Here is a 72,089-nt window from a genome sequence, read left to right on the forward strand (position 1 = left end):
TACCATGTGGAACTTGTGACCTTAATAGGCTGATCACACAGTCCCCTTGCCTAGAAATTGATGAATGTAGCAATGTTTACCGTATTTCGGGTATGGTCTAAAGTTTAAAAATCAATAAAAAGACAAAAATTACAAAAATGTGAACACTAAAATAGTCGGTTTCCTCCCACTCAATGCTTGATTTAGCATCACAGCACGACATGGCTATGTTGGTTACTCAGACTTCACCAACAAGCACATGGGTTGCCTCCCATACAACGCTTGATTTGACATCGCAGCACGACGCGGGTATCTTGACTACTCAGAATTCATCAAGATACCCATAGAAATATCCTCCAAGGTCATCAATAGAATCAATCATTGACACTACCCTTATGTCGGTTGATTGCTTCATTGACTTTTGAATGTTGAATGTTGCCTCCTCACCGTTGACTATGAATTTTAGCTCACCTTTTCCATGTCAACCATAGCATTTCCTGTGTCCATGAATGGTCTTCCTAAAATAATGGGCATCTTGGTGTCTACCTCACAGTCCAAAATAACAAAGTTAGCCAAAAAGATGAAGTTATCCACCCTTACGATCACATCAAATAAGATTCCCACAGGCTTTTTCACTATGCGGTCAACCATCAATAGTTGCATCAAAGTCGGTTCTGGAGGTTTCAAGCCCAATTTCTTAAATATGACCAGTGGCATCAAATTAATATTGGATCCTAAATTACATAAGGCATGGACAAATCTAGATAACCTAATGGTGCGCGGTATAGTGAACGCTTCGGGATCACTCTTTTTCTGTGCCAAGTACCTAGTCATGACTGCACTACAGTGGTTCACACTATCAACATCCTCAAAAGTGGCTCTTTTCTTTCTCGTGACTAACTGTTTCATGAACCTGGTGTATCTAGTCATCTGCTCTAACGCCTTATGCTCAACTGTTTCAGCATCTCAATAAACAGCTTGAACTTACCTTCCTCTTTCTTCTGCCTCAGTTGCTACCATATTCACTTTCTTAGAATTAGACACTGAAAACTGCTTTGCTAGCACCTTTAAATCAGTTCTTAGTAATGCAATTTATTACGCTACTGTATCGTCAGTTGCTCTCTGGTCGTAGGAAGTACCAATAGCATAAGTACCATATCCCCTCCCAGTCTCTCGAGTTTGCCAGCCTTAGTTAGTGAGTGAGATCCGATCTAACATCTTCAATGCTACCTCCCATCATAATCTCATAAAAGATTCTCCAGAGATGGTGTCTGCTATGGCTCTGAAGCAGATGGTTAGGGCTCAATAGAATCTCTATTAAGCTCATCCCTGATAACTAATTATTTGGCACCATGCTCAGCTTCTTCTTAAACCTGAACCAAGCCTCGCACATGGACTCTGACTGCAGTTGCCTAAAATTATAGATCTCGTCCTCCAGACACAACATCCATGATGAAGGGAAGAACCTATTTAAGAATTATACGTGTAACTCGTTCTAAGTCATGATAGATCCTCTTGGAAATCCTCCTAACCATAAAGATATTTCTCTTATAAGTGAGAAAGGGAGAAGCCTCAGTCTAGTACTTTCTGATTTACCCCTGGATTGGTATACGAGGAGCAGATCCCAAGGAAATTAGAAAGGTGCAAATTTTTATCATCTATAGGCATACTTGCAAACACACCCTTCAAATTTAGAAGTTGGATCATTTCACTTATGATGTTGAACTCTAAGCCTAGGGAAAAAATAGGAGGAACTATGGCTCCAGTTTCGGTCGGCTTAACATATCCCAGATCTTCTTCATCATCTGCGTATGGTTGCATAAACTGATATGCTGAGATTACTTGAACATGGGCACCTCTAGATCTGTTCTGGTTTCAATCGAGTGCTACTCGGTGGTCTGCTGCTTCTCTCTTCTCAGAAAAATCTGTCTCTCTAGCTACTCTATGAGTTTCCTTCGTTGCCTTTTTCTCTGCTTCAGCTTGAGCTAAAAACTCACCTATCTGAAGATAAACAATATCCTGCACTTCTTTCGGTGGAGGCATATTATCATAAACCCCTTCAGGATTTTCAACTTTTTTTAGCTCAGACATCTTACCAGGTGTTTGTACGATCCTCTTTAGATTCGAATTGACTGGAAGTAAGGGACTGCCTCTACTCTGTATACTAGGCATACACTGGCATATGCCCAACTGAGAACAAAAAGAAAAACTAAAAACCCAAAAACTGCAACTAAAAATCACTAATCAACACAGTGTTCCCTGGCAATGACGCTAATTTCTTGATGACGTTTAAGCAACAACTCTTTTTAGATGATGGTACGATCGCTATCAAGATATAGTAACCTAACCAAGGCTGGGGTCGAATCCCAAAGGAGCGCCTGGCTTAGCAGATCTCAGTAGTTAAAGTTTATGGGCAAAACAAGAAAAGTAAATGGGGGGATTTGTTTGTAGTAGTCTTGAGAAAAGAACAGTATTTACTTGGCTAAAAATCAGTCGTAAGTGAATACTAGGATTGTGTTCCCCCTGGAGTCTCAACTCCATAGGCTTATCATGTGTTGTTGAATCAACTCAATACCTTGCATGAAGAATCGATAAGTTATGTACTTTCTACACTCTTTTAGATGAGTCGAAGGATTTCACCATTTACCTTTTGAGTCTCAGGTGTTGCGTTACTAACCCTTATCTTGATCCCAGTTAACCTTTTTAGTCTCTAGTTATGTTCATTCACTATATTCCATTGTGAGCAATGGATCGATTATTATACTCTCAAATTACTGTTGTCTTTATCTTTTTCGAGGAAATACTCCTCTTTTAGAGTAAGTAGCAATATCTAGGCAGGATCCAAATATGTCTACCTATTAAGAAATCAATCATAATGAAGATAAAACAATGTATGCCATGGGTACTGGCACAGATCGACAATAGCACTTCCCATACTTTATCAATTTGCCAGGGTTTCCATAACCCTAGCTATGGGTTTTAGCCACTCATGATTGTGAAGAAATCAATCACATTCATATTGGAAAGCAAAGATGAAATCACAATGACAAGATGAATGAAAACCCACAACCATAAATTGAATAATCAATCAATGTCAATACAAGAAAATCCTAATATCAAAGATGGATCTTGAGATCAAAATATGTTTTGCAATTTTAAAAGTGCATCTCTCCTACTAAAATATACATAAGAGGTATTTATAGTACAAGAGAAAACTCTAAAAACAAAACCCAAACGAAATAGGAGAAAACTGGGTCGGTTGCTACTTGCTCCCTGTACCTACAATTTGGCAAGGCGCAGGTAGTACCTGCGGTCTGGCATAGGGCACAGGTGCAGGCTGCAGGTACCAGATGGATAATTTTTTTGCAAGTCAGCTCTCAGGAATTTGGGTTTCTAGCACCCTGTTTATCTACATGCGGTCTGTAGGTCAACATGTGGTTCATAGGTTGACTTAGTTGGTGCTAGGAGTCAGTTTTTCAGCTTTTTTTGGCTCTCGAACATGCGTTGATCATGATCAAGCCTAAAAATATTCCAAGCATCTATAATCGCTCTAAAACTGGCCAACACACCTTTTTTTTTTTACCTTTTTTACGAACTTATCATCCAAATTATGGTTTTCTACAAAACATACCCAAAATAGATCATATCTAACAAAAAAGTCTCAGAGACTTACATATTTTACCTTGTTTTAAGCATTGAAAGTGCTATATTTCTATAGCATATTACTCACTAAAGATCTTGATGTTCAGATTGAGAGAGCGAGGAGAAAAAAGGAGGAAACTGTATTATAAATAAAAATAATGCAGGAGCAAATCAGTAATTTTCTTCATTCTCCATAGATTCTTCCTTCGTGCCCCAGTGATGCACCTCGTAATGCGAAAGACTTAAGTTCACTTGATGATTATTACACAATAGAGGACTTTGATTTTATAGATGAGGATGGGGATGAGGATGGGAGTTGTAACTTAGTACACATATATATGTTTTGATGGTTTGTAGTTTATTTTTGGAACATTGATAACTTTTTTTGTGTGGGTGTTAAGAATGTAATTTTAATGTTGTATTTTGATGATAGTTGATTAGATGTTAAATTTGATTTTGATATTAAACTTGATTGGTGGATTGTATTGTATTGCAAGTTTGAAATGGAAATACAACATTTGAGGTGTAATTTTTTTTTTTCAAAAATACCAAAATAATCAATCACAAGTGGTAGATTTTAGGCAAAAATAACAAGAAAACCGACTACAAGTAGTCAATTTCTCAAAAATTTACCAGAAAAACCGACCACATATGGTTGGTAATATATATATATATATAAATATAAAATCGACCACATGTGGTCACTTTTGTTAAAATTAACTAATTATTATATGTACAAAGCGATCGCATATGGTCGCTTTTCTTTAAATTAATTAATTAATATATATACAAAAGCGACCACAGGTGGTCGCTTTTCTTAAAATTAGTTAATTAATTAATATACACAAAAGTGACCACATGTGTTTGCTTTTCTTAAAAATTAATTAATTAAATATATATCCAAAAGCTATCACATGTGGTCACTTTTGTTAAAATTAATTAATTAATATATATACAAAAATGACCACAGGTGGTCCCTATTGTTAAGATTAATTAATTAATTAATTAATTAATTAATATATATATACATATACACACACATATATATATATATATGTAAAAGCGACGACGACTGTATATAGTGAGTTTTTGTAGAGCTTAGTGGATGGCCAGAAGGCCACAACTGCTTGGTTGAAGGTGGTCGAGATCGAGATAACTACCCTCTTTGAGAAGATGAGATCAGGGGTTTGGACTAGATTTGAGCAGGCCGAGGCTAGATGGGAGGCTGCTCAGAGAGCCGCACTATCAGAGTTGTGTGCTGATTTTCAGACATGGATTAATGAGTTTGAGAGACGGGTTACATCCCAATATACAGAGATAGGTTTGCGAAATCTAGTTCAGATAAGGAAGGATTTTGATATCCTACGAGTAGAGGTATGCTCTTTTTCAGAGAGCTGTATAGCAGTCACTCCCTCGACTTTACCCTTTGTGGTCTAGATATCACCTCCACATGCGTCGACATACTTTGACTTTTTTGTAGAGGATAATGATGAGGTCCCAGTTGTTGGGACCAAGAGTGGCAACTTAGACAATTTGTAGGATCCTGCTATGACAGAGGAAGAGGCCTTAAAAAGGCTAGACACGATTCTTTAAAGACTACATTCATCAACAAGCAGAGACGTGCATCTATAGAAGAGGGTGCATCCACTAGTAGTGCACCACCACCACTACCTCCGCCAGGTTATATGCCCCCGACTCAGGTGCCTAGTGCATCCCAGGTATATTCTTATTCCCTTATGTTTTTCTTTGTTTTAGTGCATTAAGGACAATGCACAGTTTCTTAGTTAAGTATAGGCATACCATGCCACTGCCGGTTTTTGTTGCCATGCTTTTTTTTCTGTCGGTCGTGGTATGGTTGTAGAACCAACATATCTAGGATAAGTATGTGTCGTATTGTGTTTTTCATTGTATTGTGTTGTGTTTGTGTGTAATTAGGAGATTTGATTACTTAGGGTAGTAGTCATATTTTGACTGATTTTTGATACCCTTATTAATTTGTGTTTGAGAATTGTGTTGATGTATATATGTATGTACTTTGTGGATCTTGTTATGGCATTAGTATTAGGGGCATGATAACCATTTGATGACAATTGCATGAACTGGACAGGTAGTAGTTAGTGATATTGACTCTGTGTTATGTGTGTGTGAGATACTACCTAGTTCCCTTTGTATGTCGAATTTAGAACTTGCTTGGTTAGTTTTGCCTAGGTTGAAGAATCGTCAGTTAGGAAAGGATCATAGGCCATTTTTTATTTTAGTCCATTTTAGCCTAAATGACCTTCCATGTGTGTATTATATTCCTCGATCCCTGCTTTGAGCCTTGTAAGCCTATTTTTTCTTGTTTTCACCATTCACCTTCCCAATTGTATTACAATTTACCTATTTTGGCAAGGGTCCTCCTTGGACATTGTGCACCTCAACAAAGGCAAAATGCCTAAGTTAAGGGTGGCTATCATAAGGGTGCGTAGTGTAAAATAGGTATGCAGACGAGTAAAATAAGAGAAGAATTTAGCAGAGCTGGGTGTAGTATAAAAAGAAAATAAAAAAAAAAGAAAAATTGTGAAAAAACGAAAAAGAAAGAATAAAAGTCCACACCCAGCCTAAATGTGCTTAAATGAATAAAAGGGAGAAACAAAGGTGGAATAAGAAGGAATTTGGCTAATACGTGAGACACCAAAGTTAGTGTAGTGCCAAGGAGGCTTAGTCACTTCATATGTCTATATGTACCATAACTGGCCTCATGCCTACATTACAAGACGAGAAAAGTCCTATAATGATCCTAACTTGACTATCGAAATGCTAAGGTAAAGAAAATAAGGGCAAGCCTATGGTATTTGACATGCATTAATTGAAACTTATTTGTTGAGTGAGAGTGTCTCTTGACCATCTCTGCATTGACATACATTATTTCATATGAGTGAGTGGGACATCCTTGCTGTGAGAGCACTTGAATCATATTGCTTGCTATTTGCTTGTTCAGATAGTGTAATTTGTATATAAGAGTGATTGTTTGTTGCTAATGTAATTGCCATACCTTGATCCCATTGTGTACACTGTTGTGCTTCATGTTCATACACAGTTGATTTTGAAAATTGTAATTGGAGGGGGATGTTGTGATTTGAACTTAATGTGATGCCTGCCTACCTTGAGTATCTTAGATTCTCCTAGTTAAGCGTCATTTTTATTTTGTTGTCTTTTTGTTGCCTGAGGACATGCAAACATTCTAAGTTGAGGGTGTTGATGTGCTATAGAAATATAACACTTTCGATGCTTAAAACGAGGAAAATATGTAAGTCTTTGAGGCCTTTTTGTTAGATATGATCTGTTTTGGGTATGTTTTGCAGAAAACCATGTTTTCGATGATAAGTTCACCTTTCAAGTAACTACACTCAACCATTTTCAAGTCTCTAATTTCCTTTCAAGTGAATACACATAACCATTTTTTAGTAACTAATTCACATGTCAAAACACTATTCTTAATCATTTTCAAGTAACTAATTCAAATTTGAGAACATCATACTTAACCATTTTTAAGTCACTAATTCACATTTCTAGTGACTACGCTTAACCATTTTCAAGTCACTATTATGATATTTCAAGTGACCACACTAATCATTTTCAAGTCTCTAATTTATAATTCAAGTTAGGACACTTAACCATTTTCAAGTCATGAATTCACGTTTTAAGTGACAACACTAAATCATTTTCAAGTCAGTAATTCATTTTTCAAGTAACTACACATAACCATTTTCAAGTAACTAATTCACATTTCAAAACACTATTCTTAATCATTTTCAAGTAAATAATTCATATTTTAAAATACCATACTTAGCCATTTTCAAGTCACTAATTCACATTTCAAGTGACTACATTTCACCATTTTCAAGTCACTAGTTTACATTTAAACTGACTATGATTAAATATTTTCAAAAAGTAAGTTCACATTCTCAAGTAGCTACACATATTCATTTTCAAAACACAACTTCACATTTTAAAGTAAACTATTCACATTTCAAAATACTAAACCCAACCACTTTCAAGTTACTAATTCATATTTCACATTACCAACATCACAATTCAAAATAAAATTATTAAACTTTTATTTATACTATAAGTCAAACAATTCAATAGATTTAATAAAGCAAATAAGCAGAGACGCCACATGTCCCTCTCACACCAAGTAATCATCACAAATGAAATCACATTTCAAAATAAAATTATTAAACTTTAATTCATAGTATAAGTCAAACAATACAAAAAATTTAATAAAGTGAATAAGTAGAGGCGTCATATGTTCCTCTCACACCATATAATCATCACAAAACTTATGAATTTCAAAGCCTTCTACAACAAACAATTCCACCTTAACACTATATTTAAAGATTTCACTATAAGAAAATAGAGAGAAATCAACTTACCTTTGCTTGGCCTACGTTGAAGAGAAAAAGACAAGCGGTTATTTCCGAATTCGGGTTCGATAAAAAAATCTACAGCATTGGTAATATCTAATTAACTATTTGGTTTCAAAATTGAAAAATTTATTCAATAGAGCAATGGAATGAGATCTCTAAAATCCCATAAAATCAACTTGTGGTATAAAAAAAGAGAGAAGTATCGATTACCCCCTAAACTTGTCACGTTTTATTCATGGTACACCTGAACTTTGACTAGTCCTAAGTACCCCCTCCCCCCTCTCCCCCCCGAACTTGTTCTTTTAGTATGTCGCATGCCCCTTTTACACTAATGTGGCAAAATGTTTGAGTTTAACCCCCATCACGAGGGTGATGGAGGTATTTTATGCCAAATTAGCATTTTTAATGATAAAAAATAAAAAAAAATCTATTTTTCTTTAATTTTTTCAAAAATTTCAATTATTCGTCTCCATATTTATTATCCCTCTTCCTCCATTACTTCCAATCTAAAAAAAAAATCATCCGTTTATTAATTTTGTAAAAGTCCAGTTTATTAATTAGTTTAGGAAATAAAAATTTCATCCGATTATTAATTTTATAAAAAAATCATTTATTAATCTAAAAAAAAATATTATCTATTTATTAATTCAATCTAAAACTTCAGTTTCCATTCCTATAAACTCCTTCAATTTTGTAATCATAATTATATATATCATATGAGTTATTGTAGTTAAAAAAATCTACTAAATATCGAAACAGATATTTTAATTAATATTAACAAAATAAATACTAAAGAAACTAAGACACATACTTATAATAATAGTAACTAACATCAAAAGAAATCGAATCTTAGTTGCATCAAAAATCCTACTCATATATATATATATATATATATATATATATATATATAAAATAATAATTTAATATAATCTTATTGGGTTATCGGTTTACCCAATAACTTAATAAAAAAATTAAAATCGAATCAATAACCCAATAATTTTTTTTACAAAATCATTAAAAAATCGTTAACCCAATAATGGTAAATCAATAATATTTTTATCGGTTCAATTTTTGTACACCCCTAACTTATATTACAATTTCTTAATCCATTAATTATAATAAGAAACGTATTTGTGCATGCGAATCTCCTTAAAATCCTAATCAAAACACTAATAAAAAACTATTTTGAAACACTAATCGAAAAAAATAATTTCATATTATGAAACACTAATCGGAAAAAAACAATTTCATATTTTTAACACACACACAAAAAATGTAAATTCTTAAATAATAGCTTAATTGATCGACGAAAATTATACCTTTCACTATTTTGGAGTAGAGGAAAATTAAAAAATATAATTTTTTTAGAGAAAAATCAGATAATTAAGGGTAGAAATGAGTTATTTTTAATATAGGATAAACATAAGGGAAGTGAATGGTATTATCCACGTGGACAGCCACATCAACGCTTTTATCCACGTGTCCGCGCGTGTATTATATGCAGTGGACAGTGGGCCGAAAAGGGTGGCGCGACATACTAAAAGAACAAGTTCGGGGGTACTTAGGACTAGTAAAAGTTCAGGTATACCATGAATAAAACGTGACAAGTTCAGGGGTTAATTGATAATTCTCTCTTAAAAAAATGCATGTAAACTTTCATGGAGCTCCTAGCAAATTAGTTGCGGCAAATATCCTTAACAAAGCTAAGAATAATTATCCTTAACAACGTTAAGAATAGTTATTTTCAATAAAAAATTTATTTATTTATTATTTTTAATATAGTGAACAAATAAAAATATGCAAAAGTGAGTAACTCCTTCTCAGTAAAAAAGAATTTAATTCAACAAATTTGGAGCATTGGAGGATAATGATTTGCTCTAGAGACCAAGAAAACTTCATCAATTTAAGGAACAAGAAAACCAACTTTGTATCCCATTTAGACAATTGAATGAGAAACATAAATCATTTACTTTTACATGAAAAAACACTTTTGTACCCAATTTACCAATACATTACTCCCTATCCCCCTCTGCTCTTTATGCAGACAAAAATAAACAAGAATATACATTTTGACTTATTACCCAAATGTAAAAACTCTTTGTATATGTCAATGATGAGAAATAAAAAAGTAAACTTTCAAAAATTCAAACTGATTCTAAACTCAACGTAGTTATCAAAGTGAGAGAATTGAACCAAATCAAAGTGAGGATTGCTTTCCACCGGAGTAGGAGAAGTACCGGCGCAAACCACTGGTGTTTTGGCAAGGCTGAGGCTACCTTCTGCCGGAGTGAGAGAAATGATGGAGCTGTTTATCGTCGCTGAGCAAGGTAAGTGTCGTCGCTGAGATGAGCTGAGGTGAGGTTCTATCCGGAAGTGAGATTTCGTCCGTCGATGGGAACTGACTATGATCGCTGAGTGGGAAATTAAAGTAGCTGACTAGGGTTATTTCTCACTTGAAGTGTAAAATCAGATGCTAGGGTACTTAGAAGGGAAAAGGGGCAATTAAGATCAGTTGGGTCGGGTAATGGTCAGGTATTACAAAATTTTTGGAAAAAACGATCATAAGTGGTCAGTTATTTTTAAAAAATAACTATTTGAAAAACGATCACCTGTGGTTGTTTTTTTTTGTCACAAAATTAAAATTCTAATAAATTGTATAATATTTATAATAACTTCCAAATAATTTGATGCAATGTATATATAAAAATCAGATGGTTAGTTATTTTTTATCACATTAGTACAAGGAATATATTTTCTCAATAGTATAATAATATCAATGCATTTCACAAATTAGGATGAATTTTTAGTTAATTATCTTTTAAATACAATATTATATACCTCGTAATACAACGTATTAATCAGATGAATTATCAGTTAATTAGCTTACGTTATTATAACTTCAACAATATACCCTTGTCTACATTTACATAAGTAGTATGTTTCCTCAGTAGTATGATATCAACATATTATTCAAAATACTTTGATATATAGATTCAATTATCTAACTTTTGATTACTGCGCACATCACTACACGAGATATACGTATATATACATATATTCAATTGACTATCAGCTTCTAAATACGTAATATATACATCACATACACGAGTATATTACCTCATAATACAACGAATTTCACATATACTCAAACGAATTATCAGTTAGTTTATCTTACGTTATTATACCTTCAACAGTATATGATTACCTTAATCGATCGATCGTATGATATCAATGTATTTAATATATAACTGGTATATTTAGTTAGCTTTAATTTTGACTACTTACTACGTACATCACTACACATGAGATATACATACATATATATAAATGTAATCTTTTGACAATGTGCTACGATGTACATCACTACATAATATATACTATCTATACTTATATACACACACACACACTCTATAGACTATCAGATTCTAATATGTACTATATACATCAAACACACGAGAATATTACACTGTAATGTAACATATTTTATATATACTCAGATGAATTATCGGTTGGTTTATCTCGCACTATTATAACTTCAACATAATATTATAACCTCGATCGATCGACCGTATGATATCAACATATTAAATATATAATTGGATACATTTAGTTAGCTTTTGACTACGTATACTACGTATATCACTACATGAGATACACACACACACATATATATATACACAACCACACACACTTTATATCGACTTTCAGGTTCTAAATACGTACTATATACATCACATACATGAGTATATTATCCCGTAATGCACCGTATTTCATACATTCTTTGATTAGTTATCGATTAATTTGATTAGCTTACATTAATATAACTTCAACGTATAACATATTATTACTTTGATTGTTTCAAATTAAGGTATTTAATATATATTTGGATGCATTCATTTAGCTTTTGACTTTTTGCAATACAAGAGACACACACACACACTTACTATCGACTATCAGGTTCTAAATACGTACTATATACATCACATATACATGAGTATGTAATTACCCCATACACAACGTATATATATACTCTGATGAATTAACAGTATTATGCATATTATTGTAACTTCGACAGTATATTATTAATACCGCAAATGTATGATATTAACATATATTTAATATATTTAAATACATTCAGTTAGTTTCCCAGTAGATCAATCACTGCATGATACATATATATACACACACACACACACACACACACACACTTACCAACTTTTGAATACGTACTATATACATCACATGTACCAGTATATTACATCATACTACAATGTATTCATTATATTCTCTGATGAATTATCGATTAAGTACCTTACAATATTATAACTCCAATAACATATTATTACCTCGACTGTATGATATCAACGTATTCAATATACTTGTATGCTTTCAGTTAGCTTTTGAATACTATGAAATACGACACAAGATATATGCATGTGTGTGTGTGTATATATATATATACATACCCGATAAAAAATATATTTATTTTATTGAAACATAAGTAAAAAATAAAAATAATATTTAATGATATTTATTCATTTTATTTAATATATTTATTAGCTCATTTTTTAATAATTTTTTTTATAAATTTTAAATATTAATTGATTTTTATTTTTATTATATAAATAATAAAAATATATTAATCAAAAATATATTTGGTTTTACATATGTTAATTGATTTTTTTAAATTTACTTTTTAAAGAAAATTGACCACTTGTGGTCGCTTTTTAAAAAATATTTACTTTTTAATATTTTTAAATGAAAACCGATCTCTTGTGGTCGCTTTTTGTAAAAAAAAAAACTCTTTCTTTTTTTCAATAGAAAAACGACCACAAGTGATCTATTTTTTCATAATATTTTTTTTTAAAATAAAATTGACCACTTATGGTCGTTTTTTCAAAATATTTTCTTTCTCTTAATTTTTTAATGAAAATTGACTTGTGATCAATTTTCGTAAATATTTTATTTTCTATATTATTTAATCAGAAAGCAACCACAAGTGGTCGCTTTTTGCATAGTATTTTTATTTTTTTAACGAAAACCGACCACTTGTGGTCGCTTTGTCAAAAATATTTTCTTTATAGATTTTTTTAATGAATTGGTCGCTTTTAATATTTTTTTTTTTTTACATTTTTTAATTAGAAAGTGGTATAAGTGGTTGATATTTTCTTAATATTTTTAATTTTTTTGAAAGAAAATCGACAACTTGTGGTTGCTTTTTCAAAATTATTTTTTTAAAAAATTATTTTAAAGAAAATCGACCACAAGTGGTCACTTTTGGTAAATATTTTATTTTTTTAAATCAAAAAATGGTCACAAGTTGTCGCTTTATGCATATTATTTTTAATTTATTTTTTTAATGAAAATCGACCACTTGTGGTCTCTTTTTCAAAAATATTTTCTTTATTAATTTTTTAAATTGAAAACCGACCATAAGTACTCATTTTTTGTAAATATTTTCTATTTTTTAATCATAAAAGCGACCACATGTGGTCGCTTTTTGCATAATATTTTTAATTGATTTTTGAAAAAACCCAACCACTTGTGGTCGCTTTTCCATAAGTATTTTCTTTTTTTAATCTTTTTAATAAAAATAGACCACAAGTGGTTGCTTTTTATTTTAAAAAACACAATAACTAATATAAAAGTTTAATAAGAATTTTGAAATGATTATTTCACAATTTTAAAATATAAAAGTGATCACACGTGGTCGATTTTTAATTCAACTTTTTTTAGAAAAAATGGAGAAAAAAACCCACAAGTGGTCGCTTTTGATGGTAGAAAAAACTATTTTTTTAGTAATGCATCGAGTTACAAAGTTGCTTCTGATGATAAGTTGCTGTTCTTCAGGGACCAGGTTCATCGGTCTTGTGCAATTTTCGGCAAGTCAGCGCTACAACTGACAAAGTGTACTGGTTATAGAAAGTTGGTGAGAAAGGTGGCAGAGGCGCAACATTTTTTGCTTCAACCAATCAGAAGAATCCTAGGATTTCTTGTTTCATATTTATACATCATGTTGCAATAAGAAAACCCTAGCTCACACCTACAAGGAATTGGCAATTTCTCTTGAAGCACACTATAACAAACCCTCTACTACAACAAGGACCTTCTCAATCAAACTTGTTCATCATATATTCTTGTTATACTTGAGTCTTTGTTTAGTAATATCTAAAGCTCAACCCTACTCTTCTTGTAAGTTGTTGTAGGTCTTTTCATTATTTTGTAATCACTCAATATTTGGTCAGCTAGAGTTAGTTGACAGTTAGACTAGAGTTAGTCTACAAATCAAAGTATGTAGGGTTAGTCATTGGAGTTGGTAGCAATAGAGGTATTATTATAAGTTTCTTATGATAGAGCTATCGCAAGGTCATTTAGGATTAAAAGTATAATCCTTTAGACTAGAGTTAGTCTACAAATCAAAGTGTCTAGAGTTAGTCATTGGAGTTGGTAGCAATAAAGGTATTATTATAAGTTTCTTGTGATAGAGCTATCGCAAGGTCATTTAGGATTAAAAGTATAATCCTTGTAATTGCGGAAGTCAGCATTCAATCTTTCTTTAAGATAGTGAAGTGGTTGAAAATTCTATGAGGTAAGTTGTTATTTTACTCCCTTGATCAAGAAACCTAGTAGATTGTCGTAGATTGCCCCTTTTTTTAGTTTTTCAAGATGAGAGATTCTACGTCTTCTTTTGGCAGTACTACCAAACCCACAAACTCAACCGTAACAAACCCTACCTCAATTATAGTTCAACAAGACAACTCACCTTTTCTAACGGGAGTTATTCTTGATGAAATGAATTTCTCACTATGGTCTCAATTGATGGAGATGCATATTGGAGCTTGAAACAAGGTTGGCTACCTTACTGGTAAAACAAAGAAACCCAAACGAACTAACTCGAATTATGCAATATGGATTATGGAGAATCATAAGGTGAAAAACTGGTTGATTGACTCGATAAGTCCCACCTTAATACAACGATTTATCAAACTTTCAACAGCAAAGGAAATCTGGGAAGTTGTTGCCAAAATATTTTATAATGGTTCGGATGAGACTTGATTGTTTGAACTTAATCAGAAATCCTTCACCACTATGCAGAATGGAAGGCCTCTGTCTACGTACTATAATGAACTGGTTGAAATTTTTCATGAAATTGATCACCGAACAAATAGGCAGGATGAATCCGTTCAGGGTATTTTTCAGATGCACTCTATGATGGCAAGGTTACAAGTTCACATATTTCTCAATGGACTTGATGTAGAATTTGATAAAGTTCGTGGAGAGATTCTACGAAAGGACCCAAAGCTTGATCTTGAAAATACATATGCTTTTGTCAGAAGAGAAGCTCAACAGAGGCAGACTATGAGAAGTGCTCGGTTGATTCATGAGAGTTCTGTCATGGCTGTCCATCGTAGCAGTCCTGTTAAAGGCCAAACTAATCAGTCATCTGGTAAGCCTAATAATCTTACTTGTAGCCATTGTGGTGACTCAGGACACTCAAAACAACGATGCTACGAGATCATTGGCTATTCGGATTGTGGGGTTTCTCGAAGAAACCACGCAAAGTCATTCAAAACTGAGCCGCAACCACAACTACATCAGGAGTTAGTCAGCCAAACAATGATGGTAAAATAGAACCTCGTGTTAATATGACACAGCCAGGTATTACCAGTAATAATAATGTTAATATTACTGTACCTTCTGTGAGTAGTACTTGGATTATTGATAGTGGAGCATCTGATCACATGACCAAGGACTGAGATGAATTACAATCATTAAAAACATCTTCTCAATCCTTTATTTCTACTGCTAATGGATGTACTTCTCCAGTTATAGGAGAAGGACCAGTTGTCATAACATATACTTTAAAACTTAACACAGTTTTAGTTGTACCTTCTCTTGATCATAATCTTCTATCTGTTAGCCAAATTACCTCCTTTCTTAATTGTACTGTAACCTTTTGGCCTCTTTTTTGTATCTTTTAGGATATTCTGACTCAGGGGACTCTTAGTTATGGTGTTAAGCGAGGAAATATCTACTTTGTGGAATTGACTAAAGGTAGAGAGAAGAAATTCAATCATGCATTCCGCACACATAGGGTTGAGAAGGCACGCGACCATATATGGTTATAACATAGGAGGCTTAGACATATCTCGTTTGGTTATCTTCAGAAACTTAAACTAGATTTGTTTTTAGGTTTAGATAGCTCAGTTTTTCATTGTGACATTTGTGAATTAGCGAAAAATCATCGTGTTCCATATTTATCAAGTTTAAATAAATATTCTGAGCCTTTTGCTGTTATACATTCTGATATTTGGGGCCCTGCAAAAGTTGAATATCTGTCTCAAGCTCGTTATTTTATTACTTTCATAGATGAATATACTAGAATGACATGGATATAATTACTTTGGAAGAAGAGTGATGCATATATTGTGTTCAAAGATTTTTATAATATGGTACATACTCAAAATCAACAATAGATTCGTGTTTAGCAATCTGACAATGCAATGCAATTTATGCAATCTACCGTTAATGAATACCTTCAGCAATGAGGTGTACGTCATCAAACATCTTGCACATATACACCACAATAAAATGGTCTAGCAGAAAGAAAGAACATACAGATTATAAAGATTGTTCATGCATCTCTCCTTGGCATGAATATGCCAAACATTTATTGGGGGAAGCGGTTAAGTCTGCGACTTATCTTATTAATCGAGTTCCATCTCGAGTCATTAATTTTGAGACTCCGCAGCAAAATCTCCATTCTCTTTGTTCTCTTCCACATCTGCCGAACTTAGAGCCAAGGGTGTTTCGTTGCACAGTTTATACTTACATTCCCAAAGCTCTGTGAAGAAAGTTAGATCCTTATGCAAGACGGTGTGTGTTTATTGGCTATTCAAAATTTTAGAAAGGATACTGGTGTTATGACCCACGAAATAAGAAATTATATATTACTCTTGATGCATCTTTCCGTGAGTTAGAACCTGGCGCAATAACACCCTCATCTCTTCTGGGGGAGAGTGACAAAGAAAATACTAGAATGAATGTAGCTTTAAGGGGAGAAACAGAGTTCCTGGAAGTAGAAGCTTACGAGGAAAGATTAAATGCATATACTGTGAATCTTGGAACAAGATGTAGTCTCACACGAAGACAACGAAGGAACCAGGAAAGAAGGAAATAAAAGTCACAAAGACACAATTGAAGAAAATGAAGAGATTATTCCAGAAAGAATAACAACCACGCCATTAACTAATGAGTCCTCTCAGAATGTTCTACATGATCATATACCTTAGGTACCTCTATCTAATGACCCTTATCTTTCTCCTTCCTATTTTCCATCAAGAAAAAATAAGGGTGTACCAAGAATAAACTATGAACCTGATCTTAATGCCAATTCGAAGTATCCCATTAGAAATTATACCTCCACCAAAAGATTATCAACATCATATGCTCTAACTGTTAATCAATTATCCAAAGTATCTATTCCTAGTGGTGTGCAGGAAGCATTAGCAGAATCACAATAGAAGAAGGCAATGAACGAAGAAATGAAGGCCTTGCAGAAAATCAAACTTGGGAACTAGTCTCACTACCTAAAGGAAAGAGGATCATCGGGTGTAAATAGGCCTATTCTGTAAAGCTTAAAGCAGATAGAAGTGTTGATAGGTATAAGGCAAGGTTGGTAGCAAAAGGATACACACAGAAGTATGGAGTGGACTATCAGAAAATATTTGCACCAGTGGCTAAACTCATACTATTCGTGAGACGTAAAAATGCATTATTAAATAGTGAATTAGGGGAAAAAGTTTATATGGAGCTACCACCCGAAATTATGCAGGAGCACACTTACAAAAAAAAGGTATGCAGATTAAGAAAGGCATTATACGGATTAAAACAATCACCATGGGCATGGTTTGGACGTCTCACGTCTGTAATGACATCAGTGGGTTATAAACAGAGTAACTCTGATCACACTCTCTTTATAAAACACAACAAAGAAAAGGTAACTGCATTGATTGTGCATGTTGATGATATGGTCCTGATAGGAAATGATTCTGATGAAATGGATCAACTTCAGAAGTTCTTGGCATCAAAATTTAAAATGAAAGACCTAGGACAATTGCGATATTTCCTAGGCATTGAAGTATCAAGGTCGATACAGGGAATTTTCCTTTCTCAAAGCAAATATATACTAGACTTGTTGATGGAGACAGGGATGCTAGCATGCAAGACAATTGAAATACCTATGGAGACAAACCACAAACTCGAGAACTCTTTTGACAGAGAAAATAAAAGATGTAGGCAGATATCAACGTCTAGTAGGGAAGTTAATCTATCTGACTCATACAAGGCCAAACATTGCATATGCTGTAAGTGTTGTGAATTAGTTCATGCAAAATCCAACAGAATATCATATTGAAGTTTTCTATAGAATTTTACAATACTTGAAAAGAGCTCCAGGAAAAGGGCTTTTGTTCTTAAAGAATGAGAAAACTATCATTGAAGGCTATACAGATGCAGATTGGGCAGGAGATCAATTGACTAGAAAATCAACAGCGGGTTATCTCACTTTTGTCGAAGGCAATCTTGTCACATGGAGAAGTAAGAAGCAAAAGGTTGTCGCAAGGTCTAGTGCAGAAGTAGAATTTCGAGGGATGGCCAATGGCCTGTGTGAGCCATTATGGATTAAATATGTTCTGAAGGATCTTGGAATTGAATACATAGGGCCTATGAACTTGTTCTGGGATAATAAGGCCGCAATTCAAATAGCGCAGAACCCCATTTAACATGATCGCACTAAGCATGTTGAAATAGATTGACACTTCATTAAGGAGAAGTTAGATCAAAATATTATACATTTTCCATTTGTCAAGTCCAAAAGTCAGCTAGCAGATGTACTCACCAAGGTTGTATCAGGAAAGGTCTTCTACGCGATGATTGGGAAGTTGGGCATGATAGACATCTATGCACCGCCTCGAGGAGGAGTGTTGACATTAGGAATATTATGTAATTATGTATTTCTAGTACAGGTGACAAAAAACTATTTGTATCTATATATACCCATTTTAATAGATGAATAAAAACAACCATACATAACCTAAATTTCTACAATAATGAGCATCCTAAAAAGTTGTCATTAGTAGTAGAAATATTTCCAAGTAAAGTAAAAAAGTTCATAATAACAATATGACAAAACATCAAACCTCGCGGATTAGAGCAAAACTTATTTTGCCATTAGTGTGCAGATACTTAAACTTTTTCGTATTCTCTTTGTTAGTAATGGAAGTATCCTGCAATACAATATTTACGAATAAGTTTTTAATAAAAAGATTGAGGCAGTGAAGGGTTAAACACACAAAATTTAATTCCTTATATTGAAAGAAAGAACAACGTTAAAAGGAAAGTCAGGCTTGATGAGTTCAATGATAAATGCATGCTACTAATAATATAACAATTGTCCATATTGATATCATACCTTAGCTTCTTCGAAGTTTCGATACTTCAGGATATCCTCAAATACAAATTCTAAAATAGTGTTAGGCCTATTGCCCTTTGAATTTCATCGTTGGCATAGGCATAACAGTATTTTTTCTTAAACATGGCCCTATACCCTCTAAAAGCAACATCAATTGATCTTATAGCCCAATCTTTCCTGTTGTTGGGAATGTCATATTTCTCCTATAATTTGGTTCAATTGGGTTAGTGGCAAAACTGTGAAAAACTTTCAAGTAGAAATCAAAGTATTGAGAAGTATGAACCTGGATATAGCTCCACATATCATCGTGTGTCTTCAACTGTGTCCAACTAACATTAAGAGGACAAAATGTCCTGTTCCTTGCCAATGTGCCAAGAAAGCTGAAAAACTCAGTGACTGCTGCTTTAGTTGGACCAATAGGCTGGTTCAACTCATTTAGCACTATCAGTTAACGATCACTCCGTCGTGTACTACTTGCATTTGTGTAACTCCTCTTTTTCTTTTTCTAATTGAAGGGACTACAATAATATGAACAATAAATTATTGGAATGCCGATAATTTTAGATTAGTAAGAACTAATATATATATATATATATATATATTAGGAAGTTGTGACTGATCTTGCTGCACTTGTTCAACTACTGGTTGTGATGAAAGAGTGATGGAGTTTGGCAATTCTTGTTGCACTTGCTCCTCTACTGGTGCTGCAGGAAAGATAGAATCATGAGACACTTGTTGCACTTATTCTGGTACTTGAGATATATCTGGAACGTTGTTTGACTTCTCCTTCTACTTTTGATGTTTTTCCTTTGCATTTATGTGGCCTGTATTCTTCTTCTTCTTCTTGTGTTCTTGTATTTGTTTGTTTCGTAAAGCTGCTAGTGATCCAGCTGAAACAAAGTTCTTAACTTTCTGGTGATTTGTTGAAAGCCTTTTGATTCATGATTATTCAAGTCACTGTAAGTTCCGAAAATAAAATATCAAATAGGTTCATAGTAAGTCTAGATAACATATTATCACTCCAGAATAACAGAAAGCAAAAGCAATATCTTCAGAATAAAATTTATACTTGTAATGACCTCCTGAAGTTTAATACCAAAAGGGGAAAAACAATATTAAGGGACCTGATCAAGTAATGAAGATATGACAGAACAATAGTACAACATTAGCAACATAAACTAGCAATATAAACAACAACGAAAGTACAACATTAGAAAAAGTACAACATTAACAACGAAAGTATACCATTAGCAAAAGTACAGAAAATGATAAAGTTCCCTAGTTCCTCTTTATATTTCCAATCTGCCAACCCCAACATGTGCAGTTCAAGCTTAGTTACGATTTTGACTCCAGTAAACCAGCAGAGGCCTTGCTATGAAGAATCTCTAAGATTCATATTCTACTCCAATCGTGAAAGAAATATAAAGAAGAATAAAATAACCAAGAAAATTAGAAGCAGGAAAAAAAGGTTTTCAGTGAATCGAAGGCAAGAATTGTCAAGGTTTGGCATTTGGATCAAGTCCATATTGTTACCTCAACAAGTTCAGCTCCACCCCAAGGAAGGCACTATAAGATGCAAGTAATATATAAGTCAGCACTAATTCACTTGGTTGGATAACTTTGCTGCACATCTAACACCACAAACCATATATTAACCTCACCACAAACCACTAATATTGCACTCAATCCCAACTGATAGAGTAAAATCATAACTAAGTTACAGAGAGAGGGAAGGGTGCAAATTATGGTTTTGAATGAAATTGGTCGTGAGGAATGTTTTGCTGGGATAATTTCACCCACAAGGATTGGAACATACATCATAACTTTGGTAAATGTACTTCATGCACACTTCTATTTTTTTCCAAATATCGCACACATTAACCAAAAGGCTCCCAAACGCCTGCTCTCATTCCACTTAGTTCTCAAATTCAAATAAAGAACATAATAGATAAACTACAGAGCACTCTTAGTTGGAGAAAAACATCAAAGCAGCAAAAGTAGCAGATTCCTAGAACGTACCAAAATAGTCAAAAACCTCATCAATATACAGATCCTGTTGCACTGTCCAGTCTCCAACGTATCCTAAGGGAAAACAACAATTGTAAAAAGGACAACTCATACAGAGCAATACAAGCCCACATTACAAATTTGACTGTACTTAACATTGATGGAACTGCCTTTAACTCCTCTCACACCACTTCTTCAACAACATGATGAGAATACCAAAAGTGTATAAACAAAGAACTCTCTAAGCATCAAAACTGATCACAGTTATCCAGTTATTTTTCATCACCAACACTTGATACAGCCAGTAAAATTGTGACTTCACATTTCAAACCGAATGTTTCAGCAGTGGTTTTAGCCTCTAAAGCTAGCTTTAGCAAATATTAAGAAACAGAAAACATGAGATAAACAATCTAGTGGTACAAAAGGATATTTTCTACCAAGGTACTAGCAATAACTTTTTTTAATTGAGATTACACAAAATTAAGATCTTACAATTTTCTTTCTTATTTTCTCTAGAAAAAGACTATTAGCCTACATTGTTAGATGTACTGAACCTATTTTCTTATATCTCATGTATAAGCAAGCCTCTTCTAATGTATAAAATTTTTTATATCAGTACTTTTTACTTTTATTCAAGCTTTTCTTAAGATATGTGTTTTTATATCAAGTTCCAGTAAATTCTTTTAGAAGTGTCTACATGTAACACCAGTTCTTTACCCGTCTCCTTACACATGTAACACCAGTTGACACAAACAACCTTATACTTTTTACGGTTTTCAGCCGTCAAAATCACTCCACTAAAAGCTAGCCAAGTGAGAAACACACCTTCCTCGGTATCGGCGCTATCCAGATTTTGGATGAAATAATTTTAACTTCTCGTGACGCTTTTTGTTGAAGGAAGGCTTATATTGACTATTAATTGTCTGTATTTGGCAACACCACATATATATTTATAAGTATGTGATGAAGATAGTTAAGAGGTGAGAAATAAGGATCACGAAGGAAAACATGCACTAAACAGAATTCAAACGAGAAAAGGATGATGTAGGATAACTTACCAGTGTTCCATAGAGAGGTATCATGTGAGGCAATTGCTTAGCACACTGAAGAGGGAACTGCCAACGTATAGAGAAATGAAGTACCTAATTCAGCACACAATTCAATAGTATGTGTGTTACTCTGCCAGAATTACCTTTCATAAGTCTAAGAAACCATGTAAATACTTACACTAGCTACTCTTTCAGAATTACCTTTCTACTACCAAGATGCTGTCTTGGGTTGACATTGACTCGTTTATGTATTTACCTTTACGAAGATGTTCATTTTCCCTTATCTAAGTTGGTATTGCATTCGTGTTTCCTTTTCCTTGATTACAAAATAGTTTGATGGTCCACTTTTCTGTATTGTCATACTTCCATGTGAATCATTAATGTTATTTTGAGGTTAGAATTAGCTAAGCAGATATCTGGCTTATTTTTATCTGACACACTTTCGTTTAATTTCTGTTCAATAGATACAAGTCCTAGTTGAAATGTTTCAATGAAAAAATTGGGCTAGTGTAAGAGGTTGTTTATGTATTTAACCTATAAAAAATGATAGAAAAATGGTGGAACAAATTTGAAATTTGAAAACATGTGATTGGAACATGAAGGCTTTGTGAACACTGTAGAAAAATGGTGAAACAAATTTGAGTTATAGGGAACCAGATTTCATCTTGGACAACAAAACGAAAATATTCAAAGGAAAATTGATAAGCTGGAACATACAAGTTAGTGTTGCTGGACAAAGAAGAAAAATGAAACTCTTCTCAACCACATATAGTTTAGAAGACAGATCTAACTATGGGAATTGACAAAAGAAAGCCTCAAACTGAATCAAATGGAAGTTGAAACAATAAGAAAGAGGGAAGGCAAAAGTAAGAAACCTCAAACAGTAGAAGGTATATCATTTTTGTGCCTTTTTAGTATATCAGCTCTACATTCCAATTAGATATGAATACCCACTAGCCTAGGTATTTGATCACCACTACTAAGTTCAGGTAATTCATCAGATTCATCAATCACATGCAAAGTTTCAGAGGTGTGATTTCCACGCAAGAAGATTATGAATCCAGAATCAAACAACAGTTTTCGAATTTCCAAACCATGTAAGCAAATAACTAGCAACATAGTGCCATTCAAAAGTGTAAGTCCACATTCAAATTTGCAAATTAAGCAAGAAAAAGATCCCAATAAAACCAATGCTTTAAATTTGCTATAGCATTCAAGGGACCAAACAACAACAACAATAAACCCAGTGTATTCCCACATAGTGAGGTCTGGGGAGGGTAAGATGTACGCAGTCCATGCCTCTACCTCTAAAGAAGTAGAAAGACTGTTTCCGATTGACCAATAGCATTCAAGGGACCAAAGGATAAAAATATCATTACAGCAGGGAGATTTTGGTTTAGTCATCCATGCTTTTTGATTAACTAATCAAATGTCAAAAAATACTATTATAAAGTCAAGAGTTAAAAGGTGAAAAGTTTTACCGATGAGGCCAAAATTCTCTTCAATGATTCACTAGCTTTCTTTGAATGGGACTTTGAAAATTTTGCAAAATTATAGTATTTTAGAATTAAATTTGAAATGAAAATGATTAAATGATATAAGCAAACATGGATATAAAATATGTACAAAAATGAAATTTATCAACTCACAAAAAATAAAACTGATGATGAGCATATATTTAAAAGAACTTTCTTGTCTAATCATCTGCCTCCATCCAATCCCAATCAGTATCGTCAAACTCATTCTCCTCTTCGGATGTCTCTACAGCTATATCTTTTGAATGTTCAACAATAGATGGAATATCAACAACAACATTGGCTCCATCTTCTCTTGACCATCTAAAGTCACCCTCATCGAATCTTGTTGAGGGGCCAATGTCATCATTAGGCTCCCTCCAAAGTGTTTCTCCTATATTAGGGCAATTCTCTTCCTCTAGATCATACAAATCAACAGGGACTTTATTCCTTGCATAATAAACATATTTCTCAATTGTATCCGCAACATATTAAAACTTGATAAACTTGTGATGCCAACACAAAATGATCATCTTTACTGCATAACTTGTTGAAGTATACCCAAGTTAACCCATACCCTTCGACTTCATTCTAATACCAATCACAACTTAAAATACAACACTAAAACAACCATAGTAATCAATATCAATGATATATTAAATAACTCCATAATAAACCACCTCTATCTATAGGATTTTGGTCCCTCGCACTAGCAAAACTATCAGTTGTTGCTAATAAAGTCACTCAACTATTCTGAGTCTTGCATGGGGAATCCTGATCTTTTGTATAAAATCGATTTCCATTGATGAAATATGTTCTATATCTCTTGGACACCATATTGGGCCCCCTAGATAGCCATTTTACATGATGAGGTACTTCAACATTTTTAACTTTCTCTTCAAATCAATTGTTGAATTCACGACTATGATTCCTTGCTTTTACTCATTCATTTGATCTAGTATAATTACTGATTGAATTCTTATGTTTCCTGCAATAAAGAATATTACAAATATCATTAGTGGGCCTTTATAAATAGATGTTTATGTATGGAGTTTAATATGTAAATATCTTACTCGATGAACTTTTTCACTTCTTCATCTCCTTTGCTAAAAAGGGCATATCGATGTGCTTCATAACGTAACTTTGAATCCATAAAAAAGTGCAATTTTTTTTCTTCTCACTTCTAGTTGGATGACCATTCTTAAGGAATATAGGTGATGAATTTTGAATGGATTCCTCATCTTCAGTTTGGTACCTACTAAATCGTGTCTTCACACCATCATGTAGGTATCTTGAACAAAATGTCAAACACTCTTCAACCAAATAACCTTTTGCAATTGATGCTTCTGGACAAGATCGACTATGAACGATCCCCTTAAGGTTACATAGGCCCCCTCTCAATAAAATACATCCAATAAAGATGAATGGGACCCCCAAGCTTAATTTTATTCACTAAATAAACAGACAAATATAACATTATATTAAAAAATATTGAAAAATTATTTCAAGGTTAGATGTAATTTCACTAATTTTAGACTCCATTTTTTCAGTATCTCTCGGCCTAATTACCTTACTACATATGACTCTAAAGAATTTCCCAACCTAACAATATCAATGAAACATTCTTAGGTAGCACTTTTCTAACAACAACTTGTAGCAAGTGATACATTATAAAATGAGAATCATGACCTTTGTACCCTGATATCTTCATCTCTTTTATATGCACGCGATCTAATATATTTGAAGCACAACCTTTAGGTAATTTGACATTTTTAAGATGCTGCAAAATAATCTTTTCTTTTCTAGTTCCGTGAAGAAAGAACATTGAGCCAAACTTACATTTCCGTTACTATCTTCTACTGGTTGTAGCTCCTCCCATATTTCTATTTCTTATAGGTCATATCGAGAATTTACATGATCCTTTGACTTTTTATTCATCTCTAATAAAGTCTTAAGCAAATTATCACATATATTTTTTGTTTGTGCATTGGTGATAATGCTCAACTTACACCATTATTTTGATGCAAGGTGGTTGTCGTTAATATAAATTCAATAAGAGTCAGGGTCGTATCCACAAGGAGTGCAAGCTAGTTTTAAACACCTTTTGAGTATTGAGAGTTAACTCGTAATACACAACTAAAACTAGACATTAAAGTATGGTTGGTGGGGGTTGGGGGTTGGTGCAAATCTTTGTTATGCAAAACCACACACTAGTACTAATAAGGGATTTAACAGGTGACTAGTAAATCAAAATAATAGAAATCTTGAGGTTATGATACCTTAGGGGTCACTTATGTATGGGTAACCAAAGGTTACTCCAAGTATTAGTTAAGGGTTTGGGTAGACTAGGTTTATGGTATTAGTGTTAATCTTTCAACAAAACACTAAATTTCACTCATGGATTCTTTAGAATACCTCATGAGCATAACAAATTCATCAACCCAACACCTCATACTTGCATCTTTATTTCTAAGATAATGCTTATGAACATAGCACTCTCACACAACATCCCTATTTCTATGATAATGTCATGAGAGAAGCTAAATCAAAGTGTAGTCTACTACTACTCATCATCCATATCCCTCTTTTAAGGATTATATAGGATCCAAGCTAATTGAGGTTTTCACCCACAACTCTAAAGTCAAACCTATAGTATTAGCAAAACCCAACCTCCTTAACTAATTATTTGGACTAACAATTAACACCCACATAAAGTTAACCACCTAATTTCACACGACCCCAAGATAAGAATTTTAGCCACTCTTGAAATTGGATAAAAGAAATATACCCCATGTTGACATTTAATGCATCCATTAAAAATCAAGCAAGAATAATCCAAACTTCAATTTTGAATTACAACTAAAATCTCTTGAGAATTTACTAATTGTTATTTCCCCAAATTAGAATGGTTTTCTCTGCTCAAAACTTGAAAATTAGTTGAAATATACCCTAATTGTGCAAGGGTTTGTTCTTTTGAGTTTTAGTACTAAGCTTCACGAATTTACAATTCTTTCCTTGAAAAATTTCCACTCCATCGCGATCGCTCTTGGTTGACCGCGTTCGCAGCCCACGCAATTGTGGTGATCCCCTTGTGATTGCTGAGGCTTTTGTTGGCGTTGGATCGTGATCGCGACCCTTAGGTCATGATCATGGTGCCTTAGGGTCGATCCCTGGTCCTAATTTTTAGCTTGTGCAAGCACTTTGGTATTTTTCTTTTCTCTTCAGCTCAGCTTCACTCTTTTTCATCCAATTACCTGCAAACATACAAACCATGGGATTTAATGCTCTTCAATAAAGAATTTTCCTTATCTTGTATCTTTTTTTGATGATGATCAAATGACTACAAGGGACCAGTTCACTAGATGTTCAAGGAAACAGTACAACTGACACGCGTCTGCACAATTTTTTCCTCTTGTGTAACAAACTGCGCAGGTGTTGCTTGTAGTATTTAGGACACCCGGTCCAATTATATTTAAAACCTATTAGTCACTCACCTATAAAAGGAAAAAGATGCTTCTTCATAAAGTGGTTTTTGCAAATACAAAAAGCTGAAGAGTGAAAAAAAGGCAAAAACTCAATTTCAACATTGCTCAAGTTCTCATTTATTATTTATGCTGAAATAGAAAATGTTCTTGAGTCTAGTTTTAGTTTATAACTGAATTACTCAATCTATAAAAGGAGGAATATTTTTTATTTTCTTTGAGAGTACTTTAGGTAGAGTTTCCTAAGCTTGAAACTGGTTAGAGTTAACTAGTGTTGAAGAGTCTTGGCAGAGTTGTCAAGTTGAGATTGTAGTAGAGTTACTACAAGCAGGAGGAGCCTAGAGTTAGGTTTAAGTTCGAGTCTGTAATCAAAAGGTTAATTATAATAAACTTTTGGTTGCTTGTGAGGGATATCTGTGGTTTTTCTTCCCTTGAACAAGGAGGTTTCCACTCTAAATCCTGTGTTCTTTACATTTCCTTCATTGTGTTGGGTTCCTGGTTGGTTTACTGTGTTTTTCCTGTGACTGATTTTGGGGGACATGGTCCCTCACTGTGTGGTGCAACCCTTAAGGTTTCAGCAATTGGTATTAGAGTCAGAACACTCTAAAAGGTTCATACCTAGAGTGATTTGGTTACCTTGGCCGCTCCACTTAACCTGAAAGAAGGGCATCTACAACTAGACCACCTAGATTTAATGGGTTGTCTTATGGTTGGTGAAAAACCAGGATGTTTGACTTTATTATGGATGAGGTTAATGAACTTATGAATATAATTCTTTATGGTCCTTATGTTCTAGTTAAAGAATTCAAAGAAGGAGAAATAACAAGGATGGTAGTAAAAAGCAGAAGGGAGTTCAATGATGAAGATAGAAAGAAAATTGAGAAAAACTACAAGGCCAAGAAACTTTTAGTTTGTGGCATAGACCTCAAGAATACAACCAGATTTCTGTCTGTGAAAATGCCAAGAAGATCTGGGATTGCTTGAGGACTGCTCAAGAAGGTACTATTGATATGAAAGATTCTAAAGTAGACATGCTGACACGACTTGAACCAGGTCTTAGTCATGTCGGGTATCTCAAGTCCAACTAGGTTCGGAGACCACCCTCAACACCCAGACTATTAACCGCAGTATACCCCATATTGGATGAATTCTGAACATATAATAAGATAAAGCAATAATAATTTAAAGGCATTAGACACTGCTCGATATCTTAGCTATTTATGAGAGCTTAAATTGAAAATTGTTCTTGACTGAGTACTAATTTGTAATCGAACTACTCATGCTATAAGAGTAGTGTTTGTTTTGAGAGTGCTTAGGTTGAGTTACCTAAGTTTGTTGCTGATTAGAGTTAGGATATAATCAACATTTGTTACTACAAGTGAAAGAAGCCTAGAGGTAGGCTGAAATCTAGACTATAATCAGGAGGTTGATTATAATGGATTTTTTGAGATGCTTGTGAGGGTAAGCCCTAGTTTTTCCCTTTCTAGGTTCCCACGTAAAAATCATGTGTTCTTAGTTTCTTGCACTGTCTTTGTTTTTCCAGCACCTCATATTTGCTTTACTGTTCTATCGCTTGTGTTGACTTTGAGGGACCTGGTCCTTCACTGTGTGGTGCAACCCCCAAAGGTTCAAACAATTGATATCAGAGCAGGTTCACTCTAAAAGGTTCATACCTAGAGTGTTCTGGTCATTATGGATGTTATAACAAAACTATGGGTGGAAGAAAAGAAGAAAGAAAGGAGAGATTCCTGACCTTAAAGGCTTTAGAGTCTCATCAAAGTAAAGAAGACCCCGATGTTGCACTTTTAGCACTAAAATTGTTTAGATCTATAATAAGGGGTGGTTAGCTTAGCAAATAAAATGTTAAGATTGAATTCTGTCATAAAAATGGTAGCTCTAAAGTATTCATGAGAAACTACCAAATGCAAAAGAATGATCAGGTCCCTAAAAAGTCAAAAAGAAAAACTGTAGCTGAGTATGCAGTAAAGCAAGCCCTAACAGCATAGGAAAATTCTTCTAATGAAGCTGATAAAGATGGAAAGATTGGAGATATATCTAGGTTAGCAGTGGAAGAAAATCCAGTTATCTATGATTCCTTGTGCACATTCATGGCAAACTCAGAAGATGAAGAAGAAAAAGAGATATCCCTTTTAATTTAAAGGATAACCTAGATAACTACTCTACCAAGAAGATAAAAAGGCTTGTTGGTGTGTTGATAGACTCTGTATGTGAATTAATTTCTTAGAAGAATGTATTAGAGGAGAAAGTAGAGAATCAAGATGACATGACCCAAACTGAGGCCTTGTCGTAATGGGAATCTCAAGTTCAACTGGAATCGGAGACCACCCCCAATACCCAACCCAACCAACCAGCATAAACCCTATGTCGGATGAAGTCTTAATATATAATAAGAACATATTATTACAATTCTAGACTCTGGTATAGGTCTATAACCGTGACCAACCCAAACAAGTCCAACCATCCAATACCAACCAACAACTATAACCAAACCAATAGAAAAACCGAGTTCCTGTCCATAACATAACATAAAAGGGTGGAACAATACTAAATTCAGTCAAACGGTATCAACCCCAATACCAATGCCAATACTAAGACTAACACTAATAACGACACCACCCATTCCAACCCATAGTAGTTCCACAAAGCCTCTAACCACATGAAAAATAATATCCAGTTGGGACATACCCCCAACCATAGACAAAACCAATATCCTTAAAATGACCAAAGTATGTAAAGACATCCATAATATGAAATAGAGCCTTCTAAAATAAGGACACTCACCACTTCAATACAACAGTTGATCCTGAATCCGATTACTAAGCAGGAGGAGTCGAATGGCCGGTACTTGCATCGCGTGGGGATACAGCCGCTCGAAGATGGGTTAGCGGGTGAATGCCAGCAAGTACTTAGGATAAGGATAAAATAATGCTAACCTTTAAAGCTAAGTAAACCAACCATATGTATTCACAACCATATATACATACATACATATATATATATATATATCCATGCTGGGAAGAGGCAACCAGGTTTATCATGCATTTAAAACCATTAACCTGAGTATGTGTAGCATAACCATCCTAGAACCACCCACGGGCTATATTGGTTCAGTGTAACCCCTTGAACGGGCACCGATGTGTGTAGCCACACGAACCGGGGATACCACAGGAGTAGGGGATTCCCAAGTACCCTTCACTCTTCATAATACATATATACAATTATAACTTAGGGGATTCCCATGTACCCATATAGTCACATGGCCAAATCCTCATGCCGGCAAAGATGAGTTTCCAGTCTCCGTTCATTGGACTCACACCTTCATGGTTAGCTATCATACCCCACTATTATTTCCCAATTAAAACCCTTATCACATAACCAAAACCGCCATTCCATTTGTTATTAACCAAGGCTATAAGTATGGTATCATCATACCGACTATAGCTTGCAAGTAATGTCCTTAGCCAACCTTTTAGAGAAGAAGAGATTCCCATGTACCCATAGATTACATTATTAAGTTAGCTTGTAGAAGTCTCGTGTACCCTAAAAGTGTTTCATTATTAAGTTTAGTTGGAGGATTCCCTTGTACCCCATAAGGCTTTCAATTAGACCAACCATAACCACCAAGACCTTAATATTTAACCATTCTAAACTGTTAAAACCATTTATGCCATTTAGAGTTCCATTACCAAGTTATACCATGCAATAGTTCCATTAAAAGTCCAACAATATAGTTAAAACATTCTCATAGGCATTTTATCAAACATGTTGGGGGCATAGTGTTTCCAAAACCAAAACCAATTACCAATTAACCATTCCCATGCAACCTATTGTCCAAACCACCAGTAAAGCATGTAAATCCACAATTAAAACATGTGAAAACCATAATCAAACACTTATAACCAAAACCCCCAACATATGATTGAAAACCCAAAACCATAAAATAATTATGCCACGGAAACAATTCATAAAATATGCCTTTAGTTGGAACTAACAATGAGGGAGAAGTATTTTGCCTTAGATTATGAAAATAATGTTAGATTATGAAGATAATGTGGAGAAATTGCCCGTACAAGCCTCACATTGATCCTCTAGATGAAACCCTAGCCTTTCTTTACCCAAGAGCCTTAAAGAGAATTTGAGAGAATTTATAAGTGTTTAAGATTAGAATATTAGGTTAAATGATATCCCAAAAGAGTTATAAGTCGTGGGGCCTTAAGAGGTTAAGTGGGGAAATGTCTATATTACCCACACTTAAATGTATAAAAAGTCTCGCAGGAGGATACGACTACCCCATACCAGTCGTATCCCACCATACGACTGGTACCCATTACTCGTACCTTAGTCCTCTCCTTGGGCCCCAATACTGCCGAACATATGACCTTTCAAGCCAAGTCATATCCAATGATACAACCTGTACCCACCACAGAATGGAAATCAAAGTGGATTTGGACACTGTCCGCCATACGAGTGAATGGTACAACTCGTACCCTATCTTACGGCTTATGGTGAGCCACTCGTACTCAGATCCAATTTAAGTTATCAAGTTTCATATAAAGTGATGGAAAAACCAAACCATACGAACCATCACCCACCATACAACTCGTACCTATATCAGAAACCAATCCAAACCACCAACGAAAACTGCTTAACATACGACCAAGACCATACCAACCGTACCCCATTATACGACTAGTTCCTCTAGTTGTATGACGTCTAGAAACCAGAAATATAAGAAATTTTATAAGGTTCCAAAAACCCAGGGTGTTTCAGTCTCCCCCACTAGGATCATTCATCCCCGAATGAGAGGTAGAGTAAGTACACACATGAGTCATTGCATCATCAAACATCAATCTAGTCTTTTGCCAAGTTAGAAAAAAAATATAATCAAGAACACATACCTTCTGCACAAACATCCAGAGCAGAAAACAAGTACACAATCGGCGAACTTACTGATCCAAGATCTCAATCGAGATCTCTTTATAAGACAGAGAATCTAAGATACCTAATCTTTCCAGAAAAACAACCAAAGAAGGATTACCAAGACACTTTCTCAACATAGATACATGCAATACCAGATGAATGGAGCTTAAACTTGAAGGCAACTCCAATTCATAACCTACATTACCAACCCTCCACAAAATCACATAAGGGCCAATATGCCGGGGACTGAGCTTCCCTTTTTTTCCTGAACCGCATTACTCTCTTTATGGAAAACACCTTTAGGAACAACCTATCCCGAACCTTAAACTCCAAGTCCCTACGCCTAACATCCGCATAGGTCTTTTGGTGACTTTAGGCAGGCTTAAGCCTATCCTGAATTACCTTTACCTTTTACATAGCCTGATAAACCAAATTTGGGCCAACCATATTCGCCTCACAAAGATTGAACCATCCAATAGAAGATCTATACCCCCTACCATACAATGCCTCAAAAGGGGCCATTCCAATGCTAGAATGATAACTATTGTTGTAAGTAAGCTCTACAAGAGGTAAATGCTCAACCCAAATACTACTATAATCAATCACATATGCACGGAGCATATCTTCCAATGTCTGAATAGTCCTTTCTGCTTGCCTATCCATTTGCGGCTGGAAAGCAGTACTTAGACTAACCTTAGTACCCAACCCCTTTTAAAATGACTGCCAAAAGGGAGATAAAAACTGGGTACCACGATCAAAGATAATCAAAATAGGTACCCATGCAGCTTAACAATCTCATGAAGATACAACCTCGCATAATCCTCAACCAAAAATTTAGTTCTTACTGGCAAGAAATGAGCCAACTTTGTCATCCCATCTACGATGACCCAAACCAAATCAAATTAGTTTTGAGACAGAGAAAGAGCGGTAATGAATTCCATATTAATCATCTATCATTTCCATTCTGGCAAATCCATTTCCTGATATAACCCACTAGACCTTATATGCTCAATTTTCACCTATTGACATACTAAACACTTGGCCACAAAATTAGCCACATCCTTTTTCATATCATTCCACTAATATATCTCCTTGAGATCATGATATATTTTCGTCAAATCAGGATAAACAACATAGCACGATTTATGTACCTCAGCTAATACCCTTTCTCGCACCCCATCGACATCAAGAACACATAACCTTCCTTGGAATCGCAAGGTACCATCACCACTGATCTCAAATACCATTACCTTTTGGCCACCTACATCGCTTTTGATTTTCACCAAGATAAGATCTTGGATTTGCTTCTCCTTGATCTCTGCACCAAGAGATGATCGAACTACTTCCTGTACTATCACACTACCATTCTCAAAATAAAAAAAGTGAACTCCAAGATTAGCCAAGCGGTGAATATCCTACACTAACTCTTGCCACCCCTTAGGCACATGAGCTAAACTCCAATGGACAACCTACTAAGAGAATCAGCAACAATATTAGCCTTACCTGGATGATAGTGAAGACTCATGTCATAGTCCTTGAGAAGCTCAAGCTATCTCCTCTGCCTGATATTAAGCTCTTTCTAAATGAACACATACTGTAGACTCTTATGATTAGAAAAGATGTCCAAGTGCAATCCATAAAAATAGTGCCGCCATATTTTTAATGCAAATACTACAACTAACAATTCCAAATCATGAGTGGGATAATTCCTCTCATGTGCTTTTAACTACCTAGAGGCATAGGCAATCACCTTACCATGCTGCATCAAAACATAACCAAGTCCCACCCGGGATGCATCACAGTAAACCACAAACCTTCATTGCCCTTAGGAAAAGTCAAAACCGAAGCCAAAGTTAGATTATCCTTCAGCTTCTCAAAACTACCTTCACAAGCATCCGACCAAGAGGAGTTTACCTTTTTTTGAGTCAATTTGGTCAATGAGGCTGCTATCATTAAGAAACCTTCTAGAAACCTCCTATAATACCTAGGCAAATCCAAGAAGCTCCAAATATTGGTTGGAGTTATAGGTCTAGGCCACTTCTTAATCACCGCCACCTTTTGTGGATCCACTATGATCCCCTAACTAGAAATAATATGACCCAAAAAAAGTAACAACGTTCAACCAAAATTCACATTTAAAGAATTTAGCATACAACTGCTGCTCTTTCAAGGTATGCAACACCATAGGGAGGTGATTTACATGATCCACTTCTCTCATAGAATATACTAGGATGTCATCAATGAACACAATAACAAAAAGATCCAAAAAATTGACGGAATACCTTATTTATCAAATCCATGAATGTGACCTGGGCATTGTTCAAACCAAATGACATCAGCAAAACTCAAAGTGCCCATACCAAGTACGAAAAGTTGTCTTAGAGATATCCACCTCCCTAATCTTAAGCTTATGATACCCAGACCAAAGATCTATCTTAGAAAAAAATTTAGCACCTTACAACTGATCAAACAAGTCATTTATCCTTGGAAGAGAATACTTATTCTTAACCATCACCTTATTCAACTGTCAATAGTCAATGCATATTCGAAGGGAGCTATTTTTTTTTACTCACGAATAATACCGGTGCACCCCAAGGGGACACACTAGAATGGATGGAACTCTTATCCAAGAGATCCTGAAATTTCTCCTTGAGTTTCTTTAACTCAACCGGAGCCATTCTATAAGGAGGAATAGATATTGAACAAGTGTCCGAAACTAAATCAATCCCAAACTTAATCTCTCTATTTGGAGGAACACCAGGAAGACCATCCAAAAAGACTTTAAAAAACTCATTCACCACCGAAACCGAATGCAAAGAAGGACCTTTCAAGTTAGAATCTTTAACCCCTACCAAATGATAGAGACATCCTTTAGAGATCAACCTTCAAGATCTATGATATGATCTTAAGAGATAAGGAACCACCTTTCCACTTAATAACTGAATCACCAGGGAACTTAAAGATAACCCTATGCGTCCGACAATCTAAGGACACATAACATGAATGTAACTAATCCATCCCCAGAATAACATCAAAATATACCATATCTAATTCATAAAATCCACCAAAGTCTCCTGACTACCAACAGATACCACACACCCTCTATAGACTCTTTTAGCAACCACCGAGTTACCTACCGGGGTAGAAATAGAAAAAGGATCTGAATAACCTCAAGATCAAAACCAAAATACATATCTAAAAATAAGGTCACATAAGAGAGAGTGAACCCCAGATCAAGTAAATAACAAACATCTCAAGAAAAAATTTGTAACATATCAGTCACGACATCTGGTGATGCCTCAGATTTCTATCGAGTAATAAGCGCATACAACCTATTCCGACCTGTATCGGTAATAGAAGCAAAAACAGATTTAGAAGCATTACTCTTTGGTGTAGGAGCAGAAAAAGAGTCAATTGGGACTTTATTCGCTCCTATAGCTGCCTTACCAACCAAATAGTTTCTAAGTATATGGTCTAGCTGACTATATTTGAAACATATATCCCTCTTCTCATCACCGAATTCTCAATGTAACCATCCATATAATCGATAAAAAGGGAAAGATAAAGACGATTGTGCCCTACTTGCCTAAAATTGAGCACTCTATGCTCTAAAGTTGTCATTACTCTGTTGGTACCTATCACCCGACTGCTTCAGGTAAGGAGCACTAGCTGTAGAGAAGGAACCAGAACTCTCCCATATCTTTTCTGGCTACTTACCACCATTCCACTCACTTTACTATTGACCACCACCTCGGTCAGAGAATCTGAACCTCTTACCTTGCCGTTCACCTATCTCAGCCTATTTTTTTTCCTCTTCATATGTTGCATATGACAACCATCTTAGAAATATCCATGTCCTTGAATTAGTAATGCAGTCTTGCTTTTAACGATCAAATCCTGAGACAGTTCTAAAGAAAACTTTCTTATCTTGGTCCTCATATCTAACTCTAATTTCGGAGCATACCTAGAGAACTGGTGGAATTTCAAGGCATAGTCCTTGACCGACATCTTTCCTTGTTTCAAATTAACAAACTCCTCCACTTTTGCTTTTCTCAACTCCTAAGTAAAGAAGCGGTCCAAAAATACATTGGAGAAAGTCTTCCAAAAAAATAATTCCTCAACATCACTTCTTTCTCTATCCCATTCCTCGTACTATTGGTATGCCATATTTTTTAGCTGATAAGCTGCAAAATCCACCCCTTCCACATTTGTCGTATGCATAATACTAAATTTTTTTCCATATCATCTAAAAAAACCCTGAGGATCCTCCTCCACCTTAACACCAGTAAAGGTTAGAGGACTCATCTTCATAAACTGGCCAACCCTTGTAGCCTCAAACAATGCAATACCAGATGCACCACGCTCGGCCTAAGAAGCTACCAAATGACCAATTATATGAATCGACTAGTGAAACTCATCATTTATCATAATAGCCTGAGAAGGACTATAAGAAACTAGTGAAACTCCAGAAATATCAGGGACTGGACCTCTAGACCGAGTATGAATCTCCTGAGTAGAGCGTGTCCTATCAACATCATCCCCAATTAGGATAGATGATTTTTTGTGAACTTCAGATCATCGAGGCATGATCTAAAAAGCAAAAAATGTAATTAAAGAAGATTCCACGGCTTAAATCTCAAGCTTGAAAATAGAACACAAAGAAGAGAAACATTTCCTAAATGCCTTGTAGCGTCTCCCTTATGAGTGTGGCGTGCTGCACACACTTAAAAAGACTCTACTCAATATGACTTTGTGGATTCCCAATTAACGATGAACCTAAAGCTCTGATACCAACTTGACATGACCCGAATTGGGGCCTTGTTGTAATGGGCCTCTCAAGTTCAATCGGGACCTGAGACTACCCCCAATACCCAACCCAAAAAAGTAGGATAAACCCTATATCAGATGAAGTCCAAACATATAACAAGATAACGTACTATTAAAATCTAGACTCTGGGATAGGTCTATAACTGTGACCAACCCAAATAAGTCCAACTATCCAATACCAACCAACAACCATGACCAAACCAATATAAAAATCAAGTTTCTATCTATGACATAATATAAAAAGATAGAATAATTATAAATTCAGTCAAATAATATTAGCCCCAATACCAATGCCAATACTAAGGCTGCCACTAATACCGAAACCATCCATTTTGACCTATAGTAGTTACACAAAAACTATAACTATAGGAAAAATAATACTCAGTTGGGACATGCCCCCTACCATAGCCAAAACCAATATCCATAAAATGACCAAAGTATGTAAGGAAACCCATGATGTGAAATGGAGCCTTTCGAAATAAGGAAGCTCACCACTTTAATCTAAAAGCTGATCCCAAATTCGATTACTAAGAAGGAAGAGTAGAATGATCGGTTCCTGCACAGCGTAGGGATATAGCTGCCTGAAGATGGGTTAGCGGGTAAACGCTAGCAAGTACTCGAGATAAGGAAAAAATAATACCAACCTTTAAAACCAAGTAAACCAACTATATGCATTAACAACCATATATATATATAACTATGCTAGGAAGAGGAAACTGGGTTTAGTATGCATTTAAAATCATCAACCTGGGTATGTGTAGCTTAACCATACTAGAACCCCCCACGGGCTATAGAGGTCCAGTGTAACTCCCTAAACGGGCCTCGATGCGTGTAACCGTATGAACTGGGGATACTATAGAAGTAGGGGATTCCTAAGTACCCTTTGCTCTCCATGATACATATATACAACTGTAACTTGGGGGATTCCCATGTACCCCATATGGTCATTATGACCAAATCCTCATGCCCACAAATATGAGTTACCAGTGTCCATCGGTTGAACTCACACCTTCATGGTTAGCTATCACACCCTGCCATTATTACTAATTAAAATCATTTCCACATAACCAAGACCACCATTCCATTTGTTATTAACTAAGGCTATAAGTAATGACATTATCATACCGACTATAGCTTGCAAGCAATGTCCTTAGCTAGCCTTTTAGAGAAGAAGGGATTCTCATATACCTATAGATTATATTATTAAGTTAGCTTGGGGGAGTCCCATGTACCCCACAAGTGTTTCATTATTAAGTTTACTTGGGGGCTTCCTTTGTACTGCACAAGGCTTTCAGTTAGACCAACCATAACCACCAATACCTTACCACTTAACCATTCTAAATCATTAAAACTATTTATACAATTTAGGATTCCATTACCAAGTTATACCATGTAATAGTTCTATTAAAAGTCCAACAATATAGTAAAAACATTTCCATAGGCATTTTATCAAGCATGTTAGGGGCATAGTGTTTCCAAAACCAAAAACCAATTACCAATTAACTATTCCGATCAACTAATTGTCCAAACAAGTATTAAAGCATGTAAATCCATAATTAAAACACAGTAAAACCATAACCAAACATTTATAACCCAAAACCCCAATATATAATTGAAAATCCAAAACCATACAACAACTATGCCAAGAAAACAATTCATAAAATATGCCTTTATTCGGACCTAGAAATGATGGAGAAGTATCTGGCCTTAGATTACAAAGATAATGGAGAGAAATCACCCGTTCAAGCCTCAAATTGATCCTCTAGATGAAAACGTAGCCTTTCTTTACCCAGGAGCCTTAGAGAAAATTTAAGAGAGTTTTTAAGTATTTAAGATTAAAATATTAGGGTAAGTGATGTCCCAAAAGAGTTATAAGTCATGGGTACTTAAGAGTTTAAGTGGATAAATGTCCATATTACCCCCACTTAAATGTATAAAAAGTCCCACAGGAGGGTACGACCACCCCATACCAGTCGTACCCCACAGTACGAGTGGTACCCATCACTAGTATCGTTGGACTCCTATTGGACCCCAATACTGAAAAACATATGACCATATAAGCCAAGTCGTATCCAATCATATGACCTGTACCCTCGACCCGAACCAACCATAGAATGGAAATCAAAGACGATTTGGATACTTTCCACCATATGAGTGAATAGTATGACTCATGACCTATCTTATAGCTCATGGTGAGCCACTCGTACTCAGATCTAAGTTAGGTTACCAAGTTTCAGATTAAGTGATAGAAAAACCAAACCATATGATGTTGGGTGTATTTATGCATTCTAGATTTGTTATTCTAGCTTTTTTTAGCGTTGTTTTGAGGATGATTCATGTGCTTAATGTGTTTATAATGATATAAATATTCATATAAGTTTCCATGTATGTTTTTATGATGTTAAATAGTGTTTTCACTTGAGTCTTGATTCAAATTGATCATTTAGAGTTCATCCGAGAAAACTAGTGTGACTAGCTTGAGCTAGGTGTTTGTCTAGTCTATCATGTTGGAAACTAACATTTTTAATAAGTTCCTAAGGTTGTTATTGTGTATTTACATGTGAAAAAGTTTTTTGGTAATGTTCAAGGGTAATTGGATCAAGACAAGAGTCAAAATAATAAGTTAGAAATCAAAGTGAATGAAGCCTATGCTTAGCTTGTGTTTCTAGTTCACCGTCTTGGATGTTATGTTGTTTTGAGCTCTAAATTATTGTGTTTAATTCTATAGGATGCTTGTTTAATGGATTATGATGATATAAAAAGGATATACGAGCTTTAAATCAAGTGGAAATAACTCAAAAAATGCTTGTAATGGATCACAAAAGCACAATACGTCACTTAACACAAATTGGGACACCTGAAATATCTTGGGTGAGTGAGGGAGCATGAGAAGGTATTTTGGTGCACGCAACACTCCAAACAGTTCAGAAGGCACTAAAACAGTGAGCCAAAGCTATAAGACTATGGCGCCCTAGCCGTAGCGGGGCTCTAACCAAGGTGACGCCTCACCTGGAGTGGGGCTCTACCTGGGGCGGCGCCCTCTCCACTCCCGGGCATAATAACTGAACATTTACAACTCATACATGGCCTGGGTTTACTTTTGTACTATAAATACGTTATAGTCACATTTGTTTACATACTTTTGGACATGTTGGAGCTTTGCATGCTACCACAACTTTATTTTAGGTTTTATCATTCTTTAATTTAGTTTCTTTATGGTTTGTATCATCAATCCAAGGGATTGGATTATGAATATTTCCATTAAAGGCTAAAACTCCTTTTTCGGGGTTAAGTCCAAGATCATGAATACTTTCATTTTGAATTAAGTTTGTTGATTTGCTTATCATTATGGTTGTTTGTTTATTCTTGATTTAAATATTTTGAGTGTTGATCACCCTTAGAATACATCAATTGTCTGCGTTTTAATCTCAAGAGAGGAAATAGGGAGATAGAACATGAGAATAAATAAAGCATGGTTTGTATTCCTTTATGAAAAAAGGAATTCAACTTAGTATCTAGGACAGAGATGTACTTAGATACCTTACTTGATTCAAACGTAGGATGATAACTTAAATAACCTAATTGGATTATTACATCCCCGCTCAATGACGTAGTTGTAAGGTTCAAATTAGGTAAAATATTAGAGGTCAGGAGACCATGATCATGCAATTAACCCTACAAATCAATAACCAAGATAAGAAAAGTGATGAATGAAATTCAATAACACAGTATGATTGTTCAAAGTGCCTTAACCCTGGACTTCTATCCATTGATTGTCCTAAGTCATTACTTTTCCATATTAGTTTAGTTTAATTTTTAGTTTACAATTCCAAAACTTCATTATTTACTTTTTCTCAATCGTTAAACTAGAATTAGATAGTTGTTTAACACAAGTCCCTGTGGGATTGATATTTAACTTTCTTGAAGGCCACTTTACTAATTGGTAGACCACGACACTTGTTTGTGTGCTTGGACACTGTCACCATATGAACCATTACCCACCATACGACTCATATCCAACCTAGTCGTACCTACACCAGAAATTGATCCAACCCACCAACCAATGCTAGTTAATATATGACCAAGCCTATACAAACCATACCTCATCATACTACTAGTACCCCTAATCATATAATGTCCAAAAACTAGAAATCCAGGAATTTTTCTAAGGTTCCAAAACCCAGGGTGTTTCACAAGAACATGAGTTGATTCCTTTTACTCTCCAAATCTCTAAAATTAAAGAGTTGTTCACAAAGATAAAATCTAAAAATTAGAGTTTAATAAGTAATCTGAATAAAGTAAATGATAGAAATAAAAAAGGAAAGAAAGAAGCTTCATGGCTTCAAATTGATCTTGAAGAAAGACTGCAGGATTTTCAAAACACCTTATGTCTATACTTCTCAGAAATGAAAAGTTAGAGAGAGACCTAGTCTGCTTGAATAAGGAATTGAACAAGTCTCTTAATTAGACTACTTCCTCACTGATTCTTTCCAACTTTACTAGTCAAGGTTTAAATAATGGTAGAGGCCTGAGGTTATTAAGGAGAATTCTAGCCTAATGTCTCGAAGGAAGACTGTCAATAATGTTAGAAGCATAGAAATCAAACTCCTGTGCACTCACTGTGGGAAGAAATCGACATTTGAAAGAAATATTTTAGTACTAACTTAAGGCTAAATTTAGGAATACTGAAAAAATTCAGTAGAAGAATGCACATTCTAAGGGATTTAAGTATCTAAGGTTAAAAGGGAAGCCATCATTGCCTAGATGGGCCAAAATGGAGTTGATCACGCCATTATCCTTCTACTGGGAACTCAAACTTAAGTGGGTTCCTAAGCCTAACTCATGGTCATGATTCCAGACATGAGAAATAGGATTGGAATCAGGAATGGTCAGTTAATAGTATGTTCCCTAAGCTCAACATTGGAAGGCCTGGCTGGATTGTCTCTCTAGACACTTCAAAGTAAAATTGTCTCATTATGAAAGAGATTATTTCAAGTGACCTGGTCCTAAATAAATTCATCTTAGTAGAAGAAACTTAAGGCAGTATGAGTGAAGTAAAGTTTGGGACTTGATCCTCAAACCTGTTATAAGAGAGCAAATTGAGACTAAGATTGATCAAAATACCCTGACCTAATATCTGAGTCAATGTTAATCCTAAAAATTGGCTATGTCAAGGTGATAGGTATCCATGATAGAGTAGGTGAATACTAATCTAACTCGGTATCATACCTTCACAGGTATACACCTATGGGGAAAAATTTGGAGGAAAATAGTTAAAGCATTCATAAGTTCAAAATTCAGTCAAGTTAGAGAAGGACCTAGTATTATCTCTCAAGTAGTACCAAATTAATGTGCCTTAAATGTTTTATGAAATTTCTGTTTAAAAAGGCCACATGTCTTATCTCATATGAACAAATTTGTCAATATGGTTCAAATATGAAGAGTCGCACCGCTATCATCAGTTGCATCTATTCAAAAAGGTATCTATTAAATGTTAAACAATCATCTTCAATTATAAATTCAAATCCTCTTATTCTCTTCTCAAATAAATCAGAACATTATTCTATTCCTAAAACTAAACTAGTCCTTTTTTTCCCTTCTCTAAAGTTCAAAATGGCTGAAATCCCATCTTCTTCAAACCCTATAAAAAAGTCATCCACTGATCATCTTCAAGAGTCACAAAATACTTTACCCATCAGCCCTACTCTTAAAATCCCTAAAACCCTAAGTGAACAAATTTCTGTTGATAATCTTGCATCCATCGAAGTTCTTACAGAGTTAGCCTTGGAAGATTTGAATCAAGGCCTCGACTCTCTAATTGAACAACAGCTTTCTCAACCCAAAATTCCTCCCCTTCCAGCGCAGGAGGCCAAGCATTCCGATCTTTTCTTTCTTCACCCCATAGTACAGTAAGCCCTTCTTCGACGAGTACCCTTTCCCAGAGTCCTCTAATGACCGATAGATTCTCATTCATCTTGAAAAATTGGTAGGTTCTGAAAAATTAAAAAATCTACTAGTATCTAGTCCCTCTAGTGGCTCTGAGTCAAAATCTATTTTTTCTTAACTGTAAGATGATGAAATTCCTATAAAGAGATATGATCCTATTAGCAGCATGAACTTGGGAGATGAGAATCTACTTCTCCTTACTGGTGATCCAAGTAAAAACTCTTTAAGTATTGAGGAGCAATCTGTAAAGGAAAAGAATAAAGAAACAAGGTATAAAGGGGTGATATTACCTCCAAATAAGGAATATAAAAAGGATGGGGATAATCAACCTCTGAGTTAGAAAATGAATAGATGAAAGGACAACAAAAGAAAGGAAAAATAGTTGACACTGGTGTACAAGGTATTAGATCCTATTCCACAAGGGGATCTAAAAAAACTGATAGTAGATGCCATGAAAAAAAGTATGTCTTATACTACAAAAATAAAATGACTCAAGAAAGATATCATAGCAAAGGAAGCAAATGTTAAAGTAGTGAAGGTCAGAGAAGATGAAGATATTAACACTGATATTGTCATTGCATCTAAAAGGAAAAGACTAAAAGTTCATGGTGATGAGAGGACCCAACCCTCTGATCCAAAGTTTGGGAGTCATAGTGTAAGCAGAAAGAAGTACATACCTGTGAAAATAAAGAAAGTGTCTAAGGGACCTGGTCCTACGAAGAGAAAAAATTATGAAGAGAAATAGCTACGTAGTGAATCAAAGAGAAGAAGAAAAGCTGAAGAAAAGAAGGTTGTCTTTAGAAAAGTAAGGAATGTTGTCTTGGAAATAAAGAAAGTGCTGAGTGGGAGAGTTTTTGATCCAAAAATCTATGAAAGACTAGGGATGGTAGAACTGGTGGAGTATGTGAGGCATCAGGGTTAGCTTCACTTACTTGAAGAATCAACCCCCATGGTGTTTGAAAATAAAGTTAGAGAGTTTTACTATACCACGAACTTCTCAAAAGATGGCCTAAGATTAACTGGCCAGGTGCAAAGAAAGTCTATCTATCTAGATAAAGAACCACTGGGATGGATATTAGATATTCCTATTATGGGAGTAAAATCTGTTATGAAGGAGCAAACTACCACTGAATTTATGATTGAAGCCTCACAAATAGGTGGGACTTCAGTAGCTTCGGTGAAAAAGAAGTTTTTAGTCAGTGAGTTTCAACTAGTATATGAGTTTAGCAACAAGTATCTATTACGAAGATCAAAGAAAAGGACCATTTTATTTGGTATTGAACTATTCCTAATAGAATGTTTGAGTAGATTTAAGTTGATAAGCTTATCTGCTCTTATGATAGAGTACATGAAGAAAGTAATCCATGAGAAAAAATGGTAGCATGGAATAGCTTGTGGGTACTTTCTAAACAAGGTGTTTGATCACTATGGAATAATTGGGACAAAGGAAACCCCTGGAAAAGTTAAACAAAAATTTAGTCTAACAATGTTGGTAGAGAATGAATGCATTGAAGAAAAGGTTGGAACTGTGTCCCAAGTATCAGAACTCTTGGATGCTTAAGAAAATTTGAATAAAGAATTGGAAGAGTTGTGGATTCAACTAGTTGCAAAGGATACTGAAATAGTTCATCTAAAACTGTAGAATCAGAAGATGTCCTCAGAAGGACCAGGTGCCACTGAAGAACTAATAACAGAGAATACAAAGCTTAAATAAAAAATTATAAAGTTAACTGGTCAAGTACAAAGACTGAATTTTGAAGTAAAAGCTCTCATCAAATTATTATTGGATGCTCATGCCACTGCAGCTGATAGAATAAACATGTTCCTAAAATCATTCTCCTCTAAACCCCCTTCTACCTGAACCCTGTTGTGTCAGTCTCTTGCGCTAATTTCTAGTTTCTATTTATATAGTGGCCTTTGTAATTAGTTCTTTTGTAAATTTTTGTTACATTATACTAGTATTGGTCTTATTGGATAATGAATGAATTTCTGCTTGTGTACTTCAATTATCTCCTTTACTTTAAGCTATTCTTCATGTTAGTGTTGCTCCAGTGTCCATGAGTTAATTATTTTGTACTTATATTTACTTATGATTTACTGTAAATCCTTTTTAATGATGCCAAAAAGGGGAATACTGACTTCATATGTAAGGACCAGGTGTGATGAGTATGATGTGTGATGTGCAGGGACCAAGGTATGATGAGTATGTGTGTGATGTGCAGGGACCAAGTACCATGTAATGATAATGACCACGTACCATGAAATGATGATATCATGTATGGCATATTGACAGGGGAAAAATCAGAGTTTTTACTACAAATGACAACAAGGGACCAGGTCCCTGTGTTGCATGATGGTGATGGAGGAAGCATAATGATAGGGGGAACATTCATCTTCAGATGGTAATCACACTAATTAAATGCGATAAATATGGACTAATGCTTAAAGCTGAATGGTTGGTTTTACATCATCAAAATGGGGGAAAATTGCTATATTAAGTCTTGATGATGACAAGAGACCAGGTCCCTGGATGTGCAAGATACAGTACGGTTGGCACACATTGTCTGCATAGTTTTGTCATCTTATGTAACAAACTTCCAGGTGCTATTTTGTACTAATTAGGACAGCTGATCCAATGATCTTTCAGCCCCAATCATCACTTAGCTATAAAAGGGAAGAGACGCCTCTTCATCAAATGGTTTTTGACAATTAAAAAGAGCTAAGAGAGGCAACAAAAACTCCATTTCAATACTGCTCAAGATCTTAGCTATTTATGAGAGCTTGAATTGAAAATTGTTCTTGATTTTATATTGATTTGTAATTGAACTACTCATGCTATAAGAGTAGTGTTTATTTTGAGAGTGCTTAGGTTGAGTTACCTAAGTTGTTACTGATTAGAGCTAATCAGCATAGAGGGCCTTTGGTAGAGTTACCAAGATGAGCTTGTAGTAGAGTTGCTATAAGTGAAATGAGCCTAGAGGTAGGCTGAAATCTAAACTGTAATCTGGAGATTGATTCTAGTGGATTTATTGAGGTGCTTGTGATGGCAAGTTGTGGTTTTTCCCCTTTTGGGTTTCCACGTAAAAATCTTATGTTCTTACTTTCTTACACTGTCTTTGGTTTTCCAGCACCTCATAGTTGCTTTACTGTTCTATCGCTTGTGTTTGATGTTGAGGGACCTGGTCCCTCACTGTGTGGTGCAACTCCCAAGGGTTCCAACAACCATACATTAAATCATGTGCTTTTAGTAAAATAACAATTAGAGAGGTGTAACATACCCGAATCACAAAGATTAACAGAGAGAATTTGACTCTTAAACCCTGAGATGACCACTTTGGAGAAACCCTAGCCAATATTGCTTGAGAAGTTTTGAGAGGATAAAGCGAATGTTTAATCTTGTAAAGTGTAGAATGAATGCCCCCAAAAGTGTTTTAGGGATGTGGGGTATTAAAGGTTTTAAGTGGGAAATGTCCAAAGTGTCCTCAACTTAAAAGCTGTAAAAGAGCCGTCCTTGGTTACGAGTCGAGCCATTGTCACCACATCATACGACTCGTAGACACAATTCGTATCCTAGATAGTAAGTTGGAAACCTATACACTATCCTCTGTATGACTCTATGACCCCACTCGTGACCTGAACATACAACTCATATGGTCTAGTCGTATCCAAGATAGAACTCAAGGGATTAGACACTAGCAAATATACAAATCAACCCTACCACTCGAAACCTATCTCACGGCTCTTAATGAGCCACTTATACTCAGAGCAAGGTCAAGCTAAGTTACTGATTTGGTTAAATTTCATCCTAACGACTCTTCACCACTACTAACTACTCTTACCACTAAGTTGTAACCACGATAGAAAACCTAACTACCATCCACTGACACCTTACGACTATGGTCACCTAACCCTTAACCACATTATATGACTTATATGATGGGTCGTTACTAGGATAATGAGCTTAAATCTCAGGAATTTTCCACGGGCCAAAATATGGGGTGTTTCAATTCTCCCCCTCTTGGATCATTCGTCCTCAAATGATAGGACAAGCCATTGACTTATAGGATTAAACCCCATACATCTCTACTCTTACCTTTAACTAAGTTAGAAAACAAAGATAGTAAGAACAACACATACCTTAAGCATGATTTTTCGAAATGCAGAACAAGAATGGATACTCGGACTTAATGTCCTCTTCGTCTTCCCAAGTAGCCTCTCGACCTTGTGGTCCCTCCATTGAACCTTTACTAAAGATATCCTTGGTTTGCAACCGATGAATCTACCAATCCAAAAATTCAACTGAGACCATTTTGTAAGACAAGGAATCTGAAATACCAATATCCTTGATAGGCACAATGCATGATGGACCACCCACACACTTTTTCAATAAGATACGTAGAACATCGGATGAACGAAGCTCAAATTAGAAGGAAACTCTAATTCATACGCAACATTGCCAACCCTTCTCAAAACTAAGTATGGACCAACATATCGAGGACTGAGCTTCCGCTTCTTCCCATCCCCTATCCCCAACCTCAAACTCTAACTTTTTTTGCCTGTCATCCATATAGTACTTTTGGCAACTTTGAGCGGCCTTACGTCTATCTCGAATCACCTTCACTTTCTCCATGGCTTAGTGATCCAAATTTGGGACAAACATTTCCTCTTTACCAACCTCTAACCTCCCAATAGAAGACCTCACCTCCTACCATAGAAAGCCTCAAACAGGGCCATCCCAATGCTAGAGTGGTAGCTGTTATTATATGCAAACACTATAAGAGGAAAATTATCAACCCGACTAACACCATAGTCAATCACACAAGCTCGAAGCATATCTTCTAATGTCTGAATAGTCCTTTCCGCTTGCCCATTCGACTGTAGGTGGAAAGTAGTACTAAGACTTGCTTTAGTCCCCAAACCTTTCTCAAATGACCACCAAAAGTACAATGAAAACTGCGTACGATGATCTGAGATAATAGAAATAGGTACCTTATGCAACTTCACAATCTTGTGGAGCTATAACCTTGCATAATCCTTTGTCGAAAAATTTGACCTCACTGGTTAGAAATGAGCAAACTTGGTCATCCTGTGCGCGATGACCTAAACCGAATCAAATTGATTTCGAGACTGAGGAAGATCGATAACAAAATCCATATTGATCATTTTCTACTTCCATATAGGCAGCTCAATCTCTTTATTTAATCCCCTGGGCCTCAAGTGCTCAACTTTCACTTGTTGGCACACCATGCACTTAGCCACAAAACTAGTCATATCTAGCTTAATATTGTTCCACTAATACATTTCCTTAACGTCATGAAATATTTTCATCGAACCAGGATGAATGGCATAATACGACTCATGCACCTCAGCCAAGATCCTCTCTCACAGTCCATCTACATCGGGAACATATAATCTCCCTTGGTAACGCAAGGTACCATCACCAATAATCTCAAAGGATTTCACCTTATGCCCACATACATCACCCTTGAGTTGCACTAAGATAGGATCTAACACTTGTTTCTCTTTCACCTCAGCACCAAGAGATGATTGGACCATCTTCTGCACAAATATGCCACCATCCTCAGAGTCCCAGAGATGAACTCCAAGGTTAGCCAATTGTTGAATATCTTTTACCAACTCCCACTTTCCTTCATCCGTATGAGCCAGAATCCCCATGAATAACCCGGTAAGAGCATCAACAACTATATTAGCTTTACTTGTATGGTAGTGAAGACTCATATTCATGTCATAATCCTTAAGTAGATCAAGACATCTCCTTTGCCTAAGGTTAAGCTCTTTTTGGGTAAACGCATATTGCAGGCTCTTATGATTAGAAAAGATATCCATATGCTCTCCATAAAAATAGTGATGCCAGATTTTTAGTGCAAACACCATAATCAATAACTCCAAGTCATGAGTGGGATAATTCTTCTCATGCACCTTCAACTGTCTAGAGGCATAAGCTATCACCTTTCTATTTTGCATCAAAATGTAACCAAGCCCTACACAAGATGCATCACAATAGACCACATAACCATCAGTGCTTTCTGGCAAAGTCAAGATCGAAGCTTATATAAGCATATCCTTCACCTTCTCAAAAATACCCTCACAAGCATCAGACCATAAGAACTTTACCTTCTTTTAAGTCAACTTAGTCAACGAGGAAACTATAGTCAAAAAACTTTTCACGAACCTCCTGTAATAATCGGTAAGACCCAAGAAGCTTCGAATATCAGTTGGAGTCGTGGGTTTAGGCCACTTTTTAATTACTACAACCTTTTATGGATCCACTATGATTCTTTCACCAGAAATTACATGACCCAGAAAAGTGACAACATTCAACCAAAATTCATATTTCAAAAATTTGGCATACAGTTTCTAATCCTTCAGGTTTTGCAATACAATGCGGAGATGATTGGCATGATCCACCTTGCTCTTAGAGTACACCAAAATATTATCTATTAAGACAATGATGAATAAATCTAGAAACTGACGAAAGACTCTATTCATCAAATCCATAAATGCTATCGGGGCATTACTCAACCCAAAAGACATAACCAGGAACTCAAAATTCCCATATCAGGTACAAAAGGCATTCTTAGGGATATCCACATCCCTAATCTTTAGTTGATGATACCTAGATAGAAAATCAATCTTGGAGAAAAACTTAGCACCCTAAAGATGGTCAAATAAATCATCTATCCTTGGAAGAGGCTACTTATTCTTTACTGCCACCTTATTCAACTACCGATAGTCAATACACATACGAAGGGAACCATCCTTCTGACACACGAATAAAATAGGTCACCCCACGGAGATACACTAGGACAGATGAAACCCTTGTCTAAAAGATCCTTTAGTTGCACTTTGAGCTTCTTTAACTTAGCTGGAGCCATTATATACGAGGGAATAGAAATAGAACAAGTGTCTAAAAAAATATTAATCCCAAAATCAATCTCTCTATTGGGAGGGACAACAGGAAAGTCATTAGGGAAAACCTCAAGAAATTCATTCTCCATCAGGATGGAATGTAAAAAAGGACCCTTCGAGTTAGAATCTTTAACTCGGACCAAGTGATAGAGACACCCTTTTGAGATTAATCTCTGAGATCTAAAATATGATATGAACCTTCCCTTTGGAGATAGGTAACCACCCTCATATTTAATAACTAGCTCATTAGGGAATTTAAAGACAACCTTATGGGTCTGATAGTCTAAAGAAAAAAAGAACGAGTGCAACTAATCCATCCTCAATATGATATCAAAATCAACCATGTCTAATTCAAACAGGTCTACTAAGGTCTCTGGACCACCCAATGATACCGCACAACCCCTATAGACTCTTCTAGCTACCATAGAGTCACCCACCAGAGTAGAGATAGAAAAAAGGTTCAAAATATACTTGGAATAAAACTAAAATTCATAGCCATAAATAGGGTCACATAAGAGAGAGTGGACCCCGAATCAAGTAAATAGTACACATCATGGGAAAAGAGTTTCAATGTACTAGTAACGACATTAGGCGATGCCTCAGACTCCTAACGAGTGTGAGAGCATAGAGTCAGTTCTAACTAGTAATGAAGCTAGATGGGGGCATCTTTTGGTGTCGAAGCTGATGAAGAGGCAATAGGAACCTTGTTTTCCCCAGAAGCAACCTTGGCCACCGAGCAATTTGTAAGCATATGCCCTAGCTGATATAGTGGAAGCACTTGTCCGTTCCCTCATCATAGAAATCCCAATGCAATTGACCATAAAACCTGTAGAGAGGATATGAAGGAGTTGATTGGGCCCCACTAGACTGAGATTGGGTACCTTATTCCCTATAACTATCGCCACCCTGAAAACGTCTATCACCAAATGACTTTTGGGTAGGGGCACTAGCTGTCAAGTGAGACCTAGAATTGTCCCACCTCTTCTTCAACCATTTTCCTCCATTCCTGCCACTCTGCTGTTAGCTACCAACCTGATCAGAGAATCTAAACTTCTTGCTCTGCCTGCTTCTTCTTTTCTTCCTCAACTTGCTGCATATACATAACAAATCAGAGATGTCCATGTCCTTGCTCATCAAGGAAGCCTTAATCTTCAAAATCAAGTCTCGGGACAACCTAGAAGCAAACTTTCTTATTTTATCCCTCATGAACAAAACCAACTCCAAAGCATATCACTATAACTAGTGAAACTTTAAGTTATACTCCTTGATTGACATCTTGCCTTACTTCAGGTAAACAAACTCTTCCACCTTTGTCTCCCTAAACTCTTGAGTAAAAAGGCAATTTAAGAATGTATTAGAAAAATTATCCCATGGGGATGCCTCGGCATTATCACCCCTTGACTGGGAAAACCATTCCACGTACCACTGATATGCTAGATCTTTTAATTGGTAGATGGAAAATAACATGCCCTCCATATTAGTGGCATGTATCACACAAAATATCTTTTCCATCTTATCAAGTAAACCTTGAGAATCCTCCTACATCTTAAAACTAGTAAAGTCGGAGGGTTCAACCTCATAAACTAGCCAACCCTTATGGCTTTAAAATATGGAGTAATGAAAGCAGTGCAATCAGACTGAGTACCTACTAATTATGCCAACATATAAGTAGACTGATGAAACTCAGCATTCATGACATCAGCCTTAGGTTCTCAAGAAGGACTGGTGGAACTCCAGAAGGGTAATCAGGAACTTGACCCCTAGACCGGGTCTAGGCCCTATAAATAGGGCGTATCTTATCAATGTTATTCTCAGGTAGGATGGAGGAGTTTTGTGAACTTCAGATTATCTAGGAGGTATGATTTGAAAAGCAAACAAATAGGAATTAGAAAAGATTTTAGAACCTTAGACTCTACAGCTCGAAAATAGATCACAAGAAAGAGAATCATTCCTAAATGCCTCATAGCCTCTCCTTTATGAATGTGGTATCCTACACACCCCCAAAAGAGACTCTACTCGAGATGACTTTGTGGACCCCAATTGAACCATAAACCTAGGGACCTGATACCAATCTGACATGACCCAAACCAGGGCCTAGTCGTATCGGGTATCTCAAGTCCAACTAGGACTAGAGACCACCCCTAATACCCAGATCATTAACTGCCCTACACCCTATGTTAGATAAATTCTAAATATTTAACAAAATAAAGCAATAATAACTTAAAAACATTAGACAAAATATATAACCATAACTAAACTGTCACAACCAGGTGTCTAACCAATACTAAACCCAATGCCAATACCAATACCAATGCTACCACTAATACCAACGCCGTTCATGCCTATAGTAGTTCAACAATGCCTCTAAGTAGAATTAAAGTATATCTAGTCGAGACCTGCCCCCAACCATATCCAAAACTAAAGAACTAAAAATCATAAAAAGAAATCCATAGCATGAAATGGGGACTTCCAAAGTATGGAAGCTCACCACTTTAATCTGACTCAAAAGTTATTCCTGAATCACCAAGTCACTAAGTAAGAGGAGTGAAAGTATGGCCGATTTCTGCAACGCATGGGGATATAGTGCTCGAAGATGGTTAGCGGAGTGAAATCTAGCATGTAACTCAGGGATAAAGATAAAATAGTGCCATTATTCAAACCAAATCAAACAACTATATGCAATGACATATATACATATATATTATGCCGGGACAGGGAACAAGGTTTGGTATGCATTTATAACCTTTACCTGGATTGTGTATCTTTGCCATGATAAATCCACCCACAAGCTATATAGGTCCAGTGTTTCCCCCTGAACGGGCCCCAGTACTTGTAGCCGCACGAACCAGCAATATCACAGAAAATTGAGAATTCTCGTGTACCCTTCTCCCTCTATGATACATATATACAAATATAGACTTGGGGGATTCCCATGTACCCCACAAGAATATGGTAACAAAGACTAATTCTCATGTCGGCAAAAACAAGTTTCTACTTTCCATCCATCAAACTTATACCTTTACGACTAGCTATCATAACCTCTATTATTTCCCAGTTAAAACATTTAGCATATAACCAAACCAACAATTATAGGAGTAAATATTAAGGCATTATAAAGTGGTATCATCATACCGACTATAGCTTGCAAGCAATGTCATTAGCCAACACTTAGGGGATTCCAATGTACCTCACAGACTCTATTATTAAAATCAATTTGGGAATTTCAGTATACCCCACAAGGTTTTCATTATAAGTTTAGTTTTCATTATAAGTTTACTTGGGGGATTCTTGTGTACCCCATAAGATTTTCAAAATCGTCCATAACCATTTTAATAAATTATACCATACATTAGTTTTAAAAGTAAGTTAAACTAAACACTTAGGGATTTCATTGTACCCCTAGTTCAAATTCCCACCTTTCTCATTCTACTAACAAGTTTTAAAATACAAGGTTGGGTTCATAACCACTTTAAAAGTCACAAGTTTAGAGAAAGTTACCATTATCAAGTTCAACCACCATACCCATGCAACCACATGTTCAAAACCATTAAAAAATATTTAAAAAATCATAATTAAACTATGGGAAAGAATTAGTCAATAATGAATATCCAAAAAACCCAACTTTTATTTCAAAGCCATAATAATACTGATGACGTCCAAGCAACACATCCTTTTAGATGATGGTACGATCGTTATTAAGATATAGTAACCCAACTAAGGTTAGGGTTAAATCCCAAGAGAGCACATGGATTTGTAGATCTCAGTAGTTATAGTCAATGGGAACAACAAAAGTAAATAGGGAATTTTATCTGTAGCAATCTCGAGCAAAGAATAGTATTAAAATGGTCAAAATCAGTTATAAGTGAACACTAGGACTGTGTTCCCCCTGGCTTCGCAACTCCGTCGGCTTATCATACGTTGTTTAACCAATCCAAACCTTGTATACAGAATCAATAAGTTATGTACCTTCTACAGTTTCTTAGACGAGTAGAAAGATTTCACTCTTTACCTTTTGAGTCTCAGGGTGTCGAACTACTAACCCTTATATTGATCCCAATTGACAATTACCTTTTGATTCTCTAGTTAATAGATAAAACCTAACCATCTTACGTAGATAGAACCTAGAAGCATGGATTGACAGTTAAACTCCAAATTACTATTGTCTTTATATTTTCCTAGTCACTACTCCTTTTTTGGAGTAAGTAGCAATATCTAGGCAGGATCCCAATGTGTGCACCCATTAAGAAGTCAATCATAATGAAGATAAAGCAATGTATGACATTGGTGCTGGTTCAGATCAACAATCACACTTTTCCTACTTCATCAATTCAGTAGGGTTTCCACAACCCTAGCTATGGGTTTTAGCCGCTCATGATTGTGAAGAAATCAATAACATTCATAATATAAAGCATAGATGAAATCACAATGATAAAATAAATAAAAGCCCACAACCGTAACTGAATAAATTAGTCAAACTTAATACAAGTAGATCCTAAGATCAAAGACAGATCTATGAATCAAAATATATTTTTGAGTGTTAAAAGTGAAACTCCTACTAAAAAGTATATAAGGGGTATTTATAGTACATGACAAAAACCCTAAAAACAAAGCCCAAATGAAATAGGAGAAAATCTGGTTGGTGGACACCTGCTCTCTATACCTGCGGTCTAGCATAGGCATAGGTACTAGCTGTGGTCTGGCATAGGACATAGCTGCAAACCATAGGTTGCGGATGGACAAATTTCTACAAGTCATATCTCAGGATTTTGGATATTTGGCACCTGCTTTGTCTACATGCGGTTCGTAGGTTGACTTAGCAGGTATGGAGAGTCAATTTTTCAGCTCTTCTTTGACTCTCAAACATGCATTGATAACGATCAAGCCAAAATACATCCCGAACATCCATAATCGCTCCAAAAGTATCCAAAAATATATTTTTTCACCTTTCTCACGAACTTAGAACCTAAAACATGATTTCCTACAAAACATACCCAAAACAGATCATATCTAACAAAAAGGCCTAAAAAACTTACATATTTTCCTTGCTTTAAGCATCAAAAGTGCTATATTTCTATAGAAAATGAAATACCATGAAAACCATACATTCTTTTAGTGAAATAACAATGAGCGAGGAGTAACATGCCTAAATTACAAAGATTCACGGAGAGAATTTGACTCTTAAACCCTAAGATGACCACTTTGAGGAAACCCTAGCCAATATTGCTATAAAGTGGATGTTTAATCATATAAAGTGTGGAATAAATGCCCCCAAAAGTTTTTTAGGGACTGGGGTCTTAAGGGTTTTAAGTAGGAAATGTCAAAAGTGCCCTCAACGTAAAAGCTGTAAAAGAGTCATCCTTGGTTACGAGTTGACCCATTGACTCATCTCCACATTATACAACTCGTAGCCATGAATCATAGCCTAGACAGTGAGTTGGACACCCATAAAATGTCCTCCTTACAAATCCATGACCCCACTCATGACTTGACCATACGACTTGTAAGGTCTATTCATAGCTACGATAGAACTCAAGGGACTAGACACTGGAAAACATATGACTCAACCCTACCGCTCATAACTTATCCTTATGGCTCTTAGTGAGCCACTCGTGCTTAGAGTAGAGTCAAGTCACTAAGTTACTAATTTGGTTAAGGTTCATCCTAACGACTCATCACCATCCTTAATGACTCGTACCACCAAGTCATTACCAAGATAGAAAACCTAATCACCATCTATTGGACACCTTATGACCAGGGTCACCTGAACCGTAACCACACCATATGACCCGCAGTGTAGGTCATTACTAGTATAGTGAGCTTAAAGCTCAAGAATTTTTCAAGGGCCAAAATCTCAGGTGTTTCACATGCTGACCACACAGTATGAAACCTTCTCCATAAAAGAAGGAGAAACAATCCAAGAAATGCATACAAGATTCACTCTTATCATAAATAAACTTCACTACTTAGGAAAAGTTATTTCATTGTATGAGCAAGTAAGAAAGATTCTTAGTGTTCTTCTAAGTCTTGGGAAAGCAAAGTGGATGCCATAACTATAGAAAGAAACCTAAGGACCCTCACTATGGATAAATTGATTGGAAATCTAAAAACACATAAGCTCAAGAAGCAGTAAGGGCTGGACAAGAATGAAGTAAAAAGGGAAAAATCCATGGAACTTATGGCTTCTAAACATGATTTAGCAGAAGAGGAAACTGATTTTGCCTATCTAGAAAAAAGGATTTCCAAAGCCATGAGAAAGAGTGGTCATTTCCAAAGAAGATAAAGCAGCAACAAAGGAGGAAGAAATATTGAAGTGTGTCAGAAATGTGGAAGTCCAGAGCATTTTATTAAGGACTGTCCAATGCACAAATTGGATTATCAGAGGTATCTCAAGACTATAGGGGACAAGGGAAAGAATAGGGACCTAGTCCCTGAAAAAACAAAAAGGAAGACTGCAACCGAGTATGCAGTAAAGTAAGATTTGGCAGTATGGGGAGATTCGTCCAGTGAATTTGATGAAGATGAGAAGTATGGAGATGTTTCTATGCTAGCAGTGGAAGACAGTCTAGTTATTTATGACTCCTTGTTTGCATTCATGGCAAACATAAAAGATGAAGAAGAAAAGGAGGCAACTCATTTTTATATTAAGGAAAACCTAGATAACTACTCTCCTAGAAAGATAAAAAGGCTTACAAGTGTGTTGATATACTCTGCATATGAACTAACTGCTGATAAGAAAGCCTTAGAGGAAAAAAAAGAATCACGAGCATGAGTTGATTGTCTTAACTCTTCAGATATCCAAAACTAAAGAAATGGTCACTAAATTGAAATCTAAAAATCTTAGTGGTTTGAGTCAACTGAAAAAGGAAAATGATTTAGATGGTAAAGTGAAGAAGGAAGCTTTAAGGATTTAGATTGATCTTAAGGATAAACTGAGGGATTCTAAAAAAACACCTTAGGTCCGCACATTACAAGAATGAAGAATTAGAAAGGGACCTAGTCCATTTGAGAAAAGAGTTAAATAAGTCTCTTGATTAGACTTCTTCTTTACAGATTCTTTATAATTTGACTAGTCATGGTGTTAATAATGGTAAAGTCCTAGGCTATCAAGGAGAATTCCAACCTACTGGGTCTTAAGAAAAGACTGTCAATAATGTTAGACACAAAGAGCACAAGCTCCAATGCACTCATTATGTAAAAGATGGGCACACTAAGAAAAATTATCAAAGTTGGATGAGATCAATAATAAATGTTCTTAGATATGTTCATCAGGATAATAAACAGTCTCAAGGTTTCAAGTCTCAGAAAAATGTAAAAAAAACTCTCTACCTAGATGGGTCAAAAAGGTTTTAATCACACCATTGTCTTCCTATTAGGAACTCAAGCTCAAGTGGTTTCCCAAATCAAAAAAGTGACCATAGTTCTAGGTATGAGAAAGAGAATTATATTTAGGAATGGGTTATTAATAGTATGTGCTCAAAGCTTAATTCTGGAAGGTCTGACTGTATTCACTCTCTCAAGACACTTCAAGTAGAGGTATCTAATTTTGAAGTAGCTGATTTAAAAAACCTGGTCCACTGCAGAACATAGCTAAAATTATCATGACAAGAAAAACTCATTGGAGCAAAGATAAAGGGTTGGTGATGCTGAATATGATTGGAAAAGGGATGAAAGATGCAGATATGAATGAGCCATGGTTCTTAGGGACCTGGTACCTAGAAAACTGTAATACCCCGTACTTATATTCAACTCTTAGTTTCAAGCTTAAGGAGCTTAAGGCTTGAATTTTTCTCTAAGTGTTGTGAACTTGGTCACTTTCAAGACCCATAAACTTTGAGGATTTTCATTTTGAATTTTTCAACCCTTAGACATTAGTTTTTGAGTTAATTCATGTTCAGGGGTATAAGAAGCATGTCTTGTAGAAGTTTTAGATTTTTCAAATGAGGATTGGGTCACTTTTAGATTTTAATTCTAGAACCTCACCGCGATAATGGTGCATCGCAGTGGGTATAGCAATGGGCACATCATCGCATCGTGGTAAAGGTGTTTTCATCCAGTTCTTAATTTATAATTTGAGTGCATATTCCACAATCTTTATCCTATTGTGTGAAGTGCTTATTAGGTGAAAAGTGTTCATAGTAATCACTTAGAGCAAAGTTGAGCTAAGGCCCTTGATTCATCCCAAGATTGGTATTTGATTCTACAAGGGTCAACTTTGAACATGTATAACTTTTGATATACGTGTAATTTTTTATATCAAGACACAAAAAATTGTATATAATTGAATTATCTTTCTAACGATACCAATTTTGCTTAATCCAATACCCTAGCAAAAAGTTATGATCATTTTCATCAGAACCAGTGAGACACCACAATAAGAACGTATCGTGATGAGCTTTTAATCTGTATTCCAATTATAAATTTTTGGTTTAAATGATAGAGGGGAAATTGGGTCTTTTCCCACCTCAACCCAATTCGTAAAAACACAACCAAAGGTTTTGGTTAGGGCATTATATGCTCATATTCTCCAAATTTCCTCTCAAGAACAAACCATAATCATCCCCAAGTTCATCCATTCCATCATCTTCTATTCAAGAAAAACTAAAAATTTAAGTTCCATAATCCAAGAATTTCAAGAAAGCATTCAAGATCATCTTCAAGGCTTTCAAGGTCAAGATTTCTCCACCAAGTCAAGTCTATTAAGGTATGTGGGGTTATGAACAAGGGTATCTTTTCATCTTTGTGCCCAAATTGCATGATTTTAAGATTCTATGTACTTTATTTGAAATAGGGTTTACACCCAAGTTTATATATTCTTGAAGCACATGATTATCGTGAGATTTAAATTTTTAAGTATATCCAGAAGTGCTTATGTTTATGTTTTAACTTACAATATTTATATTATGAATGAGATTGCACTATCTTGACTTGTTATGGTTGAAGTATTTCAAGAATTATATTAAGCATGAATTTTGGTATGAATTACCATGAGTTTAAAGCATGAATTTTAAGCCCTCGGTTTAAGTGTTGAGATTTCAAGAAAATTATGCTTTTGAGCATTCTATAACAAGCTTATTTTAAGATTTAAAGCTAGAATTGATCTTCTGATCCTCAGCTAAGAGATGGAATCCACATTTGTTTATCTTAATTATAGTTTAAAGTAAAGAGAAGAATAAATTATTTTCATTATAAACCTTTATGCTATTTTAAGGTAGATTTCCTACAGTATGAGCATTAAGTAAGAAGGGAGTAGTATTTAGCACTGAGTTGTTTATGGGTCCAAGGTCACATGCCCCAAAACTACGAGCCAACATAGGTTAAGATTATTTCCAATATGGATGAAGTTATAGATAATAATCACTTAAGTTAAGGTCCTATTCCGATGGCAAAGGTAGGACCACTCTCCCCAACATGGGGCAAGACGTTAGATTCTATGATAACTTACGTGGTTTATGTCGGTTAGAAGAACCTTCCTAAGAAAGAATAAGAGTAAATCTTTTAGAATGAAGTGTTATAGCTCACAAAGTTTATTATTTTGCTTCATTACTCATGTTTATAGTTTTACAACTTTTGTTTAATTCAAGCCCAAGGTGAGTCATCTATACTTAGCATGCATTATTTGGAAGTTTATGAGGATATTGACTTATTTTTTAACTTATGCATTCACCCTTATATACTCAGTATATTTCAGAATGACTGATCTACATATGTGTCTATGTGCTATATTGTTTCATAATATAGGTACTAGTTGTAGCTCACACATCATCATCAAATAGTTTGTAGCTTCCAGTTAGTAGGTGAAGAGTTCTTTTGATTCAAGAACTCTTGTCAACCCTAGTTCTAGTAGCATTTCTTTTAATTTAGTCGTATTAATTAGGGATAGCTGGGGGTCTTATCCCGGCTACCCATAGTATTAGTAGAGGCTTCATAGATAGTCAGTATAGTTGATGTATTTAATTTAAGTTTTGTTTTGTATTATTAGAGTTGTAATCATTTTTTACAATTTTGTATCGAACTTACTTAGTAAAGACATCTCTTCTACTTATTTCTTTTAGATTATGTATTTTATTTAGTTACTCACGAGTTATGCCATTATAAGGGTTAGCTTGGGATCACTTGTGGTCCTAAGCACTGTATGACATCCAGGGGATAGTCTCGGGGTGTTACAAACTTGGTATCAGAGCATAAGGTTCAAGTGTCCTAGGGTGTCTATGAAGCTGTGTCTACTAGAATCTTACGGAATGGTATGAAGATGATGTACTTTTCATCAAGAGGCTACAGGGAATTTAAGAAGAGTTTTCTTTCTTTCATACTCTAGATCATGCAGTAAAGTTATTCTTTTAGAAACTTTTGTCGATTTGTGTGTTACTCCATATTTCTCAATGTATGACTTTCTGAGATAACAAAAGTACTAGATTCCAATCCCTCCTAAGATGATGCTTTCAGATTTACTATCAGTTACTTCAGAAGTCACACAAGGGGCTTGAGAAGAGCTCACTAGTATGTTACAAGTTCCTTAAGTTGAAAGTTTATGTCCTCATCAAATTGAGTTATTTAGTTAAGACAGAATAGGATATGTATTCAGATTCCTCATTAACCCTTTAATATTGATAGTGCTCATGAGAGGAGATAGCATGAACCTAGAATGTTAAATAGAGTTTGTATTCAAGGGATGTTATGACCTTGAGTGTTATGATTCATAAGGGGTAAAACCTTCTTATAGTTATAAGTATGGATTTAGAATTGTAGTGACAAGAAAGGCAGTAATGGCAATTGATAGAATGTATATTAATGAACTTTTGCATACGATTGAGTTAGTAGTAAGATGATATGTCCTTGTGTGTTAGTTTAGGGGTAATGAATATGGTACAGGTCACTTGGTGGAAGGCAAAAAAAGAGTTTTTAGTTGAAGAGAATTGTTGTTTGCTTAAAGTAAAAAATAAGTTATTAATGGAATTTATTGTGTTATCAAAGTATAGATTATTGATAAAAGTATTTAGTGCTTGAGTATTGTTAATTTAGGCTTCTCTTGAGGTTGCAAGGAGTTTAGTTGAAACTTATAGAGCTATGAAAGAAATTTAGGTGTAAATATGGGTGAAAGGTAGTAATGTGTAGAGGGAGGATGTGTTAATAGATTACAATAAGATAGGCCATACGATCATGATTAATTGTTGTTATTATGAGGTTCTAGTGTACTAGTGTTTCTTGATGTTTTATTTTATAGCTTCCAAGTGAGAATGGTATATGAGGTTGGGTGGTTAATTATGTTTGGCACTAGACACTAAATTTAAATAGTGGATGCTCATCAATGTGGAAATAATGATTGCTTGGTTAGTGATGTTGGTTATATGGAAGTGATCTAGTAGGCTTGACATTATATACAAGAGCTTAAGTTTATTTATTTGTAATTAAGTATGATGCTGTAAGTATGATGTAGAGGTGTGCATAAGCTGATAGGGGGTTGCATTATTTTCTAAGGTTATTAAGTGTTGTGTATGGTTAATAGTACCCTTGAGTTGCTAAATTGGAAGAGGGCCAGTTAAATATTATATGGTGTTCTTAATAGCTAAGTCAAGGAGTTATGGATAGATGATGTTGAACCTTTTGGTATGATTTTGATTCTTACGGTTTAGGAAAAAAATATAAGTTTAGAGATGTGATATTAGTAGGCTGTGATAGATGTATTATGGTTCATTAAAGGTTTGGGGATATCCATGTTAAGTGTTAAAATCTAAGTTTAAATCTTTGAAGATTGAGCTAATAGAAATAAGAGTTGAAGCTCTAGATGGTATGCACTCTGGGTATGATGATACTTATTAAAATTCTAAGTTATTAAGTGTTCAAGTTATTATATGATGACTATTGGATCTATAGAAAGATAGAGTTGTATCTTAGAAGGAAGTATTAGCAGTGGGTTTTATACTTTCAGGTGTAGTCTTTCAGGTTAAGTTTATTATTTATGTGATTTATATATCCCAAACTCTAAGGTACAGTGATTATAGTCCAATTTAGAGCTTAGTAAAGGGTTCCGCAAACTTAGAATGATGGCTTAAAGCTAAGGGGGAGATGATAGAACAAGTAACCAAGTCAGGCTCTCAGATTTTAGTAGCGAGGCCAGTGTGTTGTAGAAAAATACTAGGGAGGAAAATGACTGGCCCATTCTTATTTCAGTAATTGTACTTCAGTTATCGTGATATTTACTCATGCTTTATATGTCAATTCCATGACCATAGCTTATATTCACGCACTTTCCATAGAATCATGTACGCTTCCAGTTCCTAGTATAAGGAGTTCCAGTTCACTCAACAGTACGAATGATGTTCCATGAAATCATGAACTCCAAACTTAGGTCATATAGCTCATGACTCATGTACTCATACTTTGAAGTATGCTCAGTTCCTATAACTCATTCTACACTCTTAATGACCAGCGAAATTCAGATTTTCATCATGTATAACCCCAGGTGTCCAAGTTATGCATGGTATTATTTTATGCTTCAGGTTCTTAAGTACTAACCTTTCAGTGACCTCTTCTTATGTCAAGATAATGATAATGAACAATTGTTTAGATGGGAGAGAGTAAATGTTTCATGTTGGGAAAGATTGTTGTATGCTTGTTTTATGTAAGTCTATAAGTTTGAAGAAATATTGAGGTGAATCTTTTGGTGTATGTTTTGGTTAGTTGAAAAATTTTCTTATGCGTGTCTTCCTAAGAATAATGCATGGAAGTTGTTATTGATAGAGGTATTAGAGAATATGAGAAAGATGCTTTTATGGATGTTGGTTTGGAAGTACATATGTTATGAAGATAGGCTTGAATGTCATGTTGGTATATATGAGTGGATGGGAGCATTATGCATTAGTGAATTTCTAGTAAGAGGTTGAATTTAGTTGTTAAAGTGGTAATAAGGATTATTCATGATGAAAGAAAGTTATGAAATCGTAGGGTGTACTAAATTCATGATTCAGACTTGTATTACGGTGTGAAGTGTGCACTTTGTAGATTTGAGTAGGCTTGAATATAGTGAGAAAATTCAGTTTAGCTCAGACTTCAGTAGGTAGAGTTAACAGTGCCCATATGAATATTTTCAGTAGCTCAAGTAAAGTGTAGTTTTGATGTGGAATGTATAGTTGAGTATAAGCTTTTAGTGTAATTCAGTTCGTATAGCCAGCAATCCAGTTTAACAGTCAGACAGATAAATTTCTATAGTTTTTTCATCTTCCAATCTAGTTGAAGTTTCATGAGTATGGCCATTCCAAGAGGTAGTTTGTTCGCATTTATGTAAATTATGAATTTAGTTCAGTCTATGCATCATGTTTTAGATTTAGATATTCAGTGATGATTCAGTTCGTAAGTGTACCATGCATTATCTCAGTCTTTCCATAGTATTTCAACCAAGTATGTATCATTCGGGGGAGAAACTATCCCAAAGAGGGAGACATTGTAATACCCTAAGTTTTCATGTCCTAAACCTCTCATCCTTTCTTGACAAAATTAGATCCAGCCCATTACTTATAAGTTGACTCTCTTGTTTCTATCTCAACCGTATAACCACCCCCATGTCATTGCATGCATTCAAAAAATTAGTTTAGTTCATGATATTCAGTTTATGTATCATTTTTCAGACTCAGTTATGCAATTATGTTCCAAGTCATACATGTTCGGTATATGATCTCAGTTACCTTACTACTATACTCAGTCTAACTAGTCTCATTTGGGAATGAATGTTCCCAAGGGGCAGATATTGTAATACCCCGTACTTATCTTTAGCTCGATTCATCTCTAAGTTGCATGCTTAAGGGGCTTAAGGCTTGAAGTTTTCACTAAGTGTTGGCAACTTAGTCACTTTCAAGACCCTTAAAGTTTGAGGAGCTTATTTTAACCTTACCGACCCCGAGACACTATTTTTTGAGTTAATTCATGTTCAGGAGTGTAAGAAGCATATTTTGGAGAAGTTTCAAATTTCAATTCCAGAACCTCACCGCAATAGTGGAGCATTACGGTGGGTATAGCGATGGGCACATCATTGGATCACAGTAAAGTTGTTTTCATCTGATTTTCGATTTATAATTTGAGTGCATATGTCATGATCTTTATCCTAGTATGTGAAGTGCTTATTAGGCGAAAAGTGTTCATAGAAATCACTTAGAGAAAAGTTGAGCTAAGAGTCTTTGATTCGTCCCAAGTTTGGTATTTGATTCTATAAGGATCAACTTTGAATGTGTATAACTTTTTATATATGTGTAATTTTTCATCTCAAGACCCACCAAATTGTAGATAATTGAATTAGCTTTCCAACGATACCAATTTTGCCTTAATATGATACCCGAGTAAAAAGTTATGATCATTTTTGTCAGAACTAGTAAGCCACCGCGATAGGACCGCATCGCACTGAGCCTTTAATCCGAATTCCAGTTATGAATTTTTGGTTTAAATGATTGAGGTTCAATTGGGTCTTTTCCCACCTCAACCCAATTCGTAAAAACACAACCTAAGGCTTCAGTTAGGCCATTATATGCTCATATTCTCCAAATTTCCTCTTAAGAATAAACCCTAATCATCCTCAAGTTCATCCGTTCCATCATCTTCTCTTCAAGAAAAACTAAGAATTTAAGTTCCATAATCCAAGAATTTCAAGAAAGAATTCAAGATCATCTCCAAGGCTTTCAAGGTCAAGATTTCTCCACCAAGTCAAGTCTATTAAGGTATGTAAAGTTATGAGCAAGGGTATCCTTTCACTCTTGTGCCCAAATTTCATTATATTAAGATTCTATTTACTTGATTTGAAATAGGATTTATACCCAAGTTTATATATTCTTGAAGCATGTGATTATTATGAGATTTAAAGCTTTAAGTATATCTAGAAGTGCTTATTTTTATGTTTTAAGGTACAAGATTTATATTATGAATGAGATTGCACTATCTTGACTTGTTATGGTTGAAATATTTCAAGAATTATATTTAGCATGAAGTTTGGTATGAATTACCATGAGTTTAAAGCATGAATTTTAACACCTCAATTTAAGTGTTGAGATTTCAAGAAGATTATTCTTTTAAGAATTCTATGACAAGCTTATTTCAAGATTTAAAGCAAGATTTGATCTTTTGATCCATAGCGAAGAGATGGAATCCACATTTCTTTATCTTAATTATAGTTTAAAGAAAAGAGAAGCATAACTAGTTTTTATTAAAAACCCTTATGCTATTTTAAGGTGGATTTCCAATAGTATGATCATTAAGTAAGAAGGGAGTAGTATTTAGCACCGAGTTAGGTATGCGTCCAAAGTCACATGCGCTAGAACTATGAGCCAAGATAGGTTAAGATTATTCCCAATATGGATGAAGTTACAGATAGTGATCACTTAAGTTAAGGTCCTATTCTGATGGTAAGGGCAGGATAACTCTCCCTAACGTGGGCACGACATTAGACTCCATGATAGATTACATGATTTATGTCGGTTAGAAGAACCTCCATAAGAAAGAATAAGCATAAAACTTTTAAAACTAAGTGTTATGGCTCACAAAGTTTATCATTTTGCTTCATTACTCATGTTTATAATTTTACATGTTTTATTTAATTCAAGCCCAAGGTGAGTCATCTACACTTGGCATGCATTATTTGAAAGTTTATGAGATTATTGAGTTATTGTTTAACTTATGCATTCATCCCCATATACTCAGTATATTCCAGAAGGACCGGTCCACACATATGTCTATTTGCTACATTGTCTCATAATATAGGTACCAGTTGTAGCTCACACATCATCATCAGATAGTTTGCAGCTTCCAATTAGTAGGTGAAGAGTTCTTTTGATTCAAGGACTTGAGTCAACTCTAGTTCTAGTAGCATTTCTTTTTATTCAATCGTATTGATTAGGGATAGATAGGGGTCATATCCCGACTACCCATAGTTAGAATTAGTAGAGGCTTCATAGGCAGTCAGTATAGTTGATGTATTTAATTTTAGTTTTATTTTGTATAACCAGAGTTGTAATCGTTTTATATAGTTTTGTATTGAACCTACTTAGTAAAGGCATCTCTTCCGCTTATTTCTTTTAGATTAATGTATCTTATTTGGTTGCTCAGTATAAGGGTTAGCTTGGGATCACTTGTGGTCCTAAGCACTGTGTGACGTCCAGTGGGTAGTCTTGGGGTATTACAAAAACTCATCTTAGAAGTAGAAGCTTCAGCAGCTTCATTAAGAAGTTATGTTTGGGACCTGATCCTTAGACCTGCTTTGAGAACTAGTTCTAAAATAAAAAGGGATGTGCAGAGGTTCAATTTGGGAGTGATTTAATTGACTTGACCTAGCATGTGAATCAGTATCTCTCTTCAAAATTTGGCTATATTTAGAAGGCAGGAATCATTGGTAGAATAGGTACATATTGGTATAATTCAATATCATACCTTTGCAGGTATACACCCACAAGAAAAACTTAGAAAGTAGATAAATATGGCAAGCACAAATTTGAAGAATCACTCAAAGAAGAGGGATGTGGTCCCATCTCAGGTTAATACCTATACACAATGCTCTAATAATCATTAAATGTTGTCTGGAAAGGGCCATGTGTCTTTCTTTCTCTGCAAAAATAGTCAGTTCTTTTACAAAATGAATAGTCGGACTTATTACGTTCAGACATGTCAATTCAAAAGGAACATCTTTTAATGATATTGGTCACCTCTTAAAATTGTTAAATCAAACCTTTTTGTCATTATTCTTCAACTAATCCAATTTAGCTTCCTAAATCGACAATCTTCTTTATACCAAATTGGTCCCAGTTTATCTCTCTCTCTCAAAATCAAATGAATGGTATTACTACTTCCTCAAACCCAGCTAAAAATCTTGAAGTAGATAAAGCTCTAGAAAATCAAACTAAACATACCCAAATTGAACACCTTGATTCTTCAGAAATTGAAACCATGGAAAACATCTCTTTGAGTCCCCAACAACAAACTGAGTCAATTCTTCTAACTAAACCTTCCTTAGAAAGTCTAGATCCCACAATCGAGTCTGTCTCCATCGAACCCTCCTTAACTATAGAAATTTATGCTCAGCCAATCTTGGTAGAGAATCCAAACTAAGGGTTTGGGTCACCAATAAAACAAGAAATATCTCAACCTAAAACCCCCTCTTCACTAAGTAATTCAAAACTACCTAAAAATTTCCAATTTTCTAGGCCACCTGAAAAATCCAAAAAAGCTAAACCCTCTAAAAACTTGCAAGAACCAGAATCTCCTATACCCTTAGATTCAAATCCTATTTTTTATGAGTTATTTGGTGAAGAAATTTTGGTAATAAGGGTTGGTATTTCCTGTAATAAGAACTGGGTGGCTGAAATCTGCTTTTGCTTGAATATGTACCAGGGAAAGCTTAGTTAATGGAGAAAAACAAAAAGTAGGTGATAAAGATAAAGTAAATGCAGGAAAATATATGTTGTTACCTCCAAATAAGGAGGATGGGGAGGATGAGGATGAAGTGCCTCTGAGATGGTTCATGAAGAAACTAAGGGAAAGTATAGGTAAGGAGAAACTAGTGGACTCTGAGATGAAAGTGACTAGATCCTATTTTACAAGAGGATCTAAAAGAAAAATATTGGAAGATGCCATGAAAGCTAACAAGAATTCAACCATGAAAAGAAGAAGGCTCAAGAAATCTATTGCAGTAGAGAAGAAAGAAAATATTGAACTTGTGGAGGTTGAAAAAAGAGAGGACACAGATTCAGAAGTTTCTACTGTTATCGAGAAAAGAAGAAAGAAATTTCAAGTTGCTGAGAGGACCAGGTCCTCAAAGTCAATGTCTGGTAGACTGTAATACTCCGTACTTTCCTAGTTCAGCTCAGCCCCTAGTATGTACCCATAGAACTTAGACCCTGAAAATAAAGTTAAATGTTGAGGGGTTTAATCACTTTCGACTCCCTTAAAACTCCGAGGTTTTTTAAGTTGACCTTTTGGGCCCCAAGACAATGATTTTTAAGTTGAATTATATTCATAGGTGTAAGTATCATGTCTCAGGTAAGTTTTGGATTTTTCAGACTAGGATTGGATGGTTTTTGGATTGGAATTCCAGCAGCTCACCGCAATTCCATCATTCGCGGTGAGTATGGCGTCAAGAGGTCCACTGCATTCTGATGCAGTGTAAAAAGGCATTTTTCAATTTCTAGTGAGTCACCGTGATTCCACTACATCACGGTGGGTATTGTGATGACCCATTTAGTGTATCACAGTGAGGTCGTGATCGGCGTTCCAGTTGCAAAAATTAAATCCTCAAGGATAGTTTTGTATTTTACCAAGCCCCCAAATCATGAAAACAGAAGTTCAAGTGTATTTTGAGCAAATTATACTTATTTCATCAGATTCCTCTTCAACAAACCCTAGAGCTTCAATTTAAAACTTTACAAAATCCAAAATTTACCGTTTCTTTTCCAAGATAACCAAGAATTTGAGGTTCCATTTCAAGATCTTCAAGAAAAAATCTTTAAGAACAAAAATAGGAATTCAAAGTCAAGTGTCTTCATCAATTTAATCAATTAAGGTATGTGGAGTTATGAACAAGGATACTCCTTTCATCCTTGTGCCCAAAATTAGTTTTTAAAGTTGAATTTACATGAATTTATAGGATTTGCAATTTAGGGTTCATACCCAATTATCATTATTTGAAGATTATGATGTTACAAGTAATTTAAATATTGAATTGCATCTCTATTTTGTATTTTTATGCATGTGACATGATTATATGTACATTGAGAATTGAATTTCACAATTTTGAACTAGAATTATTACAGAATTTTAAGATTTTGATTATTGAGCATGACTTGGTGATAATTTTACATGATCTTAAAGAATGGGTTATTAAGCCCTAGTTTGAGTATTGATATTTCAAGAAGATAATGCTTTTAAGCACCTATGATTATTTCATATTCAGATTGTAAGAAAATATTTGATCATTTGATCCTCTGCTTAGATATGGAATCCATATTATAGTTTTATTACAAATTTACTACAGTTTTATTACAGCTTACATCAAAAAGATGCATACTGGTTTTCATTATAAACCCTTATGGTAGTTTTAAAGTGGATTTCCTACAGATTGAACAAATAAATTTAAAGAGAGTAATATTTAGCATCGAGCGGGAAGTGTAGGTTAAGCACATCCTACTTCCCCAGAACTATGAGCTAACATAGGTACAAATTTAGATTATCTTCTATTTATATATAGATACAGATATAGATTGTGATCACTTATCTCAGGTTATACTCCCTGGCAAGTGTATGACACCTCTCCCCAACATGAGGTTTTCCATTAGGAGAACTAGACATTGGACTCCATGATAGCTCATATGATTTATGTCGGTTAGAAAAACCTTGCTAACAGCAAAAACTTACAGAAAAACTATAAAATTTAAGTGTGAAGGCTCACAGTTTCATTCAGATATTATTTTACATTAAATATTAGTCATGACATTTTAGCTTTTAGTTTACAGATATAAAAGTGAGTCCTTTCTACACTTAGACTGCATGATTTAAAGATATAATGCAAGTACAACTTTTAGAACTAAATGTGATGGCTTACAAGACTTACACAGTATGCTTTATCATTTATGATTTACTAATTTTTAGCTTTTAGTTATTCAACCCAATGTGAGTCATTACCCTTAGCATGTATTCTTCCATAACTTTTTTATGAACATTGAGATATTGTTTTACTGATGCATTCACCCCCACTTGCTCAGTACATCCCAAAAGTACTGATCCACATATATGTCTATGTGCCACATTGTTTAATAATGTAGGTTCAGGTGCTCAATTCTAGCAGCGTGATTAACCGTGCACATCTCTATCTATATCCCAACATTGGTAAGTCCTCATAGTTCAGTGACCTAGTTATTTAGACTTTTAGTTTATTGAAGTAGCCTGTTCAGTTATTTTTAGTCAGATTGAGTCAACTGGGGTCTGTTCCAGTGGCTCTCTAGTTGTTAGTAGTAGAGGCTTGCCAGACTGCTAGTTATAATTTAGATTTCTAGTGTTGATTTCCCAGATTTTTAAGTCAAGTATTCTTAGATATTATGTTCAGTTAATTCCAATTTAGATCAGACAAAATTTAGTATTCCAGCATTGATTATATGATTATATTTCTCTATTATGATTTTCAGATTTAGTAGAAGGCTTACAGGGTTAACTTAAGACTACTCATATGTTTGAGCACCTCATGATATCTTGAGAATTATTATTGAGGAGTTATAAACTTGGTATTAGGACCTAAGGTTTTAAAGAGTCCTAGGGAGTTAGATAAGCCACGTTATATAGAAGACTTGATCATGGGTGTGAAGCACGTTGCATTTATGAGTAAGAGGCTACAGGATGATGTAGGAAATCATCCTTTTCTTTCATGATCCATTGTGCTTACTGTTGTCTCTATCTGCTTTTAAATCATGCTCTTAAGTGATAGAATATGCCTTCTCGCAGAGCTAATGCCCACATAAATAATAACCAGCCACCCCATTCTATTGATCCTCGGAATGAGAATGTGTGTCATGCTGAATTTTGGGCTGCCTTTCAAGCATTGACCTAAGTTGTGACTGCCAATGCTCAGGGCAATCATCAGACTTCAGTCCTATATCAACAAGAAGGTGATTTAGCTACATCCAGACTTTGTGACTTTATGAGAATGAATCTGCCTGAATTCTTTGGGTCTAAAGTAGGTGAGGACTCACATTGTATCTTGATGAGGTGAAAAAGATCACCCAAGTTATGTATTTTACTAAAGAGGAGAGTATAGAATTGTTTTTTTACCTGCTAAAGGATATTGCTTATGATTGGGTGGTTATATGGAAGAAGGGTAGAGCTGAAAATACAGCTCCTATGAGTTGTCAGGATTTTTAGGATACGTTTCTAGATAAGTTCTTTCCGCATGAGTTTCGGGAAGCAAATATTGAGGAGTTCATAAACCTGAGGCAGGGTTTGATGACAGTGAAAGAGTACTGCCTTAAGTTCAATTAGTTGTCTAAGTATGCCCCGAATTTGATAGCTGACCCAAGATCGAGTATGAGTAAGTTTGTTACTGAAGTGTCTGGTTTGGTAGTCAAGGAGTGTAGGATTGCCATGCTTATTGAGGATATAAATCATACTAGATTGATAACTCATGCTCAATAGATTGAGGAAGAAAAGTTAAAGAGGAAAGATAGAGTAAATAAAAAGGCTAGAACTGGCCAGTTTTAGTAAGTCCAACCAAAATTAGCAGGGAGAAATCATTCACAATTTCAGGGTTGCCTATCTATGTCTGTGCCTTCTTAAGCTAGTGCTTCAGCACCCAGAGCCAAGCAGAAATAGTGGGGTAGAACTGCTATGTCCAGGTCTTAGAATAGTGTGGGTGAAAGGCCCAGTTATCCTTCATGTGCTAGATGTGGTAAGAATTATCTTGGTGAGTATTTGTTAAGACAGAAAGGTTGTTTATTGTAAGGTAAGTTGGGTCACAAAATCAAAGAGTGCACGTATGCTAAGCAAAGAAGCAGGGATGTTTGTCCTTAGACTCAGGTACTAGCACACCATCTCCTCTAGGTCGCCCAGCCCCTCCTCAAGGTGCATTACTCAGCACCGATGGCGGCCAGTACCAGAATTAGTTCTATGCTTTATCATCTCACCAGGAGCAAGAGAGTTCAACAGACGTTGTTACTGGCATGCTTCGTGTCTTTCATCTTGATGTTTATGTGATGCTAGACCCAAGCTTAAATCTCTCTTATGTGACTCCATTGGTTGCAGTAATGGAGTATATCCTGAAAAGCTTTCTAAGCCCTTCTTAGTTTCTACCCCAGTGGGTGAGTACATTATTACCAAAGATCTATAGAAAATGTCCTATCACTATCCTTCATAAGATCATATTAGCATACTTAATA

General features: G+C 35.3%; 1 long non-coding RNA gene across 1 annotated transcript; it reads right to left on the reverse strand.

The window, feature by feature from the left end:
- Positions 1–19,266: 19,266 nt before the first annotated feature.
- LOC124889403 lies at positions 19,267–22,488 on the reverse strand. Its single transcript, XR_007048360.1, has 3 exons — positions 21,526–22,488; positions 19,790–20,463; positions 19,267–19,709 (listed from the first exon to the last, which is right to left on the reverse strand). It is a non-coding gene; the product is annotated as an uncharacterized LOC124889403 (long non-coding RNA).
- Positions 22,489–72,089: the final 49,601 nt, after the last annotated feature.

Source organism: Capsicum annuum, chromosome 12, assembly GCF_002878395.1.
Source record: "Capsicum annuum cultivar UCD-10X-F1 chromosome 12, UCD10Xv1.1, whole genome shotgun sequence".
Classification (NCBI taxonomy): Eukaryota; Viridiplantae; Streptophyta; class Magnoliopsida; order Solanales; family Solanaceae; genus Capsicum; species Capsicum annuum.